The sequence below is a fragment of the Pinus tabuliformis genome, chromosome 3_2 (genome assembly GCF_031772625.1).
Source record: "Pinus tabuliformis cultivar Carrire ecotype Pingquan chromosome 3_2, CPIR1, whole genome shotgun sequence".
NCBI classification, from domain to species: domain Eukaryota; kingdom Viridiplantae; phylum Streptophyta; class Pinopsida; order Pinales; family Pinaceae; genus Pinus; species Pinus tabuliformis.
The window spans coordinates 1,257,553,360-1,257,625,448 of record NC_142302.1 but is presented as its reverse complement, the minus strand read 5'-3'; the positions used below and the strand labels follow the sequence as shown (position 1 = coordinate 1,257,625,448).

The 72,089-nt window shown below is 39.8% G+C and overlaps 1 pseudogene; it reads left to right on the top strand.

The window, feature by feature from the left end:
- Positions 1–61,100: 61,100 nt before the first annotated feature.
- LOC149185301 (ubiquitin-conjugating enzyme E2 35 pseudogene) lies at positions 61,101–61,561 on the top strand (annotated as a pseudogene).
- The last annotated feature ends 10,528 nt before the right edge of the window (positions 61,562–72,089 follow it).

Here is a 72,089-nt window from a genome sequence, read left to right as displayed (position 1 = left end):
AATATTTAATTGAAGGAGTGAATCATGTTGGAAATACTGGGGGGGGGTGAATCAATATTTCTTTTCAATTGTTATTTTTACCAATTAAAACATTTATATTTAAAACACAAAATGAAGAACATGAATAAATTCTCTTATTAATATAATCTTTACAATAAAACAGATACAATGTATATAAGGTTCCAATCTGTTGCCAAGCACCGACTTGGACTTTTTGTGAGGCTCCAACATCTAGGGCACCAACCCTGTCTTGTCAAGGCACCAACCTTGGATTTAGGAGCACCAACTCCAAGGACACCAATCCTTCCACTTCTGAGGCACCAACCCTGTTTTGTCAAGGCACCAACCTCGGATTTAGGAGTAGCAACTCCAAGGACACCAATCCTTCCAATTCTGAGGCACCAACCCTTTTTTTTCAAGGCACCAACCTTGGATTTAGGAGCACCAACTCCAAGGGCTCCGACCCAATCTTGTCAAGGCATGTTTGATAGTAATTCTCTGCTCCCAAAAATCTTATTTGCTAGATTCTGTCAGTTTACAGCTTCACTATAGTCTCCATGCTATAGCATCAATAACAACTAGTCTTCAAATGAAGGAGTCTTTACAACCCTTCATACTGTCCACACAGAGTCTGCAAAAGTTATCTCATGATGATATGAAATAGCCATCATGATCTCCAATAATGTCTCCACACAACTTTAGTGTGTCTACAATGAACCACACTAAGCTTTGCACAAAAGCCAATTCTCTATTTCAGGCCTCTGTTCTCACTGTCATGGTGAATGCTTCCAGTGTGACTATTGCGCACTGTTCTTGCTATTGCAATCTATTACTTCCCAGAAACAAATTCACATATGCTTCAAAACTGGTGTTGGTTATTATTCCCTTCAAGATATGTCAAATGAAACTTTATTTATCCCTTCACAAAAATTTTCTTCAGGTTGCGTTATGTACCTGATTAATTCATCACTGGGTTGAGTCTTTCAAAGGTTAGCCCGATCAACAGAGTTGCTCATCCGTCGGCTTCCTCCTATCCCGTTGGACCTTTGGCTTCCTCTTGTCCTACTGGACCTACCGCTACTTCCTTTCTTCCAATTTTCCAACCTCGCAAAACTTTCCTTGTTCTCTATTATATAAGCTGATACGCCTGACATTTAGTTTCCCTTTCACTCGCTTGATATTCTGCTTCCTCTATGCTCGCTCGACCTTTTGGCTTCCTTCCTCGGTCGCTTGATCTTCAGCTTCCTCTGCGCTCACTCTTCGACTTCCTCTGTCTCTTTGAATTCACCAATACTCAAAGGACACATTAATTCAGAAGAGAGGCCGAATTACAAACGTGTTGCAAATTAAAAAACTATATCATAGAAGCCATTTTAATATTCATACAATATACATTAATTGTTCATAGAAATTGCATCACAAGAGAGGTTATACCCATATTGGAGATCCACAAGCCACATCATTCCTTTAATCACAATTGCAACTTCTGGAGCTCTTTTACAAGTCGTGCCCATAACATCCTCTATCCTCTGATATCAACATTATCAATCTTCATATATCAACATAGTTAAAAACAAAACATATAATGAGTAGTCCCATCAGCCACATCATCACCTTAATCACAATCGCAGTTTTTTGGAGGTTCACATATAACACAGTGATTCTGCTACCGCTGATGGAGTGGATGCAATGCGATCTTAAGTAGTAGTTAATGAACCTGTCGAGTCCAATACCTTATCGCATTCAGCAGTTTTCCCTCGTTACCTCTCTTCAAGACTTGCGATATGTGACGGATGCGACATTTATTTAGGATGTATTATAATGGTGTAGCGGGTCTGCATATATTTCGCAATTGGAGGATTTAACATGTCATCCCTTTTTGAGCTTTTGCGATTCAATTAGATGCGATATTACTATTAAATCATGTTATAATGGTGTAGTCGGGTCCATAACAATATCGCAATCGCAGCTTTAACGTGACAGGGATTTACACACTTGCGGTATGGCGGATGCGATATCATATTAAGGTGTATGTAATGGAACCATCGTGTCTGTTTTAAAAATCACAATCGGGGATTTTAGTGTAACAACAGCTTCAATACTTGCAACGCAACAGATGTGATATTGTATAGGGTTGTTTCCATAACGTGTTTCGGGTCCGCAGTACATATTGCATCGTGTTCCTCTTTTTGGCTCTTTCCTCGCTACATGTTCCTCTTTGCTCCTTCAGATGTTTCTTCCTATCGGTTCTTCTCTACTCTGATAGCTCCTCCAATATGTTAACTCCTCTGATACTCTGCAATACTCTTAAGCATATGTGATATCTCTGATATGCCTCCTTTGTTAACTCCTCCGTTAACAGACTGTTACTCATGGCTTGGCTTTCCTGTGGCTTCTCCTCACTCTTCCGCTTTTCCGATAGTTGTTGATCTTGTGGCTTATCTTCCTATGACATCCGATAACTCTGTTTATGATCCTGTGCCGATGTGTTCCTCTTTGCTTCTCGTGGTTTCCAATGAACTCTTCCTCTTACACTTTCTTCATGATGGCTTCCGATAAAATTCTTTTGATGAACTCTTCCGATATGCTTCTCTTACTCCAATATGTCTTCCTTTGTCTTTCGATAGCTCTTCTTTGACTTCTCTTGTTCTTGACTTCCAATGGCTTCCAATGTCTTTCGAATGGCTTCCCTGATGGCTTTGATCCTTGGCTTCTTACTCTTGTTTCTTCATGGATCTGTTCTGCTTCCCCTTGGCTTCACATCATCATTTAGTATCCTAGAATATTTCCATATTGACATCAATGATAATCTAGATCAACAATCTGCCCCTTTTTCATTGATGGCAATATTCTTCTTCTCTCCCCCTTTGACATCAATGGCAAAGGAGTGCTCAGGGACTCCCCCTAACAAACTACTTCTGTTCTTTATGAATATTAGATCTTCATGGGTATGTTACTCCCCCTGTAATAGTGCTCTTATTTTTACTCAAGATAGAAGGATTGATGCTTTATCATCAATTAGCACATTATCCCCTCTTCATGTCTCAGAACTACTTTATCATGGCTTCAACAATGCTTAAAGATGCTCCACTTCAATGCTTTCAAACAAATTGCAAATAGCCACACACCAAATGTTCAAGTCCACGTTTTTATGCTTCAATCCATATTCTATTGTCTCCACAGTCAGAATTAAGAGGCCTTCATAGTCCGAATCAAGAGAAAAAAATGGCCACTGAAATTGCTATCTTTCTTCAGATTCAAGTTCCTTTGTATCTCTATGCTTCTCCTTTCTATAGTCTTTTTGATGAGCCATCTTTTCCTTGTGTTCTTGTAAAAAATCTCTGCAAGTTATCTCCACGAGTAGATTTTGATATCCAATTTGTGACTGTCTTTTAAATTCTTTTTACTGATTGACATCTTTTTGCAATGCTTCAGTTTTGTTAGATGCTGCCAACTGCTCTTGCTTCATGCTTCATTCCCAGATGTATCTGTTTGTTTGAAGGTTTCCTCTATTTGTGTCCATAATTTACCTGATCTCACAATGAATCCCTAAGTCGAGACATAAACTTCTGTAGTAACAACAACATAGTTATTTGTCCTATTTCTCTAGTATTAGATGACCTTCTCTATTGCTCCAATTTCTACTTAGTGATCAAGTGGAAAACATCTTAAACAACAGTTCAAAGAATAGTTAAGAGATCAATTCTTCAATGGAGTGCTCTTGAGAGATGATCTTTATCAAAGAATGATTGTTAATATAGATCAATAAGGATTTCATAAGGACCCTTTCACAAATAGCTTCTGCAATAACGATCAAGAATCATATTCTCCCCCTAATTGTATGCATCATCTCTTTTGGAAAAGTCTTCCTATCAAATGGTTAGATTGTCGAAGGTCAAATCAACAACATGTGTTGTTGGTTGGGGAGTTCAAGGGACTTTCGGATTGTATTTGCCTCCTTCTCCATACTTGTGTGACTTTCTTCTTTTGCATGATTCTAGCTTGTGTAAGAGCCCAAGTTAAGTTACAATCACGTGCCATATGACCAATGTTATGAAACTTGAAGCATTCTACATTGTTCATGAATAAGAATTCATGATTTCTTCCAGAAAAATCCTTCCTCAAAGATTGTTGGGGACCATAATATCTATCTTTATGATATGCTCTACAATATTTTGCCATGTGTCCAAAGTTTTTACAAGAATAACAATAACCAAGAAATGAACTTTGGTACCTGGGAGATGGAGATTTCCTTGATGTACTTCTGAAGCCTTTCTGCCTTGAGATCCTTTGATGATAACTATTGCTTCTTGCATCCTTGACATTATCTACATTTCCTCTTGGAGCAGGATTTCTTCCATTGTTGCCTTGATTTTTCTTCTTGCCTTTGCTGGAACTAGGAGCATCACCATTTCTTTCTGGCTTCCTCACATCCCTTTTGTGTGAAGCATTATCATTATTGTTTGAGGATTCACCTGCATACCCGAGACCTGATTTATGAAATGGACATCTTTGATGGCTGAGCATGTCATCCAAGGCTTGAGAGATCTTCAAGGTTTTGTCCATCCCTTCAACCTTTTTCCTGAGGAAGACAATCTCTTCTTCCAATCTTTCACAATCATTATTCTTCTTAGAAAGTTGTTTCTCAGTTTCTTCCTTGATATGAGTAGCTTCATTTGCTTCTATTTTAAGGGAGATGATATATGACTTCATTTTCCTTTGCTAGACTGCTCTCCATTTCTTCCTTGATCCTTGTAGCTTTACATGTTTCAGCCTTGAGAAGTTTGATGTTAGATTTTAATTTGAAGATTTCTTCATCCTTTGCTTTTAGTCAACATATCATGGTGTTTCTCTCCTTTTCTGCTTCATCGACCTGTTCTTCTATGATTTCCAATATTTCCATTGTCTTCTCAGCTCCTCGTGCTAACTTTCTTGTTTCTTGTAGTTTAGATTTGAGAGAGGAGACCCTTGCCTTGTACTGACCAATCCTTATTCAAGTTTGATTGTGCCTTTGTTCAAGTTGACTTGACAAGGTATCTTCCCGTTTCTTTGCTTTATCCAATTTATTTGTCATGGATATGACTTCTTCATGATGCTTTCTTTTTCTTTGATGAAATTCCTTCTTAAGCTTGGCAAGCTCTTCATCCCTTTCTTGTACTTGAAGCTTGACAAGGTCAACTTTCTTCCTTGTTTGGTCTTGGTCACCAGCTCGTGCTTTCTTCTTAACTTCCTTGTTTTCCTTTTTCAAATTGATAATCTCTTCCATGGTAGCCATAAGTTGAGTGAGGAGATCTTCTACAAAATCTTTTTCATTCTCTTCATCTTCTAGGTCTTCTTTAGCCTTGATGTCATCATTCTCATTTTCAGCTTCTATGATGGGTTTTGGATTTTCTTCTTGGTTTCCATCATCTTCTTGACTGATGGTCATGGTCAATGCTCCTTTTGAGTGAAGGTCATGAAGTTTGTCCCATATACCCTTTGCTGACGAACTTTTCTTAAGTTGTTATTTATAAAATTAGGTAGCCCATTCAAGATTGTCTTCATTGCTTTTGCATTGTACTCCTTGGATTCTCTATCCATCATCCTATCAACAATCATTGATTTCCAGATTTCAATGCCTTGAGTCTTTAAGAAATTCCTCATTCTTGCTTCCCATATATTAAAGTTTCCATTGAACCATGGAGCCTTCTCAAATTGATTGTCTCCAATTTCAGTGGTAGTGGGAGACTCATATTTAGGAGGATTGGAGACTTTCTTACTTGGCTTCACCCTTTGTGTTCTAAAGATAAACCTTCAAGCTGTTAGGCTTTGAATGAAGGTACTGGCTCTGATACTAATTGTTGGAAATACTGAGAGGGGGGGTGAATCAATATTTCTTTTAAATTGTTATTTTACCAGTAAAAACATTTATATTTAAAACACAAAATGAACAACAGCAATAAATGCTCTTATTAATATAACCTTTACAATAAAACAGATACAATGTATATAAGGTTCCAATCTATTTCCAAGCACAAACTTGGACTTTTTGTGAGGCTCCAACCTTCAGGGCGCCAACCCTGTCTTGTCAAGGCACCAACCTTGGATTTAGGAGCACCAACTCCAAGGACACCAATCCTTCCACTTCTGAGGCACCAACCCTGTTTTGTCAAGGCACCAACCTTGGATTTAGGAGCACCAACTCCAAGGACACCAATCCTTCCAATTCTGAGGCACCAACCCTGTTTTGTCAAGGCACTAACCTTGGATTTAGGAGCACCAACTCCAAGGGCTCCGACCCAATCTTGTCAAGGCATGTTTGATAGTAATTCTCTGCTCCCAAAAGTCTTCTTTGCTGGATTCTGTCAGTTTACAGCTTCACTGTAGTCTCCATGCTACAACATCAATGGCAACCAGTCTTCAAATGAAGGAGTCTTTACAACTCTTCATGCTATCCACACAGAGTCTGCAAAAGTTATCTCATGATGATATCAAATAGCCATCATGATCTCCAATAGTGTCTCCACACAACTTCAGTGTGTCTACAATGAACCACACTAAGCTTTGCACAAAAGCCAATTCTCTATTTCAGGCCTCTGTTCTCACTGTCATGGTGAATGCTTCCAGTGTGACTACTGCGCACTGTTCTTGCTATTGCAATCTATTACTTCCCAGAAACAAATTCACATATGCTTCAAAACTGGTGTTGGTTACTGTTCCCTTCAAGATATGTCAGATGAAACTTTATTTATCCCTTCACAAAATTTTTCTTCAGGTTGTGTTATGTACCTGATTAATTCATCACTGGTTTGAGTCTTTCAAAGGTTAGCCTGATCAACAGAGTTGCTCATTCGTCAGCTTCCTCCTGTCCTGCTAGACCTACCGCTGCTTCCTTTCTTCCAATTTTCCAACCTTGTAAAAATTTCCTTGTTCTCTGTTATATACACCTAACATTTGGCTTCCCTTTCACTCGCTTGATCTTCCGCTTCCTCTGCACTCGCTCGACCTTTTGGCTTCCTTCCTTAGTCGCTTGATCTTCAACTTCCTCTGCGCTCATCTTTGACTTCCTCTGTCTCTTCGAATTCGCCAATACTCAAAGGACACATTAATTAGGAAGAGAGGCCGAATTACAAAAGTGTTGCATATTAAAAAACTAAATCAGAGAGGCCCTTTTTAATATTCATACAATATACATTAATTGTTCACAGAAATCACATCACAAGAGAGGTTATACCCATATTGGAGACCCACATGCTGCATCATTCCTTTAATTGCAATCGCAACTTTTGGAGGTCTTTTACAAGTCGTGCCCATAACATACTTTTTCCTCCAATATCAACATTATCAATATTCATATATCAACATAGTTAAAAACAAAACATATAATGGGTAGTCCCATCAGCCACATCATCACCTTAATCACAATCACAGTTTTTTGAAGGTTCGCACATAACACAATGATTCCACTACTGCCGATGGAGTAGATGTGATGCGATCTTAAGCAATAGTTAATAAACCTGTCGGGTCCAATACCTTATCGCATTCGATAGTTTTCCCTCATTACCTCTCTTCAAGACTTGCGATATGCGATGGATGTGACATTTCTTTAGGATGTATTAAAATGGCGCAGCGGGTCCGCATATATATCACAATCGGCGGATTTAACATGTCATCCATTTTTGAGCTTTTGCGATTCAATTGGATGCGATATTACTATTAAATCATGTTACAATGGTGTAGTCGGGTCCACAACAATATCGCAATTGCAGCTTTAACGTGACAGGGCTTTACACACTTGTGGTATGGCGGATGCGATATCATATTAAGGCGTATGTAATGGAACCATTGGGTCCATATTACAAATCACAATCGGGGATTTTAGTGTAACAACAACTTCAATACTTGCGACGCAACAGATGCGATATTGTATATGGTTGTTTCCATAACGTGTTTCGGGTCCGTAGTACATATCGCATCGTGTTCCTCTTTTTGGCTCTTTCCACACTGCGTGTTCCTCTTTGCTCCTTCCGATGTTTCTTCCTATCGGTTCTTCTCTGCTTTGATAGCTCCCCCGATATGTTAACTCCTCTGATACTCTGCAATACTCTTTAGCATATGTGATAGCTGTTATATGCCTCCTTTGTTAACTCCTCCATTAACAGACTCTTACTCATGTCTTGGCTTTCATGTGGCTTCTCCTCAGTCTTCCGCTTTTTCGATACTTGTTGATCCTATGGCTTATCTTCCTGTGACCTCCGATAACTCTGTTTATGCTCCTCTGCCGATGTGTTCCTCTTTGCTTCTTGTGGTTTCTAATGAACTCTTCCTCTTACACTTGCTTCATTATGGCTTCCGATAAACTTCTTCTGATGAACTCTTCTGATATGCTTCTCTTGCTCCAATATGTCTTCCTTTGTCTTCCGATAGCTCTTCTTTGACTATTGTCATTCTTGACTTCCAATGGCTTCCAATGTCTTTCCAATGGCTTCCCTGATGGCTTTGCTCCTTGGCTTCTTGCTCCTATTTCTTCATGGATCTGTTCTGCTTCCCCTTGGCTTAATATCATCATTTATTATCCAAGAATATTGCCATATTGACATCAATGACAATCTAGATGAACAAATCATACCTACATTACAATTTGTGCTTGTACTGTAGGTGTGGACACTATCAAATATGCCTGAATTCTTGCTAGTTTCATGACAAGTTAGTAGCCTGGATCAATAAGAAACATGTTACAAAAATTCAAAGCTCTCAGCTCAAAATACTCAAAGGTAATAAGATTACATAAAAATTCCAAACTATCTTGTAAAATATGTTTTAAATATAGATTGGACAATTCATATTATTGCCTAGAAGTCCACTGCAAGGGATAGTCATTTAGGTTGTTATACATCTACCAATAAACATGTAAAGACTTAAACAAATTTAATATCAGGATCTTTCCTAGTTTTTATCACTTAAATTGCTTCATAACTTCACCTGCTTCACGCCCTGGTCTTAGACTTCAAAATAATCAATAATTTTGAAATGCCATTCTTAGAACAATGCCGAAATATTAATGAACTACATCAGGGATGCCCTAATTCAAAGGCTGCAACTTTAGTAACCCTCTTCTAGGTATCTAGAAATCACTGCACATGAGTCTTCCCTAATGAAAGGGTCTGACCACACCATAGAACACCATAATTTGGATGTGCGTATGTGCCCAAAATTGTTTCTAGTAGCTCATCAAAACTCTTTTTACAAAGATCAATGAATATGTTTTAGTGATGTTCTAGAATTAGTTTCTAAGAGAGAGTTAAAAGGATCCTAGTCTTAACGAAAATCAAAACACAAGCACCACGCTATACAAATCTTCAAAACTTCTGAAGTAAACTTGTCCTATGTGGATCCACCAATTCTTGTATAGTAAAAGCTTCATAAGATAGTGGTTCACATCAACAAATAATCACAAGTCTAGCCCCAGATAAATGAGTAAGCTTTCAGAGCTTGAATTGACCGCAAAGGATAGGGATCACAAGAAAAAAAATACACCTACAAACATAAGTAAAATATCCCAATAGCCCAAAGATCATAAACCACAAGCCATAAACCCTCACTGTAATTACTTCTTCGACTGATATTCAATGCTCCTAAAAGGCTGCAGATAATTTCAGAGGAATCAATGATTTACTTGCATATCTTGATGAGGATTATATGAATATTTATATAGTTTTTGATGAATGTCTAGGAGGGGAAAACACCTTAAGGTTTTTGTGAGAAGTACATTTAATTTTTTCTTTTTAAATAAAACAAAACTCCCACAAATTTTTGGACCAATCAACTTCCATGTTTTGAACCATGATAATTTAATAAACTTTTCTTTTACCCTCCATGGTTATTAAAAAGAAAAAAAAATTTAATCCCTTCATTCTTCTTATGAAACGTGCCATTTTTCTAGCCAATGGGAAACTACCACATCACCAAATAGTTTGGGGATATTTACCATGAGATGGGGCTTTCAACATTTGAAAAGGCATATCTCTCAAATCGTGAGGGTTGACGTGGCGTGCCACATATTGTCAGAATCAGCATGATGAGGAGAATCCAATGAAGGTGACATTGACCAAAAAGACTTTAAATTTCCTTATCATTTTTGTCCTTAAAGGTGGGGTTCCACTGGCCACTGCTTGGGTTGACATCAATGACAACCATAGTTCATCGATATCCCCCTTTAGCATTAATGGAAACACACAAACTCCCCATGAAATTATTTCTCCCCCTGACTATATGCCTCTAAAATGATTCTCTAGAATTGTCTACCCCTTTGAAATCAATGGAAAAAGGGTGACTCCCCCTAAAAAATGCCTACTTCCTTCCTCCAATGATATGCCATTATCCCCCTATCTTCCAAACTAAAAAAGGTGAATATCAATGTGGACCTGGTAAAATCCTGAACTTCTACTGAAGATACTCAAAATTCTCACAAGGCAAAGGTTTGGTGAAGATGTCAACGATTTACTCCTTTGTCCTAATGTACTCTACCTTTATGTTCTTTTCTGTAACCTGCTCATGGAAAAAATGGTATTTGATAGGAATTTGTGTTATTTTTGAATGCATGACAAGATTCTTGGAGATACTTATGGCATTGGTGTTGTCTCAGAACATCACAAGGGGCTCATCAACCTTCACCTATAGATCCTATAATGTTTGTTTTATATAGAGGACTTGAGTACAACATGTTGTTGCTGCTATACTTTTGTTATAGATAAGGAGGTTGAAGACTACTTTTTACTCAACCAAGGAACAAGACATCCACCAAAGTAAAACACTGCTTCGTTGGTGCTTTTGAGATCATCAATGCAACCTATCCAATTTGCATCAATATAGGCTGTAATAATCAATTCATTTCCTTTAGAATACCATAAACCAAAATCAGTTTTTCCTTTGAGATGTATGAAGATCCTTTTTACAACAAGGACATGAGATTCTTTTAGTGCTACTTGAAATCGTGCAACCTATCCAACTGCCTGCATCACATATGGTCTAGAATTTATCACATACAATAGGCTACCAATCATTGATTTATACAATCTTTGGTCCTCTTCCTTGGATTCATCGTCCTTGCTTAGCTTGCAATCTGTCACCATGGGAGTGCTAACTGGTTTGCAATCCTCCTTTTGGAATTTCCTCAACATGTCTATGATGTACTTAGATTAAGAGACGAATATTCTATCTTCTTCGTGAAAAATATTAAGTCGCAAGAAGAAATTTAATTCTCCAAGTAAGGACATCTCAGACTCCTTCTGCATGTCACCGAAAAATTCTTACTCAATATGTAATCACCACTGCCAAAGATGATGTCATCCACATATACTTATATGAGCATCAAGCTATCTTTTTCAATCTTAATATATAATTTTCTATCATAAATTCCTCTTATGAAGCCTTGGTTCTACAAATATTTATCCAAGCGGGCATACAATGCTCTCAGAGTTTGCTTAAGACTGCAAAGTGCTTTTTTAACCTACAAGCACCGTCTTTCTTATCAATAAGCATAAATCCTTTGGGCTGCTCTATGTAAACTTCTTCTTCCAATTCTCCATTCAGGAAGCTTGATTTAATCCAGATAGCTTCCATTCTCGCTACTGGAGCAAATGTTTCCTAAAAATTGATGCCTTCCACCTGTGCATATCCTTTGCAGACTAGTTTGGGTTTACTTTTGTTAACCTATCTGTCTTCATTCATCTTGTTCCTGAAGACCTATTTTGGGCCTATGTCATTTTTTTCCTTCGGTCTTGGCACCAGTTCCCATGTGTCATTCTTTTCAATTTGATCAAGTTCTTCATTCATGGCCTTGACCTAATGTTCATCTTTGCTAGTTTAATCAAAACTGTTAGGCTCAAAGGTAGATAGAAAGGAAAAATATCTTTCTTCTGCCACTTGTGCTTGCTACCTTCTTTTGCTTCCAATTCCTAAATCTATGTCTCCAATTATCTATTATGAAGGATTATTTTTCTATTACCATTTCTTAGGTGCATTAGAAGGTGCTTGAGATATTTGTTGATCAGCTTCTCCTTGCATATTTGTTGGTTCCTCTGGTTCTTCTTCCAGGGGATTTTCTTCCTTCACCTTTACCTCTTTCCTTTGTTCTTCAATTTCTCATTCTGCTGAACCTTGGTTGTTATGTGTCGTACAACCTTTATCACATGTCACATTGATGCTTTCCACTATTTTGTTGAGCCTCATATTATAACACTTATATGCCTTTCTTTTGGTGGAGTACCCGACAAATATTCCTTCGTCTACCCAAGAATATAGCTTGCCAATTTTATAGTCATACATCTTTATATAGCATTTGCTTTTGAAGAATTTGAAGTGCTTGACATTGTTTGGTCTTCCTTTCCATAAATCATAGGGGATTTTGTCAGTATTACTCCCGAGCATTCCTTTTTAAAAAATATGAAATGCAACTTCAACTTCTTGGACCCAAAAGATATTGCTCAACTTTGAGTCACTTAACATGATTTTAGCCATGTCAACTACAATCATGTTCTTCCTTTTTGCGACTCTATTTTGTTGAGGTGTCCTAGATGCTGAGAATTATCTTTTTATTTCACGTTCTTCATAATAGTGTTAAAATTATTTGAATGTTAACTCACCTTCATTGTCTGATCTTAGGCACTTTATCTTCAGATCAATTTCATTGCCAATCATTTCTTTGTATATCTTTAAATGCTTAAAAGCTTCCAATTTTTTCTTGATACAACTAATAACTATCATTTGAGTGTAATCATCAATTAAAAATATGAAGTAAATCTCACCTTTCATCCCTTTAGTTCTCATGGGTCCACATAAGTTAGTGTGCACTAGCTCCAATGGCGTTGAGGTAGAATGTTCCTTAGTCTTAAATTCGACCCTGGTCTATTTTTCATGTCGGTAATGTTTGCATATGGCATTTATTAGCTTTGTGATTTCAAGCATTTATTTGACTCCTTCCTTCTTGTTGACCTTGAAAATGTCATCAAAGTGAATGTGACCCATTCTTCTATGCCAAAGCCAACTTTCATATTCCTTTCCTATGCAACATGTTTCCTTTCCAATTTCATTTAGATAATATAAGTTATTATGTCCTCGAGATGTTGTGGCCACCACTTACTTGTCTTTTACTTTCTTATTTCATGCTTTTTAGAGAAAAAAAGAATTGTGTGCCCTTGGTTGCTCTTTGTGGCTGCCATTTACCTTTAGCTTTGTCTTTCCCTTTCCAACCTTGCTGAGATTCAGTCTTATGCTTTGATTGCTCATAATAGTGCTTCAATTTCCCAATGACTTCCTCAAGCGACCAAGGCTCATCATACTCAATCTAATCTCTAAATGCTAATGGTAATCCACTGAAAAATATTTGAACTTTGGCTTTTTCATCCTTAAGATATGGGACATACTTCAAAAAATCCATGAACTTGGTCATATACTCCTAATCTGTCATTGATACCATATTTAGCTCATAAAATTACTTGGATTTGTTGTCGTAGTACATCCTAACAAAAATTTCTTCCTGAAAAGTCTCTTGAATTCATGCCAACTCAACTCCTCAGTCCTGATGTCTCTAACCCACCACATCTTCTTGCTAGATGTCTACTTTCCCTTTGAGGCCGAACATATCTATTATGGCCTTCATGTTCTCTGTGTAAGCATGCAACTCAAATAACTTCTTCATCCCAAGTAACCATGCCTATGCATCTTCAAGTTTCTTCAAGTATCCATCAAAGGTAGGTGGCTTAGCTTTATTTAAATCATATGGAAAATATCCCCTGTCACTCCTCCTTTAAGGATGAAAATGATGATGATCATGATACCTGTCAGAACCAGAACTAGAATAGAACCTGTGTCCATCACCTCTTTTGTCTGGCATATCCAAGAACCTACCATCTCTGACCGTGTCATCTCTCTCTGACATGTGCCCACCATGAGACCTATTTCCATATGCACCATTAGTCCTATCCTCCTTCCCATGACTGATTCTAAGCGGTCTGTTAGCGCTTGAAATTTCACCTCAGGCTGAGAAAGGTAAACCTCAAGGCAACATCAAACCACTTAGCCTCGTAGCTAGCCCTACGGGGCAGGAGAGGGCTCTCTCCGGTCTATCTCGGTCAAAATCTTCAATGGGAGAGATAAACAATAGGGTAACACTGATTTTAGGCTAGTAAACTGATCAAAAGGGTTGATTTGGGATTTTTAGGGTTTTTGGTGGGCAAATTGAGGGAATGGAAATTTTGGGTGCGGGGATTGGACACAGTTTCTGCAGGGGGTTCTTTGGGGCGAGGTAGGATACAGTATTGATGCCTTAGATTGAGGTGAATGGATGAGAAATATAGGTGAGGAGCTAAGGAGAGCAAACAATAACTTTGAATTCTCCTTAAACAGTAGAAAACATTGAAATTAAACAAACTTAAAAGCAGAGCATGACAGTCATGAATTCTACTTTAACACTTCATTTGTTTAATGTGCAGAAGGAAAAGAAAGGAAATGATTCACATAAAACACTTACAAGTACATAGAGAAACACACCATAAATACATGTAACCACAAGAATCCCAAAAAGCACTGCAAAACCCTGGTCTTCCTTAGCCAAAAATTGCAGAGATACAGTGAAATAATACAATGATAGCTTATCCCTCAAGATTCCAACCATGAAAATGAGCAAGAAAGTACATAATATAGATCATCTAACCTCTTTCCCTGCCTCCATGGGTCGAGCTCACTATCCTAGGAGCTGTTTCAACCACTTCTAAACTAAGCACTGAAAACTAGGCAGTCAAAACAACTTACCTCTATAAGCTAGGAAACCAATTCATTCATTTAATTTTCACCTTTTTCATGAATGAATCTTCTAGAAGAGGTACATAAGTGTAAAAGTGTCATAAAAGTACATTAATTACATCAAAGAAGATAATAATCCACCCCAAAAAGTCAAACAGGGTCAAACTGCGTTTTTCTGAGCTGTACACTGAAATTTGGAGAAATTTGCCAGACGGGTCGCGCGCCTCTGCCTGACGGGTCGCGCGCCTTTGGGACCACTTTTGGGGCACTTCCAGGTGTCCAAATTGAGCAAGAGTAGGCTTTTTGGAAAGGTCTGTAAGTCTACTTTCCAACCCAACTAGAATTTCTGAATTTGGTGGTCATTTGCCCCTCCAAAATTGCAATCTCCCAAGACTGCTTTCTGTGTCTCAAAAATGTGGCAGAAAGTCATTTTTTGCTTGTTTTTTGACTTTCTGGAGGCCCAAAACTTCATAAAATCTCTTGTCCATGGATGAGCATATGTAACTTCTCATGAAAAATCTGGAAATGCTGAGTTTTTACAAAATGGAGTTGCCAGGATGAAGGGTCGCGAGGGGGTTGAGACCCGTTAATGGAGAAAACCTGTAAATTGCCTGAAAAAACCAAAATTTACCCAAAATGCTCAAAATTTCTTGGGATTTGTGCTGTTGCTAGGCTATTTAGTGCCTTGGTCCTTCAGTGAAGCCTCAACCAAGATATGGAGGGAATCGGGCCTCTTTCTCCTTTTTTGTGCTTTGGCCAACCGCCTTTGGAACATCTTCATCTTTGCCTTGCACACGTGCATTCTCGCCCAATAATGGTTCTTCATGTTTCTCAACAATTTCTTATCTTGGTTAGCCTTAGCCAACAGCCTCTCCAAGTGAGCATTGAGCTGGATAAGCATGGACTCTCGCTCAGCGGGCAATAGATCACCGGGTCTTCTTCGATTCAAGTTGCAGTCACTACGAATCCTCCACAACTCATCAAGAGCTTGCTCATCCTCCAACTGTTTGTTGCGCTGCTCCAGATATGAGATTGTCCATTGTGCCCCCTCTAATCTCCTCTACAATGCATCATTTTCAGCTCTGAGGTGCTGAATGATCTCCTTTGACTCTAGGCTAGGAGAACTGACATCAAGATCAATAAGCTCAATATCTGGAACACCTGATGGTCCCTCATCAATCTTGGGTTTGCTTGCCCCTCTGTGCTGCCTGTGCTGCTGAAGAAAGCGAGGCCCCTTCCACCTACTGTGGAGATAACACTCGTTGAGCTGATGAAGAAGGCGAGACCCCTTCCACATGCTGTGGAGAAAGTACTCGCCGAGCTGCTGCAAATAAGGCCCTCTGGCCTCTCTGATACGTAACCAAAGGTGAGGAGCTGACATGTCTAGTGATGGGGATGTCATGCTGCTGTGATGGTCCTCCCTCCTCGTGAATAACCTCAGGATGTGGCGGTGGTGGTGCTGTGAAAATCTCACGAGAGATGAACTCCTCCCATGAGATGCGCTGCTGAGCCAACTGATGTAATACCACAAGATGAATCAAACCATAATGGTAAAGGCTCCTATACTGCTGTGCCGGGCTCTTCCTCTGCATCATGGACACCATCCTCTCAATGTTCTGATAGAAGAAAACAGGGATGTTCATCATCCGTACCCATGTGAAGTGCATCAATAGGCGAATATGGTACGAATATACCTGTGAAAATATGCCCTCACAGGTAAAATAGAGCATGATGAGCCTCATCATGGGAGCATACTCACTCCTGAGAAATCTGAAGGGAAACACTCCTGTCAAGTGCCTCATGAGTGCTGGTCTAACGAAAGGCTCAAAATGAACGTTGTCCAACACCTTGCGCTTATTCCGTACCTCTCCGACATTAGGTATCCCTGTGGCCTGTGCAATCATCTCGGGTGTCAATGTAAAGTCCACCCCGGCAAGGTTGACATGTCCATCATGAAAATGTAAAACAAATAGGCGAGCCAACTCTCTGTGGTGCTGAATCCGAGAGATCCTCTCGCAAAACTCATAACAAGACATGTACCGGAAACATGAAATTGCCATAGGACAAGCCTGTAAATCTGCCAAAGAAGTGGGCTCTTCTCTCTTATGATGACCACCCTTTCCACCCATATGAGGCCTCCTCTGTACCTCAATCTCTGAAGCTGATGCCTGGTCATCACTCTGCTCATAGGTTTCGGTTTCTGACATTGTTTAAGGAGCAGAGTGGCCAAAATGTACTGCTGTTTCTACCTTGTAAAATGCCGATTTATATGTTGTTTCAAGGGGGACAAGGAGCATGAGGGGAATGTTAGGGGAGGGACACTTTAAAAGGAAAATGGGAATAAATATATAAAACAGGGATTAAAGGAAAAAAAACATTGCAAAAATCATTGCATATGCATCATTATATACATTGTTTACATGGGTATTATGAGAGGTAGGATTAGGGCTTGATTTTTCATTTTTTTAGGGAAAAGGGGTAGGGTTTAGGTTTTCTTTACAAATTTAAAAGGGAAATTTATATAGAAAGACAAGGAAAATGACATGGGAAATGGGAAAAACGATTTACAAGGGAAAAACCTTAAAACAGCATAAAACCCTAGGCATATTTTACAATTTTAAACCACAGCCATATAGAGCTTTTTCTCTTGCACAATGAGATCTTTAAAACATGTATTCATGATGTCTTTAACCATAACAAGTAGCAATTTGTAAGTTGGAGGGCCTACCTTAGGCAATTTAGCAATTTTGTTGGCTCCTTGGATGATTTGCAGGTGATTTGGTAAAGAGGGCGCTGACGGGTCGCGCCCGTTATAAAATAACACTGCTGGAATGGGCTCGATGGGTCGCGCGCCTGGTCTGACGGGTCGCGCGCCTGATCTGCTCACAATTTCGCTCCAACCCTCGCCCAATCTCTCTTGCAAGTGAGTTAGATGCACAATGAGGGTAAATGGAGGGAGATTGGGCTTTTATAACTTTGATTTGAAATAATTTCATGCCCAAACCCACTTTATAATGTTTTTCTTTGACACTTTATAAAATTGACCATTTTGGTTTCCTTTGTCTTGAAATTGACTCATTTAATGCTTTTGCTCGATACTTTTTGCAGGGATATCATCTGAGGGATCTTGGCAAGGGAGCCAAGGTTACATGCTGTCCTTGGAAGCTTTTTGAAATTTCATCACTTTTTACAAAAATTTGAAAAATGACCTTGGCTTTAAAAACAGGGTTTTTAAATCCAAGGTGAAAATTAATTGTACAAGATAGAAATTTGTGAAGAAACATTTTGAAAATCATCCCTCTGGCTTGCTGAGCACTTATTGACCTTCAGAGACATGACCTTGTAAACAAACTTGACCAAAACCCTAGACCTAGGAATTTGACCTCAAGATAAGACAAGACAAGCCTGAAAGAGATTAAGGACTGAAATGACTTTGATCCAGCAATGCCAAGAGGGGGACAAAGACACCAGCTCCTCCATCAGGGTTATGGCATGCCTAATGGGATGCAAAAATTGACACTGATGAGACACCTACTTATGCAAATGTAAAGAGTTTTGATCGCTGATGGAGGGTTACTAGATCGACTCTAACATTGGCTCCAATGGGGATGGTATCTCCTTGGAGGTACCAAGAACCTTAGACCTCTGGGAGAGCAGACCAGTGCTTTATCAACATTGGGCAATGGAGTCAACTTTTACACATGTGACCCACATTTGGACAACTTTAGAAGGAGTTAAAGCAAACCCTAGACCTAATGCCTAGTGACCAAATTTTGCTTGAAAACTCTTTGAAATGACAAAATTTGACCTTGACACTCTGAGATCACTTTGTAAGAGCATATTTGATCACTGGAGGAAGGCTGGAAAGACTTGAAACTAACACGGTCCATGTCTCTACAAGTCTGACAAACTCTAAAGGATTAATGCATTAACCTTTCTTGTTTCTCTTGTTCTTGAATGATTTTGTCATTATCTGTTTTGGAACTTCTTATTTATGCCTTCAAAATTCTTAATGTGTATGCTTAGTCAAAAGAGTGCCCACCACTATGCTTCTCATCTGATCCATAAGGAGAGTCTCATGAATTGTAGGCTACCATATTTCTAGTCATCTTTGATATTCTTCCTGCAAGTATACCATGTCAGCTTAAACCAAAACATAACATAATCGACATACCTCCATGTAGTTCCGGGGAGGATATCTCGTCGCAAGATCAACCAGATTAGTGCTATACATGTAAATCATAATCATATTAGTACATAAACATAATTTTAACAATTATCCAACTATATACATTACCATACCAACTACATACCTGTTGTAACGACTACAACCACCCTCAAAAATTTTACCTTAGTGTCGTTTTGGAGCCTCCCTTCCAACCTTCACATCATCTTGTCTTGCTTCATCAAGTACACAAGCTTCAATGTTTTTCTTGCACAAAGGCAGCCTGTTGATCACAATTCGATGCATTCCCCTCACAGGCTAATCAACTGGACTTGGTCCAGCTACAGGTTGAGCAGCTCCCCCAAGAAATTACGCAATTCTGAAGGGCAACCAGCATTCCCTCCAGAGATTGTGCAATCCTGAATGGCAGCCTGCTGGGCTCTAGAATTGCGCAATTCTGCCAGTCAACACTCCTAGCAGGAATTGCACAATTTTCCCCAGCAGGGCTGCTCAGCCCAGAATTTGTGCAAATCTGGGCAGAATTCAGCTGCTCTGCCCAGAAATTGTACAAATCTTCTGGGTAGTCAGCCCAGCTCCCAGCCATAAATGCAGATTTCCTTCAAGCAGTCGAAAAACCACTTGCATGTGCAGCTGAGTTGACCAGTTTCCTCCGGACTAAGAAAAACAGACTTGCATGCATGGGCTGCTTCTCCCAAGGCAGCATGCAAAGGCATCCCTTGTTTCATGGATCTATGTTTAGCAAGTGGAGGTTACATGCAAGGATCATTTCAGAAACCTCCCACCAAGTGTCACTTTCAGTAGTTTTGTGGCATGCGCGTCACAACCTCAATGTTATCAAAACTCATCAACCAGACGCTGCAGAGCTCATTTCTCACATCAACCTTACAACTTTGACATCCCACACCACATCTAGGAGCAGTCGGCACATTGAACTCAACTTTTTTAGGGTAAGCTCGCTTCCTATGCCTTGTGTTGAATTTCTGTCACTTTTTGTGTTTTCGCTTGTATGAGTACCATTTTCTTGATTTATTTGATGCTTGTTTTCATTTAGATGTATATTAGCTAGTCCTAACATTGTTTTAGTTTTCGTCAACATCTCACTGTTGTTGCATGCATGAAACTGTTTAACGCAAATGGTTGCCGATTCGATGACTCGCCTCACCCACATGCATGTTGTTCCATTTTCCGAATCTGTCATTCACCATTTGCATGCATGATTATTCACTTATGCTTACACTCAATATCATCATGTATTCGCATTCACATTCGTGTTCAGTTTCCCGTCAGTGAGTCTGGGCAGCCTTGGCCCGGACTCTGCTTCACCAAGAGCCTCACCAAGACAGCATTGCACAATCCTGAGAGGGAAGGCTCTGTCTTTCTCTCAAGAAATGCAAATTTTTTCCCAGTGACTGTCCTCCATGACTATTTTGCGTATTTCTAAGGGATAATGACTTAAAGCCCAGAAAATTGCGCAACGCAGTCAATAAGCCTACAGCCATTACCAACTGAGATTACACATTGCGAAATTCTAGTAGTCAACCAGTCTCATAGTAGCCCAGAATGTGCCTTTCACAGTCTTGGCAGTCAGTTTCCCAACCTCCCAACCAAAATTGCGCAACCTTCATGATCAGTCACACAAGTATGTTGAAAGTCAGTTCTAAGGTTCATTTTGGTTTTCAACTGAAAAATTGCTTGCCATGAGTGTTGCCATGTCTCCAGGTATTGCAGGTGTTCATCTTCCTCTCATAGGTACAATGGTTTCTAAGAGGGTAGAGTCAAATACACCATTCAAAGCACACCTGGAGATGCAATCGATTAAATGTCTATGAGCTTGCCTACTCATGAAGATATCAAGTTGTTCGTAGACAAGAACACCAAGATATCACAACGAGAAACATCATGAACAACAACTGAAGGCAACATACCGAACGCAACGAATGTAGTGAACGCAACGGATGCAGCGAATACACCAAACGCAACGAGTGAAAGAGGAAGGTTGTTGACAACACAGAGGTGGAACAAAGTTGCAAGATCAAGCAGATCCACTAATGATGAAAGCAACTTCGGAGACTCAGGCTATGAGGTGATGGCAGGACATGAAGATCGCACGAAGACAGAGAATGGAACAAAGAAGGAGTTGCATGTGCTGAAGAAGAAACTCAAGGAAGAACATGAAGCTGAACAGATGGACGAATGAGTTACAGCAGGAACATAAACAAAAATGGGTGCACCATGCACTCATGGATGAAACTGCACCTGTTCAAAGATCCATCCTAGCAGCTGGCACAAAGCAGACATGGTGAACAATGTTGTTGATCGCATGCAAGGGATTCAACAACATGCATGTCATTGTGCGCACACATGTGATATGACCCATTCAGCACACTTACCAAGGCGAAGACAAGAAGCATGTCCAACTGGAGTTGAGCATGTACTTCGATAAGTTGATGCGCATGACCACCAGCACACACTTGAAGATCAACACAAAACTATGCATCAGTGTGTTGCTGATTCAACTGCACCCAAGAATACCATGTGCATGTTAGCAGACGAGTTGGATGAAGGAGACATACCAATGCACCGGAGGCAACGAAGGCAAGGGTCCAGTTCAACAAGATGTCACCATGGGGTGCATGCACACCATCACAGACGACCAAGCTTGGCATCAGCTCACCACCTTCACCATCACAAGCATGAACCAAACTTGTTGGCTTGAAACGCGTCGGCCAAAAAAAAAATCTCTCATGTGATTTCTACTGAAAGACTTTGTTCAATTCATTATGGATCACAGAAGCTTGAATACAAACATCACAAGCATGTCAAAGAGTTGGTCTCATCACAACATACCGAGTGTCAGTGATGTCTTGCATGGCTTTCTCAAGCCATGTTTTCTCACATGAATACATGTGCATTTTAATGTAACGTCATGTGAAGTGTAAGTCAAGTGTCAATAGTTGGATGTAATAGTCATAGAGTAGATGAAGAGTCATCAGGTTAGATGAACTGTCACAAAGGGAAATTTCAAGGGTCACCCCACCCTTTGCTATAAATATTCCCTCATAACTCATTGTATAGGCTTTTGGTCAGCCAAGCTTCTGATAAGACTATCTTAGAAAGAGCTTGGACAATATTGTAACACGCCTTGGCTTCTCCACTGCACGGAGCTAGTTCATCTCTTTGGAGGAGCAGGCAGATGTGGCTGTAACATTTCATTGTTGGGGATAGCAAGTTTACATGGATGTATTGTATGGTTGGAACTTATACTTATTTATATAATAAGAGCCTATTGAAAATGGCAACAAGAAATGCTAAAAATAGAAGTGCTAAAAATAACATTGCTATAAATAGTAGTTCAGATACCAGTGATGGACTGAGCAACAAGGAATGAAAAATAGAAATGCTAAAAATAGCATTGCTATTTTTAGCAGTTTGGGATAGATTCCTATTTTAGTCGGTCCCTAAACTAAAATAGTGAAGTAAAATTCGAATTTGATCTTAGCAGTTGTTTGTAAAATAATTAATTAACTCATATTGATTTAATTAGTTAAGGAAAATAAAACATGAAGTCTATGTGGGGACATGCAACGGTTTCTCCATTGATTGAGGAATTTATCCATCAGTTAAAGAGATAAGGATGAGTTGTAATTAGTTGGCTCAGTTAACTGAGTCAAGTCTAGTTAGATTAATTCAAACAGTTTGTGTTAGGCCCCTATACTACTAGTGTAACCCCTTATTGTTATTAGTACAACCCACTTATTATATTGATGTACCCATGTAGTGCCCATATTGTTACTATTGTGCCCCATATAAGCCCACTATTGTTATTATTGTGCCCTTACATTATTATTGTTATGTCGGCTCTGATTATGTTATGACCCCTTAGACTCCTATATATAGAAAGGAGGTCTTTTCATTTGTATCATCGAAGAATTTCTCATTTATGTAATGTAAAGGAGGTTTCCCCCTCAAAGAGGCTAAATTCTAAGGCGTGGATCTCTCTTTTTTATCTTTTCTTAATCTGGTTTCATAACATTTGGTATTAGAGCTTTGGATTTTAGGGTTTCGCTGCTCCAAATAGGTCATCATGGCATTTTCGTTATAACTTTTGTTTCTACGATGTTTCAAAATAAAAAAAAAAACCCATTTGAGAAGACATCGCGCTGAACCTCTAATCCAAATTTTAGAGCTTTTCGCACTATATTTGAGAAGATATGATCTGAGGAAGTTGGTCTTTTTTCAGACTCCTGAATTACATTCCAAACAGGTGACCTAGGGAAAATCGTCATAACTTTCTCTTTGAGCATCGGATTCAAATTTTGTAAGAAGGTACAGAAAGAGGATGGACTGTAGTTTCTTGTATATAGTTTTTAGTGCCAAAGGCAAAAACAGTGACATGTATCACTTCATACAAGTTTGCTCTTCTAGAAAGGTCTATAATCAGGTCATCTTGGGAGATTGTGCATAACTCTTTCTTGGAGAATCCAATTTGGATCGGACTAGTGGCATTAGAAAGAGGACAAAGAGGGCTACTATAGGGTGCAATTTTAGAACTTAAAGATCCGAAAGTACAGAGTTACAGTCATTTCAAGATCGAGCTCCTAAAATCAAGAAAAAGCAAGATGAGGAAGTTTGATGGCAAGGATCCGGTAAATTGGATACTTCAGATGGAGCAATATTTTGATCTACATGGTGTACCACTATTACAAAAAGTATGTATTGCATCTTCATATTTAGAACTGGATCAATTTTTATGGTATGAAAGGCTTTGTTCTCATAAACAACTTGTTACGTGGTCAATTTACGGAGGAAATGATAGCACATTATGAGGATACAAAGAGCAACACCTTCTTTAGAGCAACACCACAACAATTGGAAAGAGTAAAAGGGCTTTGTGACATAGTGGAAAGAAAAATTATGGAAACCAGGAAGCATACCACTCACAACTATAAAGATGGAAGTGTTGTTTCTCCTAGCCTTCCACAACCTATAAGGGTTACACCACAACAATTGGAAGAAAAAAGAGAAAAAGGGCTTTATTACAATTGTGATAGAAAATGCACTAAAGTTCATAAGTTGAGAAGAAATTATTTTACATAGAATATGAAGAGGAGGAAGAAAAGGATCAAGAAACATCAAAAGAAGAAGATGTACGCCAGGACCCCAGCCCAGAGAAAGAAGAAATGAATCAAACCATTTCTTGTAAAGCATTGGTAAGAATTACCACTCCTCAAACTCTCAAGATAGAAGGACATATCAAGAAGAAAAAGGTGCAAGAAGTGAAATATCACATCGAGAAAGAAGAAATGAATCCAACCATATCTTGTAATTCATTGGGAGAAATTACCACTCCTCAAACTCTAAAGATAGAAGGACATATCAAGAAGAAAAAGGTTCAAGCAGTGAAAGATCACATCGAGCATCAACAACAAGTTCTCCAACTTTTAAAGGATAACGCCACTTTGGTGCAAAATCGAATGAAACAACATGTAGATCAATATCGTAGTGAAAAATGTTTTGATGTAGGTGATTGGGTATTTTTACTGCTACATCTCAAGCAAGCTATTTATGAGAAGGAAATGTTGGCAATACTACATGCATTTAAGAAATGGCGACCTTACCAAATGGGAAGACACTTCAAGGTAAAAATGGATCATGATAGTCTTAAATACCTTTTAGAACAACTATTATCTTTAGAAGAACATAAAAAATGTGTCACAAATATGTTGGGTTATGATTTTGACATCATCTATAGAAAATGGAAGCAAAATTTTGTTGCAGATGCACTCTCAAGAAAGGATGAGGATGTGGAAGCATTGTTTTGTTCTATTTCTATTATCCAACTAGATTGGATAAACGAAGCAAGGGATGAATGGAAGAAGGACGAAGAAGTATGGCCACTTATTCAAAAGTTGCAAAAGATCCCAATTCAAACAATATTGCCAGAAATTGAAGAGGAAGGAAAAATCATATTGGAACTTGGAGCAATCACAGAAACAAGAACTTGACAGCTATGAAATCGATTAATTTCAGAGTATCTCATCAAGTGGAAGAACTTACTCGCTGAAGATTCCACATCGGAGGACAAGAATTTTATACAGAAGCATCAAGAACTACTCAAGCGTTGAGGACAACGCTTTTTGAAGGAGAGGGGCATGTTAGGCCCCTATACTACTAGTGTAACCCCTTATTGTTATTAGTACAACCCACTTATTATATTGATGTACCCATGTAGTGCCCATATTGTTACTATTGTGCCCCATAGAATCCCACTATTGTTATTATTGTGCCCTTACATTATTATTGTTATGTCGGCTCTGATTATGTTATGACCCCTTAGACTCCTATATATAGAAAGGAGGTCTTTTCATTTGTATCATCCAAGAATTGTTCATTTATGTAATGTAAAGGAGGTTTCCCCCTCAAAGAGGCTGAATTCTAAGGCATTGATCTATCTTTTATATCTTTTCTTGAGCTGGTTTCATAACAGTTTTCTAAATTAATTGTGAGTTCACTTAGTTAATGCTTGCATGCATGTAACTGCTGCACTTCAGATAACTGAATATTCTCTCATAAATAACTCATGCATGCCAGTTCTGTTAGAGACCCGGTTGAGATTAGAGGAGGGACAATGTATTATCAGTTGGATGATTTTTTCCTATATAGGAAACTCATCCATGCAGAAGGAATTATCTCCTTCAGGATTGCGCAGTTACTACTGGGCCAAGTGAGTAGTGTGAGGTGGGAATTCACATGTGTGGAAGCACTGGACCCCAAAACTGCGCAAGGAAATAGGAGGCTTGGAGGGTAGAGGATAAGGTTTGTGAGAGGCCTTTGACTGTCTATGAGTAGCAGAGGGATTGCAGAGAGAGCAGGATAGCTTGTGAGCTGATTCTTTTTGTAATCTGAACATATTTCCACTTGTATGATAATACAGAGATTGGGGTTTTAGGCTGAGGCTTTCCCCGGTTTATTTCTTTTGTGTTATGTGTGATTGATTTCTCATTTCTCAGTTATATGTGTTCTCTTGATCTTGCTCAATTCGATCAAGCTTCTGCAAAGTGTTGTAGATGTAGATCTTGTATTGTGTTTTAGTATATTGCATAATCTATTGATCTACAATGGGAATTTATACAGATCCAACACATTTTCATGCATATGTTGTTATTGTAGTTGGACTGCTCCGGTTACTTTAAAGATGTATGTTGTTTAACTTACGTATTTGTGTATGAACTGCTTCGTATGCAATTATGTGAAACTTGTTGTAGATGTGCTATTGGTTTAACCATCACTTTGGATTGTCAACTGATCTTCTTTCCAGCTTGCGCTGCATCTTCGCTTGTGTGTCCCCTTCCCAGCTAAGTATTGATATAGGTTGTCAAGGGGCGCACTCATCCCAACCCACTTGTGTTAGAACATTTCATTCACCTTCCTTGACTCACTTCAGTGGTTACACCCTTGCTATTGACAGAGTTATCTTACTTTCCTCTATGTGACATCGCGGTCAAGGCATTACCTTACGACCCACTGTTGGGACTCCTACACAAAACGGTCTGAGGTCTAATTGGAACTTCTTACTGGGGAGATCCCCTTGAAATGTTGGCGGGTCCAACACCGTCAAAATTTCTGGCACTAGAAGGAGGGCCATATGACAAGCTATCTCCTCTCATCCAGTTTTGAACCTCTGCATACCATTCATGGATTATTGCACTCTTCTCCCCTTGTGATGTTTTTCGAATCGTGAAGATGTCTCCATCACGGGGGAGTTTTTCGATCTCTTGTCCACTTTCACGTATGATGGTGAAGGCGAAGTGGCCTAGACTGAGTATTTACATGACTTTCTTTCCAGGCTTCATGAGGAAGATGAGTTTTCTGACGAACATGCCGGTTTGCTGCTTGCATACACACTTTGTGAATCTCCATTTTGTTGGCTACTCAGCCTACCAACTAACAACGTGCACTCATTTGAGCACTTTTGTGATCTCATTGAAGACACATTCTATCATTTTGATCCATACCATCTTGACTGAAAACTACTACAACAACGGAGGGCTCTGCATGAATTGGTTATTGATTTTTGGCAGCACTTCCATGGCTTGCAGTTTCAAGCTCTGGGGAGCCAAATGAAAGTTTCTTATCTTTGGGACTAGTTCGAGTATTGCCTTAAGAAATCTGCCCGTCCCAAGAGAAAGCTTGAGATCAAACCTCGTTCAACATTCTTCATTGATGGAGCTGCACAATCTCATGTAGATGTGGTCATTGTCTCGACTGACTGTCCATCTTCCTCTCATTCAACAACTCCAACACTGCCTAGTGATGTTGAGGATCATGCTCACACACCTTTTCATCTTTCACATCTTCCCAACATCACTTCACTTAATTTTCACGTAGATTTGGTTGTGAGTCCTTCAAGTTCTCATATGCATTTTGTTCTACGACCTCCGTCTTTGCACTTGGGTGTTCCTCCAGATGATGTTGTCTTGTGTTCGTCCATTCCGGACTCTTCACTTGTTGTGAATGAGGAACAACCCATTGACGGAGTTGGTGTTGCAAAACCAACATGTGTTGTCATTCATGAAGAGTATGAGTGGGAGCTTGAGCATCAACACTCGGTGAAGGAGGACTCCCTTCCATCCAAGCCCCCTCCATTCTTTCCTAACATCTTTGGTGAACCCATCATCCATGATTTCACATGTGTGTCCTCATCCACAGATGCACCCATTGTTGATCACTCGTAGGACTCACTGGATGTTGGTCCATCATTCGACAATGGAGAGGATAAGCTTTTCATTGAAAATCCACTTGATCTTTCATCTGTCTTTTCCGGAAACACAGAGGATGAGTTTTTTCACTTTTCATCTACCCCTTTGTTTGATTCATCTAATCATGAGGATGCCAATGAATTCATTGTTTTTTCTAATCATGGAAGTCGTGATCCATTTTTTTACGTATTTGATCACGATCATGAATCTATCACAGTTGATCTTTCTAAGCCACCTGTTTATGATGATTTATCTCATGATGAAGTTGAAACACCCAAGACTATTGAGGCACTTCAGCCTGAGCTGATGGTTATGTTAGGCCCTCGCTCTCTTGGGGTTAGTCTTACTTTCGATCATGAAACTGTTCAATCACCAAAGGCTCCTCATCACTCATTTGTATGCATTAAAGATCCATCTCACACACAGATCACACTTCCTCCACTCGAACTGCACGATCCCATCACTCATTCATTGGAGGAATCTTACATTGCAAGCACTCATTTGCGACGCAAGTTATCTTTGTTTCTTTCATTTGCTTGCATGTCACAGTCAAGAGTGTGCTTATGCTTCAAAGTTGCACACAGTGACCCACAACACTATGATAATTCCACGGATTGCTCATCATGCACTGGTACTCACTTATGTCCTGTGGGCACTTTGAAACACGAAGTGTGGTTGTCTTCATTGTTGTATCTTTCTTGCTTGCTGGTTCGCACAACTGGGTTGCTCGCGCACCAAACCTTCACCAACATGGGTCAAACAATGCGCCAGTCTTTGCATTGGAAATATCACTTCACGTAATCAGGCCCATGCACCGTTAATGTAGGAGTAGGAGTAGTGTTTTCTTTTAGTTTTTTTGCTTATTTTCTTGCTTGTTTACTTGCTTACTTGCTTTTCTTTCATTTTTTCTTCTGCTCTTGCTTTGCTTGTTGTTTGTTAGTTCGTTGGTTTCATTCATAGGTTAGTTTTGCATGAAACCATGTATGACTCTTGAAACGAGCTAGGTGAAGTGCAAGAGGGCTTGTACAACTATTGCTACTTGGTTATCTGTCATCTTGCCTCTGTATGAAGAGCTTGTTACTTTTAGTCCTTGATACGTCGAAGGAAAATATGTACTATTCGAAGTGAACCTTGATGAAAACACAACACTTGCATGCTAATTAGTGTCACCTTCTCTAGTCGGTTGTTTTTGAGTTAACCCTTGTCAGCTCAGTCAAGTAGAGTAAGGCGAGGGGGAAAACCTTAACAAGCACGTCATAGATACAATAAACTACTTCTCTACTAGAACAACCTCTTTTGCTCTCAATAAGTCGAGATCCCTCTTTCGCCTTAGAATTGAATAAGTGCCATGCACAGTTGAAAAAATTCAAAATGAAAAGTAAAAAAAATTCAAAATTCAAAATGAATAAGACGAAAGAAGAGAAAGGCTTACTGCGCAAGGAGGTGATGCAAGTAACTCCGTCGGGGTACTGACCAGGCTCGTTGGCAGCAGAGCCATGCTTGTGTTCCTATGTGACTCCACCGGGGTACTGTCCAGGCTTGCTGGCAGCAGAGCAACACCAAAGGTCAAACTAAGGCTCTCATTAGGGGATTTTTGAGGTCTAAAATAGGCCTCCTAAGAAAAATGTACAACAAAAATAAACTTTATAAGAACCAATAGGATTCAAGATGATGATGTCAACCATGGGGGATGATTCACCATTTTTGGAGTAAAAAGTACAAAGATTAAAAAATAATAAAATAATAAAACTACTTTTTCAACTCATATTTTTCATTTATCTCCTTAAGTTTTTACTCAAATTTTGAGTGGGAGTACTTGTCAGATGCAAAATTTAATTCCTCATCCAAGGAGCACCCATGTTGTATACTTTTGATGGACCTTACTACACGAAAAATGAGAAATACATGAAAAACATGATTGCAGTCACATTTTTCATGTATTTCTCATTTTTCGTGTAGCAGGGTCAATCGAAAGTATGCAACATGGGTACTCCTTCGATGAGGAATCAAATTATGCATCGAACAAGTGTTTATGCTCGAAATTTGAATAAACACATACAGAGATAAATTGAAAATACGATTTGAAAAAATAGTTTTGTCTTTTTTGCTTCTAAAATTTGATGATGTAATCTAATCTTATTTTATTCTTTACACTATTATTTTATAATTTCCTTAGGAGGCCCATTTTAGACCTCAAAAATCCCCTAATGGACAACTATGCTGCTTTGCACCAATACACCCCTCAACCCCAATCAAAACGACTGTGTTGCCTTGGCTTGGAATGTGTGTCAACCAATAAAGGGCTTGGCATATGCTACATCTTTCAATCAAGCTAGTGTGAAGCCAAGATGAGCTGAGAACTGAACAATACTTCCAGAGGTGTTAGACTTGCTTTTCACAAACAAGGTCCATTCAGAGAGCTGGAGTTCTACCAGTGTGTCGCCAAGTGTTGTAGCGGCTACAACCACCCACCAAAATTTTACCTTAGCTTCATTTTGGAGCCTCCCTTCTGACCTTCACATCATCTTGTTTTGCTTCATCAAGTACACAAGCTTCAGTGCTTTTTTTGCACAAATGCAGCCTGCCGATCACAACTCAATGCATTCCCCTCACAGGCTGATCACCCGGACTTGGTCTAGCTATAGGTTGAGCAACTCCCCGAAGAAATTGTGCAATTCTGGAGGGCAACCAACCTTCCCTCTAGAAATTGTGCAATCCTGATTGGTAGCCTGTTGGGCTCCAAAATTGCGCAATTTTTCCAGTCAACACTCCCAGCAGGAATTGCGCAATTTTCCCCAGCAGGGTTGCTCAGCCCAGAATTTGCACAAATCTAGGCAGCAGTCAGCTGCTTTGCCCATAAATTTCACAAATCTTCTGGGCAGTCAACCCAACTCCCAACCAGAAATGCGCATTTCCTTCAAGCAACCGAACAACCTCTTGCATGTGCAGCTGAGTTGACCAGTTCCCTCCGGGACCAAGCAAAACAGACTTGCATGCATGGGCTGCTTCTCCCAAGGCAACATGCAAAGGCATCCCTTATTTTAGGGATCTATGTTTAATAAGTGGAGGTTACATGCAAGGATCATTTCAGAAACCTCCCACCAAATGTGGCTTTCACTAGATTTGCGGCATGCGCGTCACAACCTCAATGTTATCAAAACTCATCAACCAGATGCTACAGAGCTCATTCCTCACATCAAACTTGTAGCTCTAACATCCCACATCAAATTTAGGAGCAGTCGGCACATTCAACTCAACTGTTTTGGGGTAAGCTCGCTTCCCATGCCTTGTGTTGCATTTCTGTCACTTTTTGTGTTTTCTCTTGTATGAGTACATGTATATTAGCTAGTCCTAGCACCGTTTCAGTTTTCGTCAACATCTCACTGTTGTCGCATGTATGAAACTGTTTTTCGCGAACGGTCGCTGATTCGGCGACTCGCCTCACCCACATGCATGTAGTTCCATTTTTTGAATCTGTCATTCACCATTTGCATGCATGATCATTCACTTATGCTTACACTCAGTATCAACATGCATTCACATTCACATTCACGTTCAATTTCCTGTCGTGATTCTGGGCAGCCTTGGCCCAGACTTTGCTTCACCAAGAGCCTCACCAAGACAACATTGCGTAATCTTGAGAGGGAAGGCTCTATCTTCCTCTTAGGAAATGTGCATTTCTGCCTAGTGATTTTCCTCCAGGACTATTTTGCGCATTTCTAAGGGACAATGTACTGTTGGCCCAGAAAATTGTGCAATGTAGTCACTGAGCCTGCAGCCATTGCTAGTTGAGATTGCGCATTGCACATTTCCAGAAGGCAGCAACCAGATTGGATTGTGGATTACACAGTTCCAACAATCAGCCAGTCTCCCAGCAGCCCAGACTCTGCCTTTCATAGGCTTGGTAGTTAGTCTCCCGACCTCTCGGCCGAAATTACGCAACCTTCATGATTAGTCACACAGGTATGTTGAAAGTCAGTTCTCAAGTTCATTTTGGTTTTCGACTGACAAATTTCTTTCCATGAGCATATCTCTAGGTATTGCAGGTGTTCATCTGCCTCTCAGTAGTGTAGCTACAATGGTTTCGAAGACATCGTTCAGAGCACACATGGAGATGCAGTTGATCAAATGTCTATGAGCTTGCCTACTCATGAAGATATCAAGTTGTTTGTAGACAAGAACATCAAAATATCACAGCAAGCAACATCATGAACAACAGTTGAAGGCAACATACCGAACGCAGTGAATGCAACGAATGCAGTGAATACAACGAATGCAACAGGAAGGTTATTGACAACATAGAGGTCGAACAAAGTTGTAAGATCAAGTAGATTGTTAAAATTGGCAACCAGGGAAAAAATTCATGTGGGTCATCTTATTCATGGCTAATAATATTTTTATTAGATTCCTCTCATCGAGAGGTGTAGGATTGATATAAAGATCATCCAATTCCGATAAGTATTCATGGAGATATGAATTTATTTTGATTATGGAATTATTATCAAGCCGACCTACAACTCATGTAGGCTCAGAAGCCCAACAGTCACATCTATTCACCCACCAACGTTGTGTATAAATATAAAAGGAATTTTCCTCATTTGGACTCACTCATCTCATCACATCTCTCTCTCTCTACTGCGTAGATATGAGTATCTTCTCTACTGCGCTGAAATGGGTCTCTCTCTCACACACATGTGAAGCCAGAAGCTGTTGAATTTGAAGCTGCAACTGCAGAAGTAAAGATTGACTTGTGTGGCCTAGAAGATATCCTCTTTGGAACTGCGCTATAGGTTCATTTGAACCTCCTTTGAAAGCCACAACTTTTGGTGGTGGAATGAAGTCAATCCGACGAATGGTTTGCAAGATATCGACTGCCCTACTTTGAAGTCGGAAACTGCTGTAACTGAAGCTGCAACTACAGAAGTAAAGATTGACTTGCATGGCCTAGAAGATCTCCTCTTTGGAACTACGCCATAGGTTCATCTTAACCTCCTTTGAAAGCCACAACTTTTGGTGGTGGAATGAAGTCAATCCGACGAACGGTTTGCAAGATATCGACTGCCCTAGTTTGAAGCCAGAAACTGCTGTAACTGAAGCTGCAACTGCAGAAGTAAAGATTGACTTGTGTGGCCTAGAAGATCTCCTCATCTGAACTGCGCTATAGTTTCATCTGAACCTCCTCTGGAAGCCGCAACTTTTGGTGGTGGAATGAAGTCAATCCGACTGTCGGTTTGTGAGATATGGTCTGCCCTAGTTTGATAATGAAGCCGCTAATGCTGATGCTACTGATCTAGGGTTTGCTACTGCTGATATGAATTAGATTTATTGTACTATTTCTCTCTAATAGAGTTTAGGCTTCTGTGATCCATATCAAGTTAAGAAAGATTCTGCGGTGAAAATCACATGGAATATCATTTGTCGACGCGTTTCGAACCAACCAGTGTGGTTCATCGTCAGGACAAGTTGAAGAAACAGATCAAGCTCATCATGTTAAATAGACTAAGCGGAGCCTCCAACAGCTATCCTTTCTAACGGCTAGTTTGACTCAAGGACAAGGGTCAAAATTATTATAATCGTTTAATTATCAAAAATTATAGGTTACTTAATAATTTAAAGGAAAGTTAGTTCAACTAACTTTTTTAAATTATTAAGTAACCTATAATTTTTGATAATTAAACGATTATAATAATTTTGACCCCTGTCCTTGAGTCAAACTAGCCGTTAGAAAGGATAGCTGTTGGAGGCTCCGCTTAGTCTATTTAACATGATGAGCTTGATCTGTTTCTTCAACTTGTCCTGACGATGAACCACACTGGTTGGTTCGAAACGCGTCGACAAATGATATTCCATGTGATTTTCGCCGAAGAATCTTTCTTAACTATTTCTCTCTGCTGAATTATTGAAGATAAAAGAAGATTTGATCAAAGGGTTTCCCCACACATTGTGCGGTTTGTCCCTGGATAGCCGCCACATCTTGTGCCTCTTGTCTTGGCTTGTTTTGGCTTGTTTTCTATCGATCGTTTAATGTTCTATCTGCACTTTACTTTATGTACATGTGATTGCTAATCGGTGGAATATAATAAGAAAAGGAAGTAAACTGTTATAAGCATAGAACATACCATAACTTAACATGGTATCAGAGCTGAGGTGAAGACAAAGCCCGAGCAAGAGCTAGAGCAATCATTGAAGAGAAGATTGGCAAGGCTATCCTAAAAGAACTATGGGGTCCTCAACACTCTTTCCCACCGAAGACAAGCTCTGTGAGAAAGCTGACTATCACGGATGGAAGATGTCTATCGATCTAACCCTTGAAGATCAAGGAGTGCTGGACCATGTAAGAAGAAATATTGTTGAGCCTTCATCAAATGCATTTGCTGCTGCCTGGAACAAATGGAAAAATGGAGAAGTCAAAACAAAGAAGATCATCCTGGACTCTATCGACAAGCGCTTGGTGGCCTACATCTCTGATCTAGACACCTCCAAGGAAATCTACGACAGACTGGTGAGTTTATTTAAAGTTAATGATGCAAATCAAGTTTTGTTTCTTAGAAATAAGTTGAGGGAAATCAAGAAGGGTAAAGGTGAAAGTATGCAAGCATACTTCTTAAGAATCACCGAGATCAAGAACAATCTCCTATCTATTGGGGAAACTATTACTGACAGAGAAATGACACTCACAACTCTCGGAGGATTACCATCTGAATGGTATGCGTTCAGGACTACTCTTCTGAACTATAGTGTAATTCCTGGTTTCGAGGAATTAATGGCTAGATGCATTCAAGAATAAACAAGGGAAGAAGTGTAAGAAATGCCCATGCTTAAAGGTCCTCCTGCTGCCTTTTCTTTTCATGCAAAGAAAAGAAATAATTCCGGGACTAAATCAAAAGGAAAGGCTGGACCTAAGGCTAGAAGAAAATGACGATGTTACATTTGCGATAAAGCAAGTCACTATGCAAGGGAGTGCCCTGATAGAAAGGACTCACTCTAGGACGATGATCAAAATCCCTCTGATGGAAATCAAAGGAATGACAAATTCAACAACAAAGGTAAGAGGAGAGCTGGGAATCAAGGAAGAGGACAAGCATTCAAGAAGGCCAGAAATTCCAGGATGTATTAAATGCACCTGACCTCAAAAAGAACCTAGTGTCCATCTCGGGAACGGAAGACAAAGGCTACAAGGTAACCTTCAGCGATGGCAAGGTATGTATATGGAAAAGTGATGTTAAATATGCCTTTACTCTTGGGTTTAGTGTTGATTCATTATATTAGGTCGATGGAAGTCTGCTAGGTGTCATGTCTTATGACACATCTCTTCAGTCCAAACTTTGGCATTAGAGGTTTTCCCCCCTTCATTATAAAGCTATACTCAGTGTAAGACAAATGGTGATAGGGATGTCCGAATTCCAAGTAGAGAAAGAAGGTGTATGTCCAGGATGTGCCAAAGGAAAGCTCAAAAGGGGACCATTCCCCTCAAGCCAAAGCAAGACCTCCGATATATTACAATTGGTTTACTCAGGCATACCTGAGGTTGGCATTAAGAGGGAGACTACTACACCACATACTCCTGAGCAGAATGGTGTGGTGGGAAGGAAGAACCACATGATGATGGAAGCTGTCCGGGCCATGCTACATGATCAAAGACTTCCAAAGTTTCTATGGGCTGAAACTACAATCATCGACGTATATGTACAAAATCGATCCCCTCATAAAGCATTGGGTTCCTAAACTCCTGAAGAAATGTTCACCACCGGTCAAAGGGAAGTCTTGATTAGTCATGATGTCACCTTTGGCAAAGATATGGCTCTCAGCAAAGTGGACAATCTGCTGACTTTGAGTAGCTCTCAAGAAGCCGACACCAGGGAACCGAAAGAAAAGGATGATGGATCAATGCATGATGTAGAAGAACCCATGGATCCGATTGATCCTCATCCACATGGGCCTTCCTATTCTAGGAAGAGGCCTTCATGGCTTAAGGGGTTACTTGATAATGCTGAAGGACATGCTGCACCCTGAGGAACCTTCCGTCAAAGTAAGAAACTTAATAGGTATCAAGGATACCTGACCATCATGAGTGTAGGAATTTACAGGGTAAGTTCCTCAGAAAGAACACCAAAAGGACACCGCTCACAACCAGATCACAGATCAATACACCAGTATTTTTGACGTGGTTAAAACCCTCAAAGAGGGAAACAGTCCACGGCCTGTCCCAACGTGGGTACTACAGGCAATTTATTAATCAAAGAATGAAAATTTACATAAGCTTCTCTCATGCACTGATTACCCGAACAATGACCCTCCATGCGCTTTAAATAGAACTCATGGACCAATCGGGTGTCAAGCCACGGATCAAGTGTCGGTAATACCGAGGAGAGAATGAACCGTCGGATCACTACATATCGTGACCGTCAGATTGTAAGTTACAAAATGTACAACGGTAAAGAAACACACTTTACCTAACTCTATACTAGACCAAGTTGAACTTAACTATTTCCTATGTGTCGGAATATCCTAACATCCCCCCTTAAGAACAACTTGGGATAGGATTGAAGGATTTACAAATATGACAAAATAGGAGAAGGAAGGAGGTGCTAGAGCCTATCCCCCCTTAGTGACAACTTCCTGAACTCCAAGCATATATCGAAGTTTAATGAACTTCGCCTCTGTGAGAGCCTTTGTGAAGATGTCTGCAACCTGATCATCTGTTGAACAATATTGCACTTCAAGAACATGGTCATGAATGAGCTTTCTGATGAAGTGCATGTGTAGTTCAATGTGTTTGCTGCGCTGATGCTGGACTGGATCTTTGCATAGCTGAATGGCACTTTGATTATCACACCAAAGTGTGGTTGGATGCTGCTGCTCAAAGCCAAACTCTGATAGGATCTGACGAAGCCACAAGGCTTCCTTACTAGCTTCCACGACACCACGATACTCTGCTTCTGCTGACGAAAGAGAAATGGCAGCCTGTTTCTTGCAAGCCCATGTAATAGGTCCTGAACCAAGAGTGAAGACATAACCGGCAGTAGACTTCCGATCATCAGGGTCACCAGCCCAATCAGAATCAGTGAAACCAACTAATAGAGGAGCTGCTTTGGCACTGTAATGAATTCCAAACTGTACTGTACCTCGAACATAACGAAGTATTCGTTTGGTTGCTTTCCAATGACTTTCACGGGGGTTTTGCATAAAACGAGCAACAAGGCCAACAACAAAGGAAAGGTCAGGACGAGTATGGGTTAAATACAAGAGTTTTCCTACAAGTTGACGGTATAAGGTAGCATCAACTTCAGGAGAAGTACAAGAGATTGAAAGTTTGACTCCAGACTGAAAGGGAGAAGGGGCTGGCTTACAGTCTTCCATGTGAAAATGACGAAGAATATCACAAGCATACTTGGACTGGGAAAGGGAAATACCCTCCTTGGATTGCAAGACTTGAAGACCGAGAAAATAGTGTAAGTGTCCTAAGTCTGTCATTTCAAATTTCTTTTTAAGGCTGGACTTCACATGGTTGATAAGGTTGGGATCACTACCAGTAAGGATAAGATCATCAACATAAAGAACAAGGATGATAAGAGAGTTTCCCACTTTCTTGGTGTAGACAGTATTATCAGAATGACACCTAGAAAAGCCAGATTCTAAAAGAAAGCTATCCATTTTGGCATACCAAGCCCGAGGAGCTTGCTTGAGGCCATAAAGGGATTTCTTAAGTCGACAAACAAGGCTGGAGTCTGTTTGTATGAAGCCAATGGGTTGTTCCATATAGATTTCTTCCTGCAAGTCCCCATGCAAGAAGGCAGATTTAACATCCATCTGATGGACTTCCCATTTTAAAGAGGCAGCAAGGGAAAGAACAAGGCGGATAGAGTTCATTTTGGCAACAGGGGAGAAGGTTTCAGTGTAGTCAATGCCTTCAACCTGTGAAAAACCCTTAGCAACAAGACGAGCTTTATGTTTATCAACTTTCCCATCTGGTCCATACTTGGTTCTGTAAACCCATTTACATCTAACAAGTTTGCGTCCCTTTCGTAGAGGAACAAGATCCCATGTATCATTTGTCATCAATGAATGTTATTCTTCATTCATAGCTGCTTCCCAATGTGGATGGCCTGAAGCTTCTGCAAAAGTGTCAGGATCATGATTTACTGGAGCTTGAGCCAGTAAAGAAGAGGCTCTTTCAAACTGAGAACGTGTACGTCGCTGATCTGTAGGATCACCGGCAAGATCACCTGCTGCATCCCGAGTAGCACGGACCCATCTTGGAAGTTGAGGATCCTGAGAAGGTGGGGGAGGATTATCATCCTCACTTTCATCATCTGAAGAAGAAATGTTTTCAAAAGTAGAAGAGATAGGAAGGGGTGGCACATCCGCCGGACTAGGCTCGCAGGCCGATTTATTTTCATCAAATTTTACATCTCTTCTAATGATAACATTTTTGGACTTAAATGGAATAAGTCTATAACCTTTTACATCTTCAGAATATCCAACAAAAGTACATTTCTCACTCTTAGGTTCTAAAGCTTTATGCTTTTCATCTGGAATATGGGCCCATGCTTCACTTCCAAAAACACGAAAGTGACTTACATCTGGTTTAATGGAACTCCAAGCTTCTTCTGGAGTGATATTTTGTAGAACCTTAGTAGGAGTGCGATTGATTATATAATTTTCACAATTAATTGCTTCGGCCCAAAAACTAAGACTGAGTCCTTTAGATTGCAGCATACAATTAGCCATTTCCTTTAAGGTGCGATTTTTCCTTTCAGCTACACCATTTTGTTGTGGAGTGTATGGAACAGTATGTTGCATTTGAATTCCATTTTCGGTGCAAAAGTTGATGAATGTGTTTTTAACATATTCTCCACCATTATCAGTTCTTAGCTTAAGAATTTGATGTCTAGATTGTTTTTCAACAAAGGCTTTGAAGGCCAAAAATGTGTTAAATACTTCGCTCTTGAGTTTTAAGAAGTATACCCAAGTGCGTCTGGAGAAATCATCAATGAAAGTTAAGAAATACTTGCAGCCAGAGAATGAAGCAACAGGAAGTGGACCACATAAATCACTATGCACAAGCTGTAAAGGGGCTGAGGCGTGCCAAGAGGCACGTTTGTCAAAACTGTCCCGATGATGTTTTCCGAGTACACATCCGGAACAAACACCATCTCTGCAAGATACCATAGGAAGACCTGTCACCATATTTTCTTTACATAGATGCTGAAGGGAGCGATAGTTTAAGTGACCAAATCGCTCATGCCAAAGTTTGCTCACTTCATCATTATGAGCAACAAATACTGAGGGAAGATTTGATGACCCGAAGTTGTGAAACTTATACAACCTTGTGGAATCATCAGCAATACCAGTAGCTAGAATCTGTTTAGGATCTCTTAGATCCTTGATTACAACATCATGAGGTGAAAATTCAACAATTTTACCTTCACCTGAATGAGTTATCTGATATACAGATAGAAGGTTGCAGGATAAGGTTGGAACACATAATACATCATTAAACTGACCATTGTCTAGATGAACAGTTCCAGTCCCTACAACATTAAGAGATCTATCATCACCAACATATATATTTTTGGTGTTACAATCATTTAAAGAAGAAAACATGGCTTGGTTTTTGGCCATGTGATAAGAGGCTCCAGAATCAATGAGCCACTCATGAGAAGGAGAAGAAGAAGATACATTTAATGCATAACCAGACTGAGATGATTGACAACGACATGCAGAAAGTGCCATTCCGGAAGTTGAAGTTGAAGTATGCTCCACATGGATGTTATGTTTCTTCATTGCGGCTTCCAAGGCTTCCATCTTCTTAAAGCATTTAGATTCTAAGTGGCCATCTCGATTACAAAAGTTACAATGTCTATCAGTCTTCTTCCATTTGTTTTTATTGGTCTTATCATTTTGCTGAAATGATCTTTCATTTTGAGGCTGAGGACCATTCTTTTTAGGATATGACTTCTTAGGATTCTTTGAATTTGGTTGCTGCTGGGCGGCTAACGCTTTCGTGGAAGAGTTTCCAAGATTAAGAAGACCAAGGTGTAAGAGTTTTTCTTGTTCTCTTATTAAGGAATCACAAAAGGAGTCAAAGGAAGGGGCCTTGTAGTCTTTTCCTTGACAAATGAAAGCTTCCCTTGTAGAATGGAAAGTGGAAACAAATACAGAGTAGGCTGGTCCCAACTTAGTAAGGATGGAATAAATAAGGTTACCATCTTCTTTCTTAACTTTAACACCTTCCAAGAGATATCTAAGGGTCTTGAATTTGGACAAGAAATCTTCAATGCAAGAAAAATTATTAGGATCCAAAGTAAGCAACTCATTTTCAAGTTGATGGGCTCTAATTTCATTTTTAATCCCAAAAACTTTAGCGAGTTTTTCCAATGCTTCATGAGGAGTCTCAAGTTCTGCAATATGGAATCTAAGATCAGGAGAAATAGACATCCCTATCAAACCACGTGCTTGATCTTGTCTATTTTCCCATTTTGCAGCCTTGTCTTCATCTTTTGGTTTCTTCTCTTGGTCTGTGGCTATTCTGAAGAGACCTTTACTTCTAAGTAAATCTTCCATGTAGGCTACCCATTGGAAGTAGTTAGTGCTGTCAAGAATGACTTGGCATGGACTTTCCATTTTTTTTTTTAAACTGAAGCTGAAGATGCTGAAAGTAAGTGTTCCAATGGATAGATCTCGAAAAATTAGGCTGTTTTAAAAAAAACGGCTCTGAAAAAGGCTTCCGGATGAAGAAGTTATGGCTTTTTTAAAAAAAATTGTTGAAGTTGCCGGCAAAGTGCGCGAATGTGCGGGAATGAAAAAAATCCGCCCCCACAAAATGGAGACTTGAACCAAGACCTCTACTCTCTTAAAATAGCTTTGAACCAATTGATCTATACAAAAAATTTGAGAGAGAGAGAGAGGGGGGGCCTTGGTTTGCGTGCTTACCTTGAGAAAGCTCTTTTTCCCTACAAAACACAAAACACAAAACCCAACACGAATATGCAAAGAAAAACAAACCTTGCAGCTCGAAGTTAGCTTTAGCCAAAAAACTAGAAATTTTTAAAAAAAATCTCAAAGTTAGCTTTAGCCGAAAAACTAAATATTTTTCTCAATGTTTCTAATTTTCCGAGATCACACTAAGGTGTAGGGAAAAGAGCATACGCATGAGAAAAATCCTTCCTTTCTGTTTCTGATTTGCCCAGATCGCACAGAGTCGCAGGGCAAAGAGCATACGCAGAAATGAAAGGTATAGATCCGGTTAAAAAAAAGGCTAAATAAACCAAAACCGAAATAAGCAGAGAGAAAATAACAGTAAACTGCAAAAACACTGTATACCTCCCGATCTGAAAAATGACGCAGCTGGGGCTACCGGAAACCTTTTCGCGTGAAACGAAAGGGGTTCCTCACTGGAACAGATGCTCCGAACGCAACAGAGCAGTCCTCTCGGCCCGAAAGCAGTCAGAAACAGCAGATCTAGGAAACGACAGCCGCATGCAGTTCTACCGGCTTCAGATTTGGATCACCAACGGACGTGGCCCTCAAATAGCTCCGATACCATGTAGGAATTTATAGGGTAAGTTCCTCAGAAAGAACACCAAAAGGACACCGCTCACAACCAGATCACAGATCAATACACCAGTATTTTTGACGTGGTTAAAACCCTCAAAGAGGGAAACAGTCCACGGCCTGTCCCAACGTGGGCACTACAGGCAATTTATTAATCAAAGAATGAAAATTTACATAAGCTTCTCTCATGCACTGATTACCCGAACAATGACCCTCCATGCGCTTTAAATAGAACTCATGGACCAATCGGGTGTCAAGCCACGGATCAAGTGTCGGTAATACCGAGGAGAGAATGAACCGTCGGATCACTACATATCGTGACCGTCGGATTGTAAGTTACAAAATGTACAACGGTAAAGAAACACACTTTACCTAACTCTATACCTAACTCTATACTAGACCAAGTTGAACTTAACTATTTCCTATGTGTCGGAATATCCTAACAATGAGCACGATCATACAAAATGAGCCTTCGTCATTCTCAGATGCCGTTAAGCATCAAGTATGGAAGGATGCTATGACCGAAGAATATGAGTCTATCATAAAGAATGATGTTTGAGAAGTAGTTGCCAGACCCCAGGACAAGACTGTTGTTACTTCCAAATGGCTTTACAAGATAAAGCATGTAGCATATGGAAGCACGGAAAAGTATAAGGCTCGTTTTGTTGCTCGAGGTTTCTCCCAAAAGGAAGGTATAGACTATGATGAGATATTTGCACCTGTTTCCAGATATACGACCATCCGCTCGATCATAGCCCTTGCCGCTTCACAAGGATGGAACCTACATCAGATGGATGTCAAGACTGCATTCTTGCATGGCTCGATCAAAGAAGAGGTCTACGTGGAGCAACCCGAAGGATTTGAGATTTATGATCAAAAATCTCATGTATGCAGGTTGAAGAAAGCTCTCTATGGGCTGAAGCAAGCACCCCGAGCATGGTATGAGAGGATCGATAGCTACTTGATGAAGCTGGGATTCACTAGGAGTGAAGCCGATCCTAACCTTTACTTTAAGGTTGAAGATGATAAGCCTCTCATACTGGTGTTGTATGTGGATGACCTATTTCTAACAGTGCAAACCCTCTCATTCACAAATGTAAGAGGGAGATAGCTTTTGAATTTGAAATGAAGGACCAAGGACTTGAAGTGTGGCAGAAGCCAAGGGAAATTTTCCTATCTCAAGGAAAATATGTGGTAAATATATTGGAAAGATTCAGTATGATGGACTGCAAGCCTGTGACTACCTCGAGGATCTTAACTTTTAGAAGTTATATGGTAGTGATGTTAGACCAGACTTGGGAAATGCCTCTGAGTTTTAAAAACTCATTCGCATTGATGTTCTTGGTGAGTCTCCATCTGAACATATCTTTTACAGTTAGCATTGTGAGCTCATATTTGGTTGAGCCTCACTAGATTGATGCCAGGAATCTTCTGAGATGTCTTCAGGACACAATCTCTCATGGATTAAGATACATTGCCGGAGATGTGAGACTACTTGGATATACTGATGTTGATTGGGCAGGCAGTGTGGTGGACCGTAAGAGCACTTCCGGGTACTGTTTCACCTTGGGATCTGCTTCGATATCCTGGATGAGCAGGAAGCAGAAGTCGGTGGCTTTGAGCACCGCCGAAACAGGATATATTGTTGCTAGCATAACCTCATGTGAGGTAGTCTGGTTGCGAAAGCTCTTCAGTGAGCTATTTGGATTTACATTTGTAGTGCCCACTCTAGTTTCCTGACCCGGATACGACATTATCTTAGACACTCTATTCTTCGAGGACCTTAGATTGAGGATCTGGACCCATGACACTATTATTAGCGATTGAGATATTCATGGTTGTGATGTTTATGAATGCTTTCCATTGATATTATGGTAGCATGAATGGTTATGTATCTTATCTATCAGTATTCTGATGATTGCAATATTAATAGTTAAGTTGGTCTCTATTTGAAATTATGATGAGGGTAGTAAAGAATATGTATGCGCTCTACTAAAAGCATAATGAGGATAAATTTTATGGATAGGTATATTTCTACGATGTTACGATGTGATAGCTTAATGAATATGTATGTTTCCATTGATGATTATTGATAAAGCCATGAGGGATGTGTCCCCTATGTTACCCACTTCCTTTAGTTCAGACTTACAATGGACAATGATGTGAATGACCAGGAATTGTTAATGATGCTATGATGATAATTGACTAACATTGAGAAACCGTGTTACTGATGATTATTGAGTATGGCAGGAAACCATCAAAGGCACTTGCATATGACATGTCGATGACACCTGGTTTGATGAAAATTTATATTACTTTCTCTTTGAAAGTCTAAGTTGATCTTGGAATCTGCCATATATGTTTAACTATATTCTGATGATATATTAATGGTTGCAGGCACAGATTAGATGCTTGACCGAATGACTCACATATGGGTGATGGGGTTGTGCAAGTGGATGGAACTACATGGGAGGGGTGGGAGAGAGTCTCTGATCTCACCCACTAGCACTCCCGCCGTGACTTGGGCTGGAAGGGTTGAAACACCTTCGCCTTGAAGATCACGATGCCATGAGGGTGTTAGCGCTTGAAATTTCACCTCAGTCTGAGAAAGGCAAACTCCAAGGCAACATCAAACCACTTAGCCTCGTAGCTAGCCCTACAGGGCAGGAGAGGGCTCTCTCCGGTATATCTCAGCAAAGATCTTCAAAGGGCGGAGATAACCAATAAAGAACACTGATTTTAGGCTAGTAAACTGATAAAAGGTTTGATTTGAGATTTTTAGGATTTTGGTAGAAAATCGGGGAAAGGCAATTTTGGGTGCGGGGATTGGACACAGTTTTTGCAGGGGGTTCTTTGGGGCAAGGTAGGAGACTGTATTGATGCCTTTGAAAGAGTTAGATGGGAAAGAATGACTGGTGAGGAGCTAAGGAGAGCAAGTAAACACCTTGAGTTCTCCTTAAACAGATGAAAACATTGATATTAAGCAAACTTAAAAGCAGAGCATGGCAATCATGAATTCTACTTTAACACTTCATTTGCCTAATTTGCAGAAGGAAAAGTAAGAAGATGATTCACATAAAAAACTTACAAGTACAAAGAGAAACACACCATCAATACATGTAACCACAGGAATCCCAAAAAGGACTGCAAAACCCTGGTCTTTCTTCCTTTGCCAAAAATGCAGAGATACAATGAGTAATACAATAGAAGCTTCTCCCTCAAGAGTCCAACCATGAAAATGACCAAGAAAGTACATAATATAGGCAATCTAACATCTTTCCTTGCCTCTAGGGGTCGAGCTCACTATCCTAGGAGTTGTTTCAACCAATTCTAAACTGAGCACTGAAAACTAGGCAGTCAAAACAACTTGCCTCTATAAGCTAGGAAACCAATTCATTCATTAAATTTTTGCCTATCTCATGAATGAATCTTCTAGAAGAGATAAATGAGTGTCAAAATATCATAAAATTACATCATTTACAACAAGGAGGATAAAAATCCACTTCAAAAAGTCAAATCCAGTCAAAACTGCGTTTTGCTGAGCTGTAGGTGCATTTCTGTGAAAATTGCCCAACGCATAGCGCCCTGATTCTGAATGCGTAGCGCGCCTTTGGAGCAATGTTTGAGGCACTTCTATGTGTCCAAATGAGGTAAAAGGGGGCTTGTTGGAAAGGTTTGGATGTATACTTTCCAACCCAAGTGGAATTTCTGAATTTGGTGTCCATTTGCCCCTCCAAAATTTCAATCTTCCAAGACTGCTTCCTGTGTGTTAAAAAAGTGGCAGAAAGTCATTTTTTGCTTGTTTTTGACCTTCTGGAGGCTCAAAACTTGGTGAAATTTCTTGGAAATTTCTGAGCAAGTGTATTTTTGCATGAAAAATCCAAAAATGCTGAGTTTTCCTGAAATGGAGTTGCCCATCTTAAGGTTCGCGTGCGGCGCGCTACGCGTTGGGGAGGAAAACCTATGTTTGGCACAAAAAATTCACAATTGACAAAATTTTCTCCAAATTTCTTGAAATTTGGGCTGGGAGTCCCCAAGAAAGTACCATGCTCAGTCAAAGAGGCTTTGGCCAAAATTTGGAGTGGATCGGGCCTTTTCCGTCGTTTTAGTGCTTTGGCCAACCTCCTTGGATTTGGCGATTGTATTTTTAACATTTATTTAAAACCATGACACCTGTGCAAAAAGTGAAGGAGGTTTTTCTTCCTTGGCCTGTTGTGGACAAAAACCTCTCTCAGTTTTCCCAAATTCATCTTTGATTTCTCTGAAACATCTTTTGAGTGAAACTGATCCCGATGTGTGAAACAAGGAATTTCGTGGAAATGAAGCGAAATGAAGGGGATAGGGGGCTTCTAAATTCTTGGGGAAATTTTTGGGAGTGGGGAGGGATGTTAGGAAGCAGGGGAAAGTGGAATCTCAGAGATTGAGCAAGGGGAAGGGGTCCAAAAGGGCAAAACACAGGCCAAACCTAGAAAATTGCCAAGTTGTAGCTAGAAACTAGGGTTTGTGCAAAAATGAGGAATTTGGGGGATCTCAGTGATGGAAAGTGTTTGATAAGGTACATGAAGGATAGGGGAAGGTGTATGAACATCTGGATACAATTTTTTCTAATGATTTGACCATTCAAGAGAAATTAGCTTTCAAAACCCTAGGAGAGGGAAATGACCTTGCCTAGGTGCAACTAAAGCATGAAAAAGGTGTAAAATGACTCATTAGACACTGACATGATAATGACAACCATATGAATGATGATAAACTCAGCTGAATGGTGACATGGACCAACATTTGGACAACTTTAGGAGTGAAAGCAAACCCTAGACCTAATGCCTAGTGACCAAATTTTGCTTGAAAACTCTTTGAAATGACAAAATTTGACCTTGACACTCTGAGACCACTTTGTAAGAGCATATTTGATCACTGGAAGAAGGCTCGAAAGACTGACACTAACATTGGCTCTAATGGGGATGGTAGCTCCTTGGAGGTGCCAAGAACGACAGATCTCTGGAAGAGCTAGACAGTGCCTTCATTCATTGGGCAATGGAGTCAAAAACTCAAGTAGAAATGCATGACAGAAAAACGATGACTTGACAACACAAATTGGCTCTCACTCAACTAAAAACTGACTCAATACTTAAACACAACCGACAAACTAGAAATGATGCTCAAAGTGGAGCTTATTCATCAAAACCTACTCTAACAGTTTCATTCATCACCTGATCAAGTGAAATGAAACAACCAATGCAACCAAGTAAGTATCCCATCTGCTGGTTGAATTCTCCACAAGTTCTCGCTTATGAATAACAAGAGAGAACTACTGAAAGGCAACTCCCATGACAACTTGGAAACAGATCCGTTGAATGATATAAATTCTCTATCCGCCTCCAAAAACACTGAATAAGGATCTTGAAATTCAAGCACACTGGAAATTAGCTCATCTAATGGATTACTTCTCGTTTCCTCATACCATGAATGAAAACTTTGATCTGAGCCTTGTGACGACACCTCTGCTGAAAATGAGAAAGAAACCGGCTGCCGGATCAAATTCATATCAACACATGTTTCAAGCTCACATGTAGTCAATGGAGAAAGACTTTGACTGCAAACCTCATCCAAAACATCAGCTATTGGATCATGAAAAACTTGAAAAGACTGCTGCAATGTATCCATTGAAAATGTATGACATCCTTCTAGCTGTTCATCTTTTTCTTGAGAGATTTTACGAAGATTCTTCCTTATAAACTGAAATTCTTCGAAACAAAAGGGTATAGAATCTTCTTGCATCATCAAATCATGTATTTCATCTTCCACAACTTCATCTGTAATCTGCCCTTCAATTTCATTTGGTGGCTGCAAATCTGATGCTACAGGCTGCTCAAGAATTTTGCTATCTGTCTCATCCTCAACATTAACACTGGGAGATTGCTGATTTGTTATAGGCTGTTCATTTGAAGATTTACTATGCAATCTACCCTTCAAAAACTGAAATGATTTGAAACAGAATGGTACGGAGTCACCTTGAATCATTAAATTATGTGTGTCCACTTCCAATTCTTCAACTGCAACTTGAAAATCAATGGCTTTTGGGGGTTGAAAATCTGACTATGAGAAGTCTTGAACAAAATTTTCATTGCTCTCAAGATGATTCAAATCAAGACTTGTTGACATTTGATTTTTGATTGCATGGTAGTTATCTCTGATGAACTGAAACAAATCAAAACAAAAAGGCAAATATCCTTCACTTACTTCAAACTTTGCTGCACTTTCCTCGTCACTGTCATTGCTGATATGTGATGGCTGAAATTGTATTCAAGCTGCTGAAAATGAACTTCTTCCTCCCACAAACTAGCTGCTGATTCGTCTACAAGATTAGCTTATGTTTGGAGAACATAATCATCATCATACTGATCAAACTGAGGCAAATCATCGGTATAAAGCATATCATCAAGCATGCAGGTCATATCAACAGTTCTTTCTTCGCCAAGATGATCTACAAAACAATCATTATCAGATCTATGACAACTAGGATAAGAAACAAAATGTTTTGGATCAGCAACTTGTTCTTCTTCAATCAGCGAGCCATGAGCTTGAGCATCATAAGCATTTCTTGCGGTGACCTTCTCCATCATCTTTTCCACTGCACTTACCAAAATGTCAAGTTTCACCTCTAGAGATGTTGATTCTTCCGGATCTATGTTTTTCATCTCTTCTTCTTTCAACCTTGCCCTTCGGATCAACAGATGAGCTTCTACATTTACTGCACTGTTTTGCATCTCGTGAAGTGTTGCAATATCCCTTTCTCTCAGCTGAAACTCCATCTCCGAATCAAAGGCACCTGGATAGTGCAAGAGAGTAGATCTAGGAGTAGGCCTTATATCAACTGGCATTGAATAATAAACTTGATTAAATCTGGCCGAAAATTGTTGTACTGTCTCCCCTGGCAATCTTTTCAGCTGGTTATACTCTTCTACAATCAAGAAAAGGTTCTGTCCGATCATCCACCTGTCGAGGAAAACTTTGATAAACTGCTGGAAATCTGAGATGCTCGCATCAGGCAGGGCTTTGAACCAACTCTTCACTTTAGCTTGCAAAGAAAGAGCAAAAAGCCTAATACTCACATCCTCTTCATCAACTTCAAAAAGGTCAAGAAAAGACTCAAAATTCTGCACATGTTGCTCAGCGTTGACATTCTTACATTCACCATCAAACCTCGGCATGTATAGATCATAATTTTTGGGGAAAGCATGAAGAACAGGAGGTAAAACAAGAGGTTTATACCGATCTGGAATTTTACAAGGTGTAGAGGTATGTACAGCAGGTATAGAATCGGTCTTGGTCTCTTGAGATTCATCAATTTGAAGATGGTCATCACAAAATTCGGAAAAAGGATCTTGATCAAGCTCAAAGGCATGCAAATCTTTGGTTTTCACGATCTTCAAAGGGAAAGAATCAACTGTAGGCCGAGGATCTCTTTTCAAATACAATATACTTTGCAAAGCCTTCTTGACATTCTTGGGAAAAGAGAAGAAATAATTTATGGTAAAGAACAAAATGTCTTGGATGAAATTCCAACTTGAATACCTGATCTGTCCATGTTGTCCTTTCATGTTTTTGCTGGTCGGGATCATCCTCCAGTGGAGTCTTTGGATCTGATCTCAAAAATGATTTAGAGTCGCCAAGTGAATGATTTCAGCCTTTCAAGTGTCTGATCGTTGTCCACCATCAACAATCAGATCTGAACTTGATACATGTACTGGGGTGAAATGCAAATGAAGTGCTGTATTCACAAGCTCACGGAGATGGATTGAAGCAGCGTTTATCTACTTCCACTTATGCAAAGCAAAAGCGTTTCGAAGGCTACCTGGCATAACTTCAGGCTCCGTCTAAGACTTATGAGACAAACACATCAACCCACAAACAAGCTTGTTCTCCCCAGTGTGGTCGCCAATATGTTAGCGCTTGAAATTTCATCTCAGGCCGAGAAAGGCAAACTCCAAGGCAACATCAAACCACTTAGCCTCGTAGCTAGCCCTACGGGGCAGGAGAGGGCTCTCTCCGGTATATCTCAGCAAAGATCTTCAAAGGGTGGAGATAACCAATAAAGAACACTAATTTTAGGCTAGTAAACTGATAAAAGGTTTGATTTGAGATTTTTAGGATTTTGGTGGAAAATCGGGGAAAGGCAATTTTGGGTGCGGGGATTGGACACAGTTTTTGCAGGGGGTTCTTTGGGGCAAGGTAGGAGACTGTATTGATGCCTTTGAAAGACTCAGATGGGCAAGAATGACTGGTGAGGAGCTAAGGAGAGCAAGTAAACACCTTGAGTTCTCCTTAAACAGATGAAAACATTGATATTAAGCAAACTTAAAAGCAGAGCATGGCAATCATGAACTCTACTTTAACACTTCATTTGCCTAATTTGCAGAAGGAAAAGTAAGAAGATGATTCACATAACAAACTTACAAGTACAAAGAGGAACACACCATCAATACATGTAACCACAGGAATCCCAAAAAGGACTGCAAAACCCTGGTCTTTCTTCCTTTGCCAAAAATGCAGAGATACAATGAGTAATATAATAGAAGCTTCTCCCTCAAGAGTCCAACCATGAAAATGACCAAGAAAGTACATAATATAGGCAATCTAACATCTTTCCTTTCCTCTAGGGGTCGAGCTCACTATCCTAGGAGCTGTTTCAACCAATTCTAAACTGAGCACTGAAAACTAGGTAGTCAAAACAACTTGCCTCTATAAGCTAGGAAACCAATTCATTCATTAAATTTTTGCCTATCTCATGAATGAATCTTCTAGAAGAGATAAATGAGTGTCAAAATATCATAAAATTACATAATTTACAACAAGGAGGATCAAAATCCACTCCAAAAAGTCAAATCCAGTCAAAACTGCGTTTTGCTGAGCTGTAGGTGCATTTCTGTGAAAATTGCCCAACGCATAGCGCCCTGATTCTGAACGCGTAGCGCGCCTTTGGAGCCACTTTTGAGGCACTTCCAGGTGTCCAAATGAGGCAAACGGGGGATTTTTCGAAAGGTATGGATGTCTATTTTCCAACCCAAGTGTAATTTATGAATTTGGTGTCCATTTGCCCCTCCAATCTTTCAATCTCCCAAGACTGCTTCCTGTGTGTCAAAAACGTGGCAGAAAGTCATTTTTTGCTTGTTTTTTGACCTTCTGGAGGCTCAGAACTTGGTGAAATTTCTTGGAAATTGCTGGGAAAGTGTATTTTTGCATGAAAAATCCAAAAATGCTGAGTTTTCCTGAAATGGAGTTGCCCATCTTAAGGGTTGCGCGCGGCACGCTACGCGTTGGGGAGGAAAACCTGTGTTTGGCACAAAAAATTCACAATTGACAAAATTTTCTCCAAATTTCTTGAAATTTGGGCTGGGAGTCCCCAAGCAAGTGCCATGCTCAGTCAAAGAGGCTTTGGCCAAAATTTGGAGTGGATCAGGCCTTTTCCGTCGTTTTAGTGCTTTGGCCAACCTCCTTGGATCTAGCGATTGTATTTTTAACATTTCTTTAAAACCATGACACCCGTGCAAAAAGTGAAGGAGGTTTTTCTTCCTTGTCCTGTTGTGGAAAAAACCTCTCTCAGTTTTTCCAAATTCATCTTTGATTGCTCTGAAACATCTTTTGAGTGAAACTGATCCCGATGTGTGAAACAAGGAATTTCGTGGAAATGAAGCGAAATGAAGGGGATAGGGGGCTTCTAAATTCTTGGGGAAATTTTTGGGAGTGGGGAGGGATGTTAGGAAGCAGGGGAAAGTGGAATCTCAGAGATTGAGCGAGGGGAAGGGGTCCAAAAGGGAAAAACACAGGCCAAACCTAGAAAATTGCCAGGTTGTAGCTAGAAACTAGGGTTTGTGCAAAAATGAGGAATTTGGGGGATCTCAGTGATGGAAAGTGTTTGATAAGGTACATGAAGGATAGGGTAAGGTGTATGAACATCTGTATACAAGTTTTGCTAATGATTTTACCATTCAAGAGAAATTAGCTTTCAAAACCCTAGGAGAGGGAAATGACCTTGCCTAGGTGCAACTGAAGCATGAACAAGGTGTAAAATGACTCATTAGACACTGACATGATAATGAAAACCCTATGAATAATGATAAACTCAGCTGAATGGTTACATGGACCAACATTTGGACAACTTTAGAAGGAGTGAAAGCAAACCCTAGACCTAATGCCTAGTGACCAAATTTTGCTTGAAAACTCTTTGAAATGACAAAATTTGACCTTGACACTCTGAGACCACTTTGCAAGAGCATATTTGATCACTGGAGGAATGCTGGAAAGACTGACACTAACAGAGGGCAGGTTCCAAAGTTGGTTCGCTCATGAGGACTTTATCGGGGGGCACGCATCAAGGCGGATTCCTTGATCCCCGACACCATTAGTCTCACTATAGCAGGCAACATAAGAGATGACAGTGGTCTATGAAGTTGCACTATACTTTCCCCTCGTAATCACTGGATGCTTGAAGGGCAAGTGGTGTGGCACCCTTGGAACTTCAGGGGAATTTCTTGAAGGGCACGACCAACTTGGCACCCTTGGCATCATAAATAAACTATTAGGTGTGGCACCCTTGGAACTTCTAGGGAAGTTCTTGAAGGGCACAACCAAACTGGCACCCTTGACATCACAAATAAGCTATTAGGTGTGGCACCCTTGGAACTTCTAGGAAAGTTCTTGAAGGGCACAACCAAACTTGTCATCCTTGGAATCATTAAAAATAAATAATAATAAATAAATATAAGCAAGGAATGAAAACTAGGTAAATTTACATGAAGGGTAAATGATGATTATAAACCTATGTAATTAAATCAAAAATAAAACTTGGAATAAGGAGGATCATAGGAAGAATTAAAATAAAGTACCTTAAAAACTCTACCCTTCCCATTTTGGAAAATACTAGGAAGATTATGTGGTTTAATTAGGAAAAAGGGGAAAGACAAACATAATAGTAAGGATAAAGATTAATCCTAAACTAATTTAAACCTAATTAAGAAAAGGGGAAGGTGAACTAAAATGAGAATAATAAATTAAATTTAGAGAAATGTAGAGAAGCTCCATGTGTCAACAACCAACATAAGAATATCCATCTAGGAGATAACCTGAGTTAAATTAGGGAGTAGATTGGGGATAAAATCTTGACTCATTAATTGACTTCAAGTAATGAACACAAATTAAGGAATAAAAGGGGGGAATAAAGAGACAACTAGGAGAAGAAATAGGAATCTTGTTGAGGTGAGGAAAATATTAGTTTTAAATAAAAATTTAAGTAAATAATTTGAGAGACCCTTGATGTGAGAATGACACATGGGTGGGTGAATAATCAAGCTATTGAATTATAAAAAAATAATTAATTATGCATGACATGACAAGTGTCACCTATGAGGACTCCTATAAAAGAAGGGGCAAGCCATGAAAGAAGGGACTTTTGGGAACCCTATTGTTGGATGGATGAGATGTTGTGAGAGCAGTGATTACGAAGCTATAGTGAGTTTGGTGAGGTAGAGGATTTAGAGAGGGGACTCTTGAGTCAAGGTGTGCTCTCCTCTACTAGCTAGTGCTTGTCTCCATTGTACAACCCCATTGCAGCTCGGGGATCCGCGGGGAAGAAGAGTACCCAAGGAGTAGGCTGGGAGGTTAACCGGTGAGTCTTCGCATTCAGATCAAGTGCGTCATCATTGACTCGCGGAGGTGACCAGCTACAAGGGAATACCAGCAACAATAGAGCAAGCGGAGTCTTGCCTTCTGGTGAACGGTACATATGTATTTCATTACTATTGATCTTAGTTAAAGGTATGAAAATGTAATGGTATGTTTCCTGAAATGAGTGGCAGGAATATGTATGCTAAATAAATTTGAATTTCAATGTGTTTCTTTCTGGTTGTCATTGCTGTTTAAAAAAAAAAAAAAAAAGAGTATATAGTCTGGATAAGGTCCTCACACTTGGTATCAGAGCCATGTTGAAACCCTTGAGACCTATGGGCCGATGCATGCATGGCTAGTTTTGTTAAATAATATGATGAAAATCTCTAACTAATGTGACTAACTCCGACCTCCTCCTTCGTTTATCCCTTGCAATTTCGTCTGGCAAATAATTTTAAAGAATCTCTGCTCACGAATTCGTCAATTTTAATTGTTGCCCTGTTTCTTCCCTTGAAATTCTATCTGCGGGAGAAATCTAAAACATCTATGTTAAATTTCACGAATTTTGGCATTTTTCTTCTTCAATAGCCTAAAATTCCATGGCATTTTGTAGAAACGTTAATTAATTTCATAAATTCTGTTTTACTTTGTTTTTATCCCCTGAAATTCCAAACGTTGTGGAAGATTGTTGAATTTTGCTTAAACTCCAACCGCTGGAGCACTATAAAAATGATTTCTATACCAGAGTGGGCGACATTAGCGGTTCCAAGTTTAACCGGCTCGAAAACGACTTTTTCTTCCGTCTTGCTTTCCGATTGAATGTCACAGCTAAAGTATTTGAACGCACACTAATAGCCACTGCTTCCTTTGAATGTCTTTTCTGCTTTGTGATTCTTCCTTTGCTTCAACCTTCTTTGTGTCTTCCCATCACTATCTTATCAAGATCCTTCCATCAAGATTTTCTTCTCACTGTCATGTCCTTCAATGAACTGTCTTATTGTTGTGTGTGGAGCATGATTGTTCAGAGGTCTTTGTTTCAGCTGGATGTATACCCCAGGAAGTTTGTACACCCCTCCACAGTGGGGGGGGGGTGGGGGGGGACTTGTCCCCCCCCCCCCGCGGCTGGGGGGTCCGGCGGCCAGCGGTCCCCCGGCGGGGGTTCGGGGCCAGCGCCCCGAAGCCAAAAATAAATGTAAAATTGCCTTGTAAAAGTATAGTAATTTCTAGTCAATCTGGGCCGTTCATTAGGCGGATGATCTGACGGTAGAACTTATGTTTAGTTTAGGGTTTTTTGCCCTAGAAGGCAACCCCTCTCTTTGTATGAGGGCATTGTATTTGAGGCTGTGTGATAGATGTGTATTCTGTGAGCGAGAAACAAAGAGGTGAGACTGTGAGAGAAAACAAAGGATATTACAGCGGATTTGCTGTAGGTTGTGTCTCTTCATTTTGCTAGATAATAGAAAGGAAGGACTGGCTGTTCGCGGTGGACGTAGCCCAAACTGGGTGAACCACGTATATCTGTGTCTCTCTTGTTTTGTGCGTTTTCTGTGTTTATATTTCTGCAATATTTTATGTGTTCCATTGCTCCGTAATATATAATTTTCTAACAACTGGTATCAGAGCCGAAGGTCTATTTGGCTGATAAACTCGCAGGAAAGAAGGGTTCCTGGTTCGAGTGGGAGCGATGGCAGAAGATGGTAAGTTTAGGGTCGAGAAATTTAACGGCCAAAACTTCTCGCTGTGGAAGATGCAGATGGAAGATTATCTGTATCAGAAAGATCTATACCTACCATTGGGCGGAAAAACAAAGATGCCGACGGGTATGAAAGACGAAGAATGGAACCTTCTCGATAGAAAGGCACTCAGAACAATACGGTTGTGCCTTGCTGCGTCAGTCGCCTTCAACATTTCGAAGGAAACCACGACAGAGGGTTTGATGCAGACGTTGTCGAAACTATATGAAAAACCCTCGGCCTCAAACAAGGTATTTCTTATGAAACAGTTATTTAATATGAATATGTCGGAAGGTGGCTCTGTTGCAAACCATTTAAATGATTTTAATACAGTTACAAGTCAGTTAAGTTCTGTAGGGGTAAACTTTGATGATGAAGTTAGAGCTCTGTTATTCTTGTGCTCATTACCAAAAAGTTGGAATGGTTTGGTAATGGCCATTAGTAACTCCGTTTCTGGATCTAGTACTTTAAAGTTTGATGATGTTGTCGGTGCTATCCTTAGCGAGGAAATGCGACGGAAAAGCTCTGGTGAGACATCGGGAAATGCTTTGAGTGCAGAGTCTAGAGGAAGAAAAATGGAAAGAGGAAAGAGCTCAGGATATCGCAGTAAATCAAGGAAAGGCAGATCCAAGTCCAGATCAGGGATAGTGTGCTGGAAATGTGGAAAGAAAGGACACCTAAAGAAAGACTGTAGATCTCGGAAGGGAAAAGAAGGAGATGCACAGCAAGAAAACAATCATGAAGCAAATGTGACAGGTGAGGTGTTACAAGATGCTTTGATTCTTTCTTTCGAAAATATTACTGATTCCTGGGTGGTAGATTCAGGGGCTTCATTCCATGCCACACCTGATAAGAAATACTTTCATGACTATGTTCAAGGAGATTTGGACAAGTTCGTCTGGGTGATGATAAACCCTGTAAAATTGTTGGAATGGGTAAGGTTCTTGTAAAACAGCAGAATGGAAACCAATGGCTATTAAAGGAGGTAAGGCATGTTCCAGATCTAAAGAAAAATCTGATTTCAACAGGGCAGTTAGGCGGTGAAGTTTGTGTGACAACTTTCACAAATAAAGCTTGGAAGGTCACCAAAGGAGCCCTGGTAATAGCAAAAGGCGAAAAGGTTGGTACATTGTATTTATGCAATGGTATTTCTAACTCTGTTAATGCTTTAACTTCCAAAGGAGCAGATGCAGCATTATGGCATCATAGGCTTGGACACATGAGTGAAAAGGGGATGAAGATTCTTCACTCAAGGAATTTGTTGCCGGGTTTGAAGAATGTTGATTTGGACTTCTGTGAGAACTGCATTTATGGAAAACAGAAGAGAGTCAGATTTCTCAGAGTTGGGAAAGAAAAGAAGAACGAAAAATTAGAGCTTGTGCATACAGACGTATGGGGACCTGCTCAGGTATCATCTCTTGGTGGCTCTCGTTATTATGTTACCTTTATTGATGATGCAACTAGAAAAACTTGGATTTATTGTATTAAGAATAAATCTGATGTATTTGATACTTTCAAGAAATGGAAAGCTTTGGTTGAGATTGAGACAGGAAAGAAATTGAAGTGTCTTAGATCAGACAATGGAGGTGAATATTGTAGCAAAGAGTTTGATAGGTACTGTTCAGAACATGGAATTCGTAGAGAGAAGACAGTTCCAAGAACACCACAAGAAAATGGTGTGTCAGAAAGGATGAACAGAACAATCATGGAGCGTGCAAGGTGCATGAGATTGCATGCAGGATTGCCTTTACAGTTTTGGGCAGATGCTGTAGATACTGCTGTTTATCTAATAAATAGAGGGCCTTCAAGTTCCTTGGATGGTGGTTTTCCAGAGGAAGCATGGATAGGTAAAAAGGTAAACTACTCTTTTTTAAAGCCTTTTGGTTGTGAGGCCTTTGTCCATATTGATAAAGAGAATAGAACAAAGCTTGAGGCAAAGTCAAAGAAATGTACCTTTATTGGATATGGTGTTAATGATTTTGGTTATCGCTTATATGATTATGAAAATCACAAAATCATTAGGAGCAGAGATGTAATATTCAATGAAAAGGTCTTGTATAAGAATCAGTTGTAGGAAAAGAAGAAAGAAAACGAAAACAAGGAATACGCAGTTCTTGATGAAATCACTGAAAAAAATAAAGGTGCCTGAAAATAATAATAATCAACAACCACAACAACAACAACCATCGCAGCAACAAAAGGCACCCCAAACACCTGAAAGTGGTGTTAGAAGATCTACCAGGACAAGTAGACCCCCTGAACGATATTCTCCTTCATTATATTATTTATTGTTGACTGATTCCGGTGAACCTGAATGTTATGAAGAAGCAATGCAGGTTGAAAGCAGGAAGAAGTGGGAGGTAGCCATGGAAGAAGAGATGGACTCCTTAATGCATAACCAGACTTGGGATTTAGTCAGGTTGCCTGCAGGAAAAACTACATTGAAGAATAAATGGGTTTACAGGCCGAAGGAAGAAGATGGAGGAAAACAGAGGTACAAATCTAGACTTGTGGTGAAGGGGTTTGCACAGAAGAAAGGTATTTATTTTGATGAAATATTTTCTCTTGTTGTTAATATGACTTCAATCAGAACTATTTTAAGTCTTGTAGCAGCTGAAGATTTGCATCTTGAGCAGTTAGATGTAAAGACAACCTTTCTCCATGGGGATTTGGAGGAAGAGATATATATGCAGCAGCCACAAGGATATGAGGTGAAAGGGAAGGAGAAATTAGTGTGCAGGTTGAAGAAGAGCTTGTATGGCTTAAAACAGGCTCCAAGGCAGTGGTATATAAAATTTGACAATTTTATGTCTGAACAAGGTTATACTAGATGTCACTCTGATCATTGTGTTTATCTGAAAAAGCAAAATGATGGCAGCTATATTATATTGTTATTGTATGTGGATGACATGCTTGTTGCAGGATCTAACATGCAGGAAATAAATGTACTCAAAAGAAAATTGGCAAATTCATTTGCAATGAAGGATTTGGGAGCTGCAAAACAAATCCTTGGTATGAGAATAACTAGAGACAGGAAAAATCGCAAATTAACATTGTCTCAGAATGAGTACATACAAAAGGTGTTGAAAAGATTTAATATGCAAAATGCAAAACCAGTTAGTACACCTTTTGCTAGCCATTTCAAACTTAGCAAGGAAATGTGCCCAAAGACACAAGAAGACATGGATTATATGTCTAAAGTTCCATATGCATCAGCAGTTGGAAGCTTAATGTATGCAATGGTCTGCACAAGGCCTGATATTGCACATGCAGTGGGAGTTGTAAGCAGGTACATGAACAATCCAGGAAAGGAACATTGGATGGCAGTGAAATGGATTCTTAGATATTTGAAAGGTACCACAAATCAAGCATTATGCTTTGGTGGTTCAAACATTTCTCTACAGGGATATGTTGATGCAGATATGGCAGGTGACAGAGATAACAGGAGGAACACTAAGGATATGTATTTACTGTTGGAGGAACATCTGTCAGTTGGGTTTCAAAAATCCAAAGCGTTGTTGCACTTTCAACGACAGAAGCAGAGTATGTTGCTGCTACAGAGGCTAGTAAAGAAATGATTTGGTTACAAAGGTTTATGGGTGAATTGGGTAAGGAGCATGATAAGGGCACGTTATACAGTGATAGCCAAAGTGCCATTCATCTTGCAAAGAACTCAGCATTTCATTCCAGGACTAAACACATATAGCTCAAGTACCATTTCATACGATCAGTGTTGGAAGATGGAGAGTTGAAGTTGGAAAAGATACAAACTAGCCAGAATCCTGCAGATATGCTAACAAAAGTTGTAACCAGGGAGAAACTGGGAATATGCTCAGTTTCAATTGGTCTTCAAGGATGACAATGAAGATGAGGAACAACCAGGTCCAAAGAGGAGTCATTGTCCAGCAAATGAAGCAGCGGTGGAGTTTCTACAATCATTCTCCAAGTGGGAGATTGTTGTGTGTGGAGCATGATTGTTCAGAGGTCTTTGCTTCAGCCGGATGTATACCCCAGGAAGTTTGTACACCCCTCCATGGGGGGGACTTGTCCCCCCCCCTCCCCCCCCGGCTGGGGGGTCCGGGGGCCAGCAGTCCCCCGGCGGGGGCTCAGGGGCAGCGCCCCCGAAGCCAAAAATAAATGTAAAATTGCCTTGTAAAAGTATAGTAATTTCTAGTCAATCTGGGCCGTTCACTAGGCGGATGATCTGACGGTAGAACTTATGTTTAGTTTAGGGTTTTTTGCCCTAGAAGGCAACCCCTCTCTTTGTATGAGGGCATTGTATTTGAGGCTGTGTGATAGATGTGTATTCTGTGAGCGAGAAACAGAGAGGTGAGACTGTGAGAGAAAACAGAGGATATTACAGCGGATTTGCTGTAGGTTGTGTCTCTTCATTTTGCTGGATAATAGAAAGGAAGGACTGGCTGTTCGGGGTGGACGTAGCCCAAACTGGGTGAACCACGTATATCTGTGTCTCTCTTGTTTTGTGCGTTTTCTGTGTTTATATTTCTGCAATATTTTATGTGTTCTATTGCTCCGTAATATATAATTTTCTAACACTTATCTTCTTTGATGCTCCTAAACCATGAACTATATAGAGATCTAACTTCGCTATAGAGTTTTCAAAGCACTTCTAGCTTCTGTTGCCACTCGATCTCCCTTCTGCATCAATTCTATTCTTGCAATCACCATACTTACCCAGATCCCAAACCAATTCCTGATGGGCTATTTCTTCCTTGTTTATTTTCTTCCCACGGATATCTCAAATTTCAAAGTCGGGATCACGCTCGCCTGCGCGAGCAACCAACGAGAACTCTGAGAGATCGAAAACCCTATAAAACATCGATTAAAAATAACGGCATAGAGGATTTCACAGAAGAAGAAACCGAAGAAGATGAAGGAGATCGCTTGCCAGAATGGGCATAAGTTCCACGGTACTGCGCTCCACAAGTACAGAATATCTGCACATTGTTATCTGAGGAAGCTAACCAAGGCAACAGCAAAATCCATTCAATTCTCAGGCGATTACGTTTCAACTTAACCCCTGAAATAGTCTTAGGGGTTTTGAAAAATTACAGGCGGATAGGTAGGGACAGAGCTCTGCAATTCTTCTCGTGGGCAGGGAACCGAAATGGGTATCGGCACGACAATATAGTGGTGGATTACATGGCAGATTTTCTGGGCAGAAGAAAGCTCTTTGACGATCTCAAGTGTCTGCTGAAGACAATGTCTGCCGAGAGAAGCGGCCTTGTGACGCCCCGGACTGTCTCGATTGTTGTAAGGTATTTGGGCAGGACAGGAAGAATTGATGAGGCCTTGTTGGTATTCGAACAGATGAAAAAAATAAAAATATGATGTTAAGCCCAATAATCTGGTTTTCAATAATGTCCTATATATTCTATGCAAGTCGTCTACTGTTAATAGAGAGCGTATGGTTTTCTGTGTTGAAAAGGGTTTATTGATTTTTGAGAAATTATACTGTTGAGAAAATTCTATTTGAGATAAGTCATTTAGCAAAGAGACAACGCTGATTATTTGGGACGACACCGACCCTAACATTCACGTCAATAAAGATCTTTAGTGCCGTATTAAACATGCCCAGTTTACATAAAACGCAAATAAGTTCCTCACAGCACTCCAGACGAGGAATCAATGCTTTAGCAGTCATCTCTTCAAAGAATGTAAGTGCCAGATCCACTTTCCCTACCTTACAAAGGCCACTTATTAAAACATTGTACAATCTACTGGACGGAGAATAATTCCTTGAGAGGGCTTCAAAAAGTTCAACGCATCAACCAATTCCTTACACTTCAAGTAACTATGTAACAAGCTAATATGGGTATTAGAGATGGACAAACACCCATCCAGACACCCAATCTCTTCTTCTATCTGACAGTCTGAGCGTTGCTCTCGCATTGAATCATAGAGATGCTACTGATCAGTTATCTACATTCGAGACGGATCCAATTTCCCTTCTCCAAGGAATTGTGATCTTGTAACCTTTGATTGTAGTCTTTATCGAAACATGGGTGATCTGAGATCTTCTGATGTCCTAGATCACTAAGATCTCAAAGATCTGAAATATTGTGATCATCCACTTAAATTACAGAGGTATCCACATACTGCACCATGGACAGATTTCCAAAAATTCATCACTGTGGTATCCGAGATCCTTTCCTGTGACAGTCGTTCGAAACTTCATGAGAAACGAGATCTGCACTTCATCTAGATATATGGAATTCATGGACCATTTTACCATTATTTTATGCATTTAATTATTATCGTTGGGTTTCACTCTTGCTATGACAAAATGAGGGTTTCTTCACAAATAGAGCCTGAGGTTTGGTCCATCAAGCTTCAAACGAACGATAAGGTTCAGATCGATTCTCGTTTGAAGGGCTTTCTTTCTTCTACCCTGCAGCTATGTCGAACAGTAAATTGCCTCGCAGAATCATAAAGGAAACTCAACGCTTTCTTACTGAACCAGCACTTGGTATAAGTGCTTCTCCATCTGAGGACAATTTACGGTATTTTAATGTGATGATTCTTGGTCCATCTCAGTCTCCATATGAAGGGGGTGTTTTCAAGTTGGAGTTATTTCTGCCTGAGGAGTATCCAATGGCAGCACTAAAGGTTCGTTTTTGACAAAGATTTACCACCCAAATATTGATAAGCTTGGACGTATATGCCTTGATATTCTCAAGGACAAGTGGAGTCCAACATTGCAAATTCGAACAATTTTACTGAGTATACAAGCACTGTTAAGTGCACCAAATCCAAATGACCCTCTTTCTGAAAACATTGCAAAACACTGGAAGACAAATGAAAATGAGGCTGTGGAAACAGCAAAAGAATGGACAAGGCTGTATGAAAGTGGGGCCTGATATTCTACATCGATTCATTCTATAGTACTGTTCTAATGTGTAAGTTACAAGTGATTCAAATTTTTTGTCTAACCTAGCAAGCTCAATCTATAGACATGTAAGGGTTTTGAATTCCGTGCTGTTTTGTATGCTTGTTTACTTCATTAAAAAATCATAGCGAACCAAAGCGTTGACATTGCAGAAGCTCAAATATTTATAACATGATATGGGGGAAGGGAATACAAGAGAAGAATATTTGTTATCACTATAGTGTGGTATTTAAAATACAAAATCTGGAATAAGTTTACCAATGGGTACTGTTCCAAATTTGAAGAAGAGATAGTACATTGGATGATTGGATTTTGTTTCTCATGTTCGTTAAAATGTTTGTTTTCAGTGGTATTTCCCTCTTGTTGTTTTCCTGTTTTCCTTGGAATGCTTGTTTTCTGTCGATGTTGTGTCCCATGAAAATATGTCACGAGTTTTTACACTGCTGGACCTATTTTTCTTCCTTCTTTCAAAAACTGAATTGGCCAAACTAAAACCTTTCAACTTTCAAGTTATTTCTATTCTTATGGGGAAAGGGACACGTTGATGAGAGTTTATTAGCTTATTGCTCAGTGGGCTTATTTTATATGATTGTCAACGTTATACAGTAACCATTTTAATCATTGCTCACTTCAGGGCATTTGTGCGAATTAACAGGCCTTGTATGAGTGGGCCATCTTGCAGATGACCCACTTACATGAAGCCACAGAGAAGTACTTATTCCAGTTTATTCCAGTGTGAGAGTGCTTTCTAGTCCAGATCAAGCTTCCGATATTACATCTTTCTCTTTGATCTCGGATGCGAGGAGAGCTTTTGTGCATTGGGGCATTCACAACTATCGATGATGACATCAATAGCTGTTCTTCCATCTCTACGTCTTATTTCTACCTCTAGTGCTGAGTGGTTCTTTTCTCTTTGCTATGGTTTATTCTCTTGCTTTACACCTTCCTACTTTCTACTTCATTTTCATTTGCATTTGTTTATTTTTGGCACTTAGGAGTTGCCTTGGTATTGCTACATTATGATTGTGAATTGTTTGTACTTTTTAGTCCCATTGATCTCTTTTGGTCACTCTATCTCATCTTCTCTCTTTTACTGAAAATCACAGCTCGTTTTTGTGCAAGGTTTTTGACACTTTTTTTTCTCACATTATATGGGGAGGAGATATAACACTTGTCTTGCTTTTTGGAAGATTGTATGTAGAGATTAAAACTTCATTTTGCTTTTAGGAAGATTGTATGTAGAGATCAAGACTTGTCATTTCATTTCAGATATTCTGCTGCAAGAGGAAGCTAGATGGCCTCATTATTGTCTGTGTGTTTTCTTTAGCTTTTATCCCTTTGCAGGAATTGTGAGAACCAGAGTTTGTAAGGCATTTTTATATTTGATGTATATTGATGATTTTATCTAAGTATTGCTTCTGTTCTTATTTCAGTGTTGATGTCTGTGGTCTGTGTTGACAAAATCTCCAAGTATTCTCTTTAGCCTTTCCCTCCAATATGATACAATAAACTGTAAAGTTTCTTTTGATTGAAGGTATTACTCTTGTAGTTTCTTTAGCTTTGGTATGTGAGAACTATCTCCTCTTTCCACAATTTTATTAAATGCTAGATATTGATAAATAGAGAACCTATTGACAGATAGCCTGGATTAATCAATCAGAACATGTTTTAGCTGCCATTTAAAAATAGTCTTCTCGATAAATATTGAGTAATATTTGGAGAAGATTTTGGATGGAACATCATTGGGAGTCTTAGAGGGGATGTTATACTCCCAAACGGGAATACTGGTGCCTCATTAAATAGTGTTTAGAGGTAATTTCGTTAATGGCTTTTAGCTTTGTATTTAAATTTTACAGAGTCATTAATATGTGGTGATACCTGAGTTATATCTAGGCTGAATGTCGGATGCAATGGCCCTGTAAATCAGGTGGAATGTTGCAGATTGAATTTTAAACTTGCTGGACAGATTTTAAATCTTCTATGAGCAGTTGTTGCCCTATAATATTCATCTTCTAGTACATATTTTCTTTTGTGTGATGGGTGCTATTTTTGAAGTAATAATAAATATATATAAGTTTTCTTGATGATAATGAGCCTTGGAACTAGCTTTTGGAAAATTACAAAGACTCCCATGCAAAAAAAATTTCCACTTAGAGGTGAACAAAAAATGATGATCAATATTTTTGATCTGCTTTCAGTGACTAATCAAACACAAGAAGTGATGTTACATGGAAAGGCTACGCAAAAGTTATGTTTATGAAATATTTTGTTGGTATATACTGAGTAGTATGTTTAACTTTATTGAATGAGGATAAATAAAGTGATACATGGTTATGGTTCAAGGTTCCAAATATGGAATAAATACACCATGAACAAAAGGAAATACTACAGATTTGGTTATTCAAGGGATCTTCGTTTAACAATAGAAGCTCCTGATGACACAACCCTGCATTTATGCCAGGTAAACTTACTGATCTGACTGAATTCTCTGACCACCAATTCTAATTGAAGTTTTGTTAAGTAGGTTACATTCCTAATATATTCAATTTCTGATTAGAAATATCTTATATATATTGGGTAAGGAATGCAGCTTTATTCTAGTTTGCTCTCTTCTTCTGGCATGCTGTTTCAAAATTTAAACTTCTATTGAGATGCACATTGGTCTAGATATCTCTTTTATCTTTGAGGATTCAATTATGGATGAATTCTGATTTTTTTTAAATGATTGGGGCAAGCCTTGTATTACATATCATTAGATTCAGTAGGATTAAATGAAGATAGGCCCCAGATAGCCTCACTCGCTTACCCTAGCGAAAGGAAGTAGAGTAGCTGGGTTTGAAGGGATGAAGGTTTGGACTACTCATTCATTGCAAGTGATGATTACGTTCTATGTAGTTAACATATTTTTATCTCTAGATAGTGTGTACCATTAGGTATCCACTAGAAGGGAGTGGTATGCATTTATTTTAAAGTGCAAATGGTAGTTGTACAACATTGAACTTTCAGAACATGGATCATGAAGGTAAATCAAGTCTCTAAGAAGGTGTAGTAGGCATTGTTAGGTCCCCCTAGCAAGCAGTGGCATATGTTTATTTTCAAAGTACTGTTTGTAGTTCCCAACAAAATTGAAGATTTAGAACATGTAAACAAAGGTGGATTACGTCATAGGTGAAATATCAAGCAATAATTAGCACAATTATTATTGACCATTACAAATATTGAAGTCCAAGCTTAAGGTGGGTAGTTCCTCCTATGAAAAAGGCATAGGCATCCCCTATGAATTTGAGTTAATGCACAATTATTGCTATCTTAATTGCATGATTGAATGAATAAAACTAGAGAGATTTCTCCTAAATTAGTCAATTTGTAAATTGAAGGAGGTGGGTGTTATTAATTGTTGCTTTAATTAGTTGTGATTTTGATTATGATGATTTTGTTGGAAAAGTTTATGTATGACGCTTCCTTTAACTATTAATTTTAATAATATCTATAATGTATGTTTTGTACATTTATACAAAAAGTGGGTTGCAATGTTCCCTAGATATAGTCCTTCAGTTATAACGGAATTCGTGTTATAGATACCATTGGAAAATTTTAACCTACCCACCAGAAGGTTGGCAAGAGTTTCAGGAAGGGTTCCTAAGATTATGTGTCTCCGTTTCTCCTTTATGTTCTAAGGACTTCGGGATGAAGTCCATTGTTAAGAGGGGGTGTATGTAGTGCCCACTCTAGTTTCCTGACCCGGATACGACATTATCTTAGACACTCTATTCTTCGAGGACCTCAGATTGAGGATCTGGACCCATGACACTATTATTAGCGATTGAGATATTCATGGTTGTGATGTTTATGAATGCTTTCCATTGATATTATGGTAGCATGAATGGTTATGTATCTTATCTATCAGTATTCTGATGATTGCAATATTAATAGTTAAGTTGGTCTCTATTTGAAATTATGATGAGGGTAGTAAAGAATATGTATGCGCTCTACTAAAAGCATAATGAGGATAAATTTTATGGATAGGTATATTTCTACGATGTTACGATGTGATAGCTTAATGAATATGTATGTTTCCATTGATGATTATTGATAATAGCCATGAGGGATGTGTCCCCTATGTTACCCACTTCCTTTAGTTCAGACTTACAATGGACAATGATGTGAATGACCAGGAATTGTTAATGATGCTATGATGATAATTGACTAACATTGAGAAACCGTGTTACTGATGATTATTGAGTATGGCAGGAAACCATCAAAGGAACTCGCATATGACATGTCGATGACACCTGGTTTGATGAAAATTTATATTGCTTTATCTTTGAAAGTCTAAGTTGATCTTGGAATCTGCCATATATGTTTAACTATATTCTGATGATATATTAATGGTTGCAGGCACATATTAGTTGCTTGACCGAATGACTCACATATGGGTGATGGGGTTGTGCAAGTGGATGGAACTACATGGGAGGGGTGGGACAGAGTCCCTGATCTCACCCACTAGCACTCCCGCCGTGACTTGGGCTGGAAGGGTTGAAACACCTTCGCCTTGAATATCACGATGCCATGAGGGCAGGTTCTAAAGTTGGTTCGCTCATGAGGACTTTACCGGGGGGCGCGCATCAAGGTGGATTCCTTGATCCCCGACACCATTAGTCTCACTATAGCAGGAAACATAAGAGATGACAGTGGTCTATGATGTTGCACTATACTTTCCCCTCGTAATCACTGGATGCTTGAAGGGCAAGTGGTGTGGCACCCTTGGAACTTCAGGGGAATTTCTTGAAGGGCATGACCAACTTGGCACCCTTGGCATCACAAATAAACTATTAGGTGTGGCACCCTTGGAACTTCTAGGGAAGTTCTTGAAGGGCACAACCAAACTGGCACCCTTGACATCACAAATAAGCTATTAGGTGTGGCACCCTTGGAACTTCTAGGAAAGTTCTTGAAGGGCACAAACAAACTTGGCATCCTTGGAATCATTAAAAATAAATAATAATAAATAAACATAAGCAAGGAATGAAAACTAGGTAAATTTACATGAAGGGTAAATGATGATTATAAACCTATGTAATTAAATCAAAAATAAAACTTGGAATAAGGAGGATCATAGGAAGAATTAAAATAAAGTACCTTAAAAACTCTACCCTTCCTATTTTGGAAAATACTAGGAAGATTATGTGGTTTAATTAGGAAAAAGGGGAACGACAAACATAATAGTAAGGATAAAGATTAATCCTAAACTAATTTAAACCTAATTAAGAAAAGGGGAAGGTGAACTAAAACGAGAATAATAAATTAAATTTAGAGAAATGTAGAGAAGCTCCATGTGTCAACAACCAACATAAGAATATCCATCTAGGAGATAACCTGAGTTAAATTAGGGAGTAGATTGGGGATAAAATCTTGACTCATTAATTGACTTCAAGTAATGAACACAAATTAAGGAATAAAAGGGGGGAATAAAGAGACAACTAGGAGAAGAAATAGGAATCTTGTTGAGGTGAGGAAAATATTAGTTTTAAATAAAAATTTAAGTAAATAATTTGAGAGACCCTTGATGTGAGAATGACACATGGGTGGGTGAATAATCAAGCTATTGAATTATAAAAAAATAATTAATTATGCATGACATGACAAGTGTCACCTATGAGGACTCCTATAAAAGAAGGGGCAAGCCATGGAAGAAGGGACTTTTGGGAACCCTATTGTTGGATGGATGAGATGTTGTGAGAGCAGTGATTACGAAGCTATAGTGAGTTTGGTGAGGTAGAGGATTTAGAGAGGGGACTCTTGAGTCAAGGTGTGCTCTCCTCTACTAGCTAGTGCTTGTCTCCATTGTACAACCCCAATGCAGCTCGGGGGTCCGCGGGGAAGAAGAGTACCCAAGGAGTAGACTGGGAGGTTAACCGGTGAGTCTTCGCATTTGGATCAAGTGTGTCATCATTCACTCGCGGAGGTGACCAGCTACAAGGGAATACCAGCAACAACAGAGCAAGCGGAGTCTCGCCTTCTGGTGAACGGTACATATGTATTTCATTACTATTGATCTTAGTTAAAGGTATGAAAATGTAATGGTATGTTTCCTGAAATGAGTGGCAGGAATATGTATGCTAAATAAATTTGAATTTCAATGCGTTTCTTTCTGGTTGTCATTGCTGTTTAAAAAAAAAAAAAAAAAAGAGTATATAGTCTGGATAAGGTCCTCACAACATTGGATACCACTGTGATTCTCTGTAACAACCAGAGGTGGGATTCGATTATTGAGGAATCCCGTATTCGTTAATTTCTCCAGTAGATAGACATCATCTGGGATATGGTAAGTCGATGAGCAAGGAAGCTCCATCACATTAAGATGATGTACAGGTTGATACACCTTGTCAAAGCCCTGAGGAAAGATCTAATCTGTGATTTTCCCAAACAACTTGGAGTCGGCAAGAAACCCTTGTACAAGGGTCCTGCATGTTGCATACATTGAGCTCTGGGAGCTCTGAGGGCTTGCGGTTCCTACTGGAGAAACATATGACCACAGGGTGACTCACCCTCCCCTGGTGGTGCACACTGGGACAAGATGATTCACTCTCTTGTGGAACAGGATGATTCGCTCTCCTGTGTAGCAGGATGATTAGTTCTCCTGTGAGGCCTGGATTGATGTGTTCTCCATGGCAATTGTAGCAGGATTGATGTGTTCTCCTGTGAGGCCTGGATTGATGTGTTCTCCATGGCAATTGTAGCAGGATTGATGTGTTCTCCTGTGAGGCCTGGATTGATGTGTTCTCCATGGAAATTGTAGCAGGATTGATGTGTTCTCCTGTGAGGCCTAGATTGATGTGTTCTCCATGGCAATTGTAGCAGGATTGATGTGTTCTCCTGTGAGGACAGGATTGATTAGTTCTCCCGTCGAGGCATCCTACCCATGCAGTCTGGGACTCATGGGAAGTACCTCTCATCTGATCAATGAGCATGGAAATGAAGTTAGGGACCATAGTAGTACCGATGGACACATTGTTGTAACTACCATACTCCCTATGCTAGGATGACCTCCATTGATCTGGGATCAATGATACTGGTCTGGGACCAGTGGTAGGAGTTGTACCATACTATGACGCTGACTTCGGGTCGGTTGAGACTGGTCAGGGATCAGTGGTACATACTCTGAGACTGACTTTGAGTCAGTGGAGGATGATATTGGTTTGGGACCATTGGAGTTGTACTCACTATGACGTTGACTTTGGGTTGGTTGAGATTGGTCTGGGACCAGTGGTACATACTCTGAGACTGACTTTGAGTCAGTATGATACATCCTCGATCATTTCTTCTTCTTCATAATTCGTACAAAAGCAGAGTAAAACAGAACAATGCAAGAGCAGAGCAGAACAGAACAAAACAGTACAGATCAGTGCAGGGTAGAACAAGACAAAGCAGAACAAGCAAAATAGAGCAGAGCAGGGCAAGGGTCAGGCTGTACAAGGCAGTGCATTTGATGGATGAATAGTAACGACCGATAGACATATTGCAGATGAAGTTCTCCATGGTTGAGAGGGAGTGTTAAAATTGGCAACCAGGTCAAAACTTCATGTGGGTCATCTTATTCATGGCTAATAATATTTTTATTAGATTCCTCTCATCGAGAGGTGTAGGATTGATATAAAGATCATCCAATTCTGATAAGTATTCATGGAGATCTGAATTTATTTTGATTATGGAATTATTATCAAGCCGACCTACAACTCATGTAGGCTCAGAAGCCGAACAGTCGCATCTATTCACCCACCAACGTTGTGTATAAATATAAGAGGACTTTTCCTCATTTGGACTCACTCATCTCATCACATCTCTCTCTCTCTACTGCACAGATATGAGTCTCTTCTCTACTGCGCTGAAATGGGTCTCTCTCTCTCACACATGTGAAGCTGGAAGCTGTTGAATTTGAAGCTGCAATTGCAGAAGTAAAGGTTGACTTGCATGGCCTAGAAGATCTCCTCTTTGGAACTACGTTGTAGGTTCATTTGAACCTCCTTTGAAAGCTGCAACTTTTGGTGGTGGAATGAAGTCAATCCGACGAACGGTTTGCAAGATATCCACTGCCCTAGTTTGAAGCTGGAAATTGCTGTAACTGAAGCTGCAACTGCAGAAGTAAAGATTGACTTGCGTGGCCTAGAAGATCTCCTCTTTGAAACTGCACTGTAGGTTAATCTGAACCTCCTTTGAAAGCCGCAACTTTTGGTGGTGGAATGAAGTCAATCCGACGAACGGTTTGCAAGATATCGACTGCCCTAGTTTGAAGCCGGAAACTGCTGTAACTGAAGCTGCAACTACAGAAGTAAAGATTGACTTGTGTGGCCTAGAAGATATCCTCATCTGAACTGCGCTATAGGTTCATCTGAACCTCCTCTAGAAGCCGCAACTTTTGGTGGTGGAATGAAGTCAATCCGACTGTCGGTTTGTGAGATATGGTCTGCCCTCGTTTGATAATGAAGCCGCTAATGCTGATGCTATTGATCTAGGGTTTGCTACTGCTGATATGAATCAGATTTATTGTACTATTTCTCTCTACTGAATTATTGAAGATAAAAGAAGATTTGATCAAAGGGTTTCCCCACACATTGTGGGGTTTGTCCCTGGCTAGCCGCCACATCTTGTGTCTCTTGTCTTGGCTTGTTTTCTGTCGATCGTTTAATGTTCTATCTGCAGTTTACTTTATGTACATGTGATTGCTAATCGGTGGAATATAATAAGAAAAAGAAGTAAATTGTTATAAGCATAGAACATACCATAACTTAACATAGATCAATTGATGATGAAAGCAACTTTGGAGACTTAGGCTATGAGGTGACAACACGACATGAAGATCACACGAAGACAGAGAATGGAACAAAGAAGGAGTTGCATGTGTTGAAGCAGCAAATCAAGGAAGAACATGAAGCTGCACGGACAGACGAAAGAGTTGCAGCACAAATAGGAACAATAGTGGGTGCAACATGAACTCACGGATGAAACTGTGCTCGTACAAGTCAAAGATCCATCTTAGCAGCTCGCACAAAGAATACATGGTGAGCAGTGTTGTTGATCGCATGCAAGGGATTCAGCAGCATGCATGTCATTTTGCGCATGCATGCGATCCAATGCATTCAGCACACTCACCAAGGCAAAGACAAGAAGCAAGTTCAACTGGAGCTGAGCATGTACTTTGACAAGTTGATGCGCATGACCACTAGCACACACTTGAAGATCAACACGGACACTATGCATCAGTGTGTTGTTGGTTCAGCCGCACCCAAGAAGACCATGCACATGTTAGCAGACGAGTTGGATGAAGGAGCCATAGCAATGCAAATGAGGCAACGAAGGCAAGAGTCCGTTTCAACAAGATGTCACCATGGGGTGCATGCACACCATCACAGATGACCAAGCTTGGCATCAACTCACCACCTTCTCCATCACAAGCATGTCAAAGAGTTGGTCTCATCACAACGGACCGAGTGTCAGTGATGTCTTTCATGGCTTGCTCATGCGATGTTGTCTCACATGAATACATGTGCATTTTAATGTAATGTCATGTGAAGTGTAAGTTAAGTGTCAATAGTTGGATGTAACAGTCATAGAGTAGATGAAGAGTCATGAAGGTAGATGAACTATCACAAAGGGGAATGTCAAGGTTCACCCACCCTTTGCTATAAATAGTCCCTCATAACTCATTGTATAGGCTTTTGGTCAGCCAAGCTTCTGATAAGATTATCTTGGAAAGAGCTTGGACAATATTGTAATGTGCCTTAGCTTCTCCACTGCACGGAGCTAGTTCATCTCTTTGGAGGAGCAGGCAGATGTGGTTGTAATGTTTCACTGTTGGGGCTAGTAGGTTTACATGGATGTATTGTATGATTGGAACTTACAATTATTTATATAATAAGAGCCAACACATTTTCATGCATATGTTGTTATTGTAGTTGGACTGCTCCGGTTGCTTTAATGATGTATGTTGTTTAACTTATGTATTTGTGTATGAACTGCTTCATATGCAATTACATGAATCTTGTTGCAGATGTGTTGTTGGTTTAACCATCACTTTGGATTTTTGACTGATCTGCTTTCCAGTTTGTGATGCATCTTCGCTTGTGTGTTCCCTTCCAAGTTGAGTACTGATATAGGTTGTTAAGGGGCGCACTCATCCCAACTCACTTGTGTTGGAACCTTTCATTCACCTTCCTTGACTCACTGCAGCGGTCACACCCTTCCTACTGACAAAGTTATCTTACTTGCCTCTGTGCGACATTGCGGTCAAAGCATCACCTTACGACCTACTGTTGGGACTCCTACACCAAACGGTCTAAAGTCTAATTGGGACTTCTTACCGGGGAGATCCCCTTGACATGTTGGCGGGTCTAGCACCGTCAACATCTCTGGTGCTAGAAGGAGGGCCAGATGACAAGCTATGTCCTCCCATCCAGTTTTGAACCTCTGCATATCATTCATGGATTCTTGCACTCTTCTCC